Below are 71,784 nucleotides of genomic sequence, written 5' to 3'. Positions count from 1 at the left end.
GTGGCAGGGGCTTTAGAAAACCACAACGACCTTGACAGGTTGGCAGGGCAACATATTCCCATTTAAAAGGTGGTGAAACTGATCCACGGAGATGACCCTGAGTGAGCTGAAGCCAAAAGGTATGCCAGAGGCACCTCCTGCCCGCTGGTCCAGGGCTCCCCGTAGCCCGGCCAGCAAGGGGACCTGTCCAGCTCCTCATCTAGCTCCTGCAGCCCTGAATTGGGCACAGCCCCAGTCCTCTCCCAAGTAACCAGGCACTTAGATGCACAAAGGAAGGAGCTTTCGGGGACTGGCACAGGCTGGCCTCTGCCACGAAGAGGTACTCTCTAGCCAGAGCACTGGACAGGGAGTCAAGAGTCCTGGGCGGGCTTTGCAGTAACTCACTCTGTGACCTTGGGAAAGTCACTCCCTCTCTCTGGCTCTCATTTTCTTCTAAGAAATGCTTCTCGTGGGTGGAACATTTTTAACCCCAGGCTCTGGCACACAAGAGACTTCAGTATTTTGAATAAATCGAGGAAAGAGTGAGTCAATGCCAGGGTGCAGCAGGGCCCTTCCAGGCCTGTCACTTCAAGCTTCTAGGCCTTTGTCTCCCAAGGAAGGCAAATGTCCCCAGCTGCCCCCAGAACCATCCCCTGACTAGCATAGCCACCGCCAGTCCACAGCCAGGAGGGCCAGTTGGGCAGGCACTGCAGCCACCAGCACCGACCTGAGACCTGAGTCTCTTCCCCAGCCCTCCCCACTCCCTGGATTTGTTCCCCATCACTACCTCCGCCGTCATTCCCGAGGGTCACATTCTTGCCAGGGAGCACAGTGGATGGTCAGACTCCCCACTGTCCCCTCCTCCTTCATTGTTCCCGGGCCCTGTTGACTTTGCAGGAGCAGCTAGAAGCCAATGGGGTGGCGGGGGGGTGCTGGGTCCAGTGACTGGTGGGGCCGGTTTCTCAGCTGAAACTTCAAGGCAGGTAAAAGGCAAACAAATAAACAAGAGGCGGAGGGCACCTCTGCCCAGGGGTGTGGGAGCAGGAGGCAGTGGGAGGACAGTGCCTGGCTGATCCCCAAGACAATGGGATTGAAACGTGTTTAAACTTCTCTCCCCCGGAGCCAGCTGACCTCTCAGATCTCCTCGGGTTAGTTGGGCTCAGTTAATTCCGCCTTGACTATGTGGTTCCCAGTGCAATGAGTTCCTGGGGTTTACTAATGAGCTGTCGTCAAGTGAGCACTACATATGCACCAGGCACTGTGCTTGTCTCTCATGTAGGCATCACCAAAACCCCACCAGGTAAGTAGGTGAGTATTACTATCAATCTTCTTTTCCAGATGAGAAAACAGAGGCTCAGAGATGTTAAGTAATCTGCTCAGGAGCACACAGCTGGCAAGTGGCAGAGCTGGGATCCGAACGCTTTCTGTCTATTACTCACATGGCTACTTCTCCACCTGATCCAAGCCACCATTATCTCTCGTCTGGACTGCAGGGGGGCCCCGTTGCTGGTCTCCTGCTTTCACCCCCAACCTTATCCCCTCTAGTGAATTCTCCACACATAATCCAGAGTGAGCCAAGATGTTAATGTGTAAGTCAGATCACGTCCTTCCTCTGCTCACTTCTCTCATGGCTGTGCTGTGACCAATGAGGCCCCATGTGATCTGCTCTCCTGCTACCTCCCTGACCTCAGCCCCTCCACTCATCTCCTCACTCTACTCCAGCCACCCTGGCCTCAGCATTGTTCCTTCAACACAACAAGCATACACTTGCCTCAGGGCCTTTGCACTTACTGTTCCTGCTGCCTAAAATGCTCTTCCCCATAGATCCATATGATTCACTCCTTCAGGTCTCTGCTCAAATGTCACCTTTTCAGAGAAGTCTTACCTGCCCTTCCTGCATAAAATAGCCTACTATCTCCTATCTGTTCTCCACGTCTCCCCACCTTGCCCTGCTTCATGTTTCTTTAGAGAAAGCATGGCTACTGACATGTGCATGTGCATATTTATCTGGTTTTTGACTGTCTCCACCCACCAGAAGGTGAGCTCCACAAAGGCAGGTGTTTCTATATGTTCTGTTCACTGCTGTACGCCCAGAGCCTAAAATGGTGCCTGGGACACAGTAGGTGCTTAATGAATAGCTGTTGAACAAACGAATTCAAGAATGAGCGATTCTAGAGCTGGCGTTCTTACGCACTCTGCTGTTCTCGCCCCCATGATCTCTATCCTCAGTTCTTCTCATGGGCGCAGGAGATGTCTGCCCCTCCTGCCCATGAGGGGCCCCTCAAGGATGCCAAGTAGAGAAGGAAAGAGAAGTCATATACACGAGCAGCTAATATACACCAGGCACTGCTGGGCCCTCTCGAGAGTTTATTTCAGATATTTTCCACAGCGACACTGGGAGGTGATAGAATTATCCCCTTTGTCAAGGTGAAGAAACTGGGGTTAGAGGAGGTAAGAGACTCAAGAAGCCAGAATCAAACCCACTTAGCATTTCTCACCCCGTGCTCAGCTCTCGATCTCACATCTGCCTCCCCGATGAGGCTGACAGCATTCAGGAATTTTTAACCCAGGCTGGCGACATGGGCAGCTTTCTCAGAGGGCATGTATACTGTGCATCAGTCGTCAAGATTTTTGCTCCCGGAAAGGTTAAGAATTCTCATTTCCCACTTCTTTAGACCCCAGAGCCCAGCAAAATGTTGAGTACTTGTCAAGTACTCAGATGCGTTTGTTGAAGGAAGGAAGGAAGGAAGAAAGGAAGGAAGGAAGGAAGGAAGGAAGGAAGGAAGGAAGGAAGGAAGAAAGGAAGGAAGGAAGGAAGGAAGGAAAGAAGGAAGGAAGGAAGGAAGGATTAAACAAATAAAGGAACTAAGGAATGAAGAAAGGAGCATACAACGAGGCAGACACTGAGGGAGGGAGGGGCTGAATCAGTAAGCGAAGCTGAAGAAAATAGGATCCCCGTCTGGGCTCCCTGTATTGCTCTGGAAGGAGACCGCCAGTGGGAGGTAGATCCCCACTGCAGGGGCTGCAGCGGAGGCTGGAAGGGAGCTCTGTTTTCCTTCACACGCCTCACCCCCCAGGGCCCACTGCTCCACGCCTGGCCCTCTCCGCATCAGTGGAGCGGGCTGAGGGCCCCTCTTTCCTGGGCGCCTGCCCTCAGGCCTGGGGGGGGCGGGGTGCAGGCTGGGGCAGAGGCCTGGGAGGAGCCGTTGGAGCCTTTCTGGCCTCTTCTTTGCCATGCCCTGGGAGGACCAGCCGGAGTCTGGCACATAGTGGGTGCTTGGTAGACGGCTAGGAATGGCAGGGGGCTCAGCCCAGCTTTCAACCCCAATGGGCCCTGAGAGGCCCCCAGCACCGGGGCCATGGAGGAGCCCCCTCTCTGCCCCACCACGGTCTGCCAGCTGCTCTGCCTCTAGGAGTCAGTGGGCCCGTTCAGCAGGGGCTTTACCCAGGCCCTGAGCCCATGCCCAGAAACGCCCTCTTAGGGATCACTGCCCCCAGTCCTGGAAGCTCTGGTTTTCCCGGAAGGGCCCCAAGGAGAAAATGACCAGTGGGCTAAGGGGCCGAGGCCAGAGCCTTGGTCACTCTGCATGTGGCTGGCATCCTGTGGGGTGCCGGCTGGCTAGGGGCACCTCCCTCTTCCCCACACAGAGCTGGCAGGACAGCCGGTTCATCCTTCTTCAGCCGCAGCTTGCAGAAAGCATATTCCTCTCAGAGGCACGGGCCACTGGCCAGTCCACTGGGGACATCCCTCAAGGAAGGGAGGGGTAGGAGGGGCAGGGCGGGCACCCCGGCTGGCGCACTGTGGCTGGCCACCCTGCTCCGCTGACTGGCGGTTTTCACGTCTGGCTCCCTGTGGCCCAGACGGCCCCAACACGTCACTGGGGTGTGAGCAGGCTCCTACCCAAACTCGAACTCGCAGCTTGAGCTCCCAGAGGCTCCAGGCCAGGGCCCAAAGAGGAGGACCGGGGGGAGAACAGAGGCCTCTGGAGCCTGAGCAGGGCTCCAGGTGTGGCTCACAGTCAGGGCGCAGCGGGGAGGGCACTGGACTCAGCGGAGCCCAGGAATACCGACAGGGGCAGATCAATCCATAGGACTCCTGGAGGAGGCAGGCAGAAATGGAGGAGAAGCTGAGGGAAGAGAGAGGGAGAGACTATGCAGGGCAAAGGACAGGAAGCCGGGTGGCCGGCAAGACCACTCCACCCCTCTGCCACTTATCTCCCAACCCTCCCCATCACCATCAGGCTACCCAGAAAGGCCCAGGCACTCCAGCTTCCCGGCCTTCACTCATGCCATTCCCCACTAGAAGCACCCTTCCCAACCCCTCCTCACCCCTCCACCCTTCAAGGTCAGCTCCTGAGTTAGCCCTCTCTAGTCTTCCCCAGGTCTCCCTGGCTAGAAGCAATGTCTCCTTCTGAACTCTCAGAGCCAAGCGCTTACATATCCCAGTCTTTCTGTCTGCTTTGCCTCCCACATATTCATTTGTTCTTGTGGGCGATCAACAAACATTATTTAAACAGCCACTGTATCAGGTGCTGGGGGGATACTGAGCAGAGTTAGACTTGGTTCCTGCTTTCAAGGAGATGGTGACCTTGGAGAGAGAGCAACATAAGCAAACAACCCTTCCACAGGAGCACCATTGCTAGAATTCAGTTCAATAAGCATTTGAATGAGCACCGACCTCGCGCTGGGCAGGAAACAAGCACTTTTGAAACACAATCCTGACCCTCAAGGTGAGTGAAGGGACCAGCGCAATGAGGAGAGCTAAGAGCCTGAAGGAGATGGGCCCAGGGGGCCTTAGGGGCACAGACTCAAGGCCTGGGGTCAGAGGCAATATTTTAGCTAGGGGCCCAAGGATGAGCGGGCCTCAGCCAAGAAAGGAAGTTGGGAAAGGGCTTTCTGGGCCCAGGGAACAGCACTGCAAAGGTACAGACTTGGCAAGTTGGGGCACTGCAGGCTCGGGGCCTGTTTAGCTGGAGCCATAGAGGGTGTGAGAGGCATGTTGCTGGGAAGGCAAGCTGGGGCCAGAGCGCCAAGGCGACCACACCTGGAGCAGATGCCCGCAAAGGCTATTCTCCCAGGCATTCTCCACCCTTCTCTGTTGTAGGAGGCTGGCTCCCCTGGACTGCCTCCTTCCAACTCCCCTGCCCTCTAGCGTCTGGTGGAACTCAGCCAATGGGAGGCAGGTGATCTGAGGATGGGAGGAGAGAGAGGACCCCCAGCAGCCTTGCTAGACCGTGGTTTGGTAGTGGGTAGTGTCCTTCTATCTATGGCCACAGCTCCTGGCAGGTGACCCCTCTCCTGCAGCAACAGCTGCCTCCCTGGTCCCTTCAGGCCAAGGGGCAGCTCCATGCCATGTTAGTTCCCTCAGCTCTGTTCACACCCCTATAAATAGCCTTGCATCCAACTCTCTTCAGTTACACCTTTAACAGAGCCTCAGAGGCCTGTTGGGACCTTGACCCGTCAGGACTTGATTCTGCAGGCCTTCAGAGCACTGGAGGGTTTTAGGACAGAGAAAGACCCCAAGGAAATGATGGAGGTTCTACCAAGGCTGCACTTTTTCGGTTGGAGAAGCGGAGAAAGATGTTCTAGGCAGATGAAAGGTTTCTGCCACAGCACAGAGGTAGGAAAATGTGAAGTGCACGGGCCAGGGTGACCTAGCTTAGGATGCAGGGGCGGAAGCACAGGGGTAGAGAGAGGGGTTGGCAGAGGGCAAAGGACCCCTTATGTGCCACAAAGTTTGCTCTTTATCCCACAGGTGGAGGGAACATCAGAGTTTTTAAAGCACAACACAATGTGCATTTTAAGCAACTCACTGGTGACCTGTTGAGGATAGACTGGGGGGCTAGGGGTGCGAGATGAGAAGTCGGAGAAGCAGCTAGGAGGCTGGTAGAGGGAGCAGCTGTGGTGAGGAGGAAGCGAGCTTGGTAGGACTCAGGAGGTTTAGAAGGCAGAACTGACAGGAGCTTGTGGATGATGGCTGTCTGGTGATGGGGCTCTGGAGTCATGGCTGGGCTGACTTCAGGGGTGAGCAGGGAAGGCAGAGGAGGCGCAGGTCTGGCTGGGGGAAGGGAGTACAACCAAGGGAGGGAGCGGTCTGGGAGAGGGGTCAGGCTGGAGACGGGAGCTGCAGGTGAAGGTGGTGGCAGGAGCCAGAGAGGTAGATGAGATCCTGGGCCCTCTCTCCAGAGCAGGCAGGAAAGGCCAAAGAAGTCAGGAAGAACAGGGTGTCCTGGTTGCTGAGGGAAGAACATCTAGCTAGTGTAGAAAGGAGTCAGCCCAGCCTGTAGGGCAGACATCCCACCATGCCCAGGGGCAGACCTTCCACCATGCCCAGGGGTGAACATCCCACCATGCCCTGGGGGAGACATCCCACCATGCCCTGGGGAAGACATCCCACCATGCCCTGGGGTGGACATCCCACCATGCCCTGGGGCAGACATCCCACCATGCCCAGGGGCAGACCTTCCACCATGCCCAGGGGTGAACATCCCACCATGCCCTGGGGGAGACATCCCACCATGCCCTGGGGTGGACATCCCACCATGCCCTGGGGAAGACATCCCACTATGCCCAGGGGCAAATGCCACACTCTGTGTTGGAACGAGGCAGCCCCTTGGGAAAGGCTCCATTCCTGTGCACTACAGAATCTCTGAGACCCTTTTGGGGGAATGGGAAAATATTTCTTGAATATTATCTTATTTAACCCTCGTATCACTTGCTTCAAAGAGATGAAATAGCTCACCCACACAGCTGACAACTGGTGAGGCCAGGATTTGAACCAGGGCAGTCTGGCTGCAGAACTGTGCAGGTTCTTAAATGCTACCCTGCTGCCCCCTCAGTGATGGCGAGTCCTCTCTCTAGCAACAGCCTCGTGGTGGTCATCCACACCTCAGCTGCTCTCCTTCCACGTCAGAGCTCCCTTCCTTCCTTCCCAGGGCAGCGCTCTCATTGCTGCGAAGTCTTGGGCTCTCAGCAGTCTTGTCTCCGTTGCTCCCCCATTAATATTCGTCCTGCCAGTTGGGGTGACCCCACAGAAACCCAGCCTGTGCTCCTAGGACAGCCTTTGTTGGGTTTGCAGACCACTCCTACAGCACCTACTTCCCTCATCATCATCTCTGAGCTGAGGTTCCAGGGTCCCTCTCCATCCCTGTTTCCCAGTCCTCAGGTTCTGAAAAAAGGAAACATAAGAAAAAGCCTCATGGGAATTTAGAAGCAGGCTCTGCTTCAAATAAATTCAACATGTGAAAACTGAGCCCAATGATGCTGATGACGACTTTCCGAAGCTGCCCGTGGCAGTGCAAGGCCCAGTGGCATGATGGAGCCAGGGGTCTCTCTCAGCCCTGAGACATTATGGTCCCAGGAACTCGTCTGTAAGGCCCTAACCCTCCCCAAGGCCCCAAGCTCTGCCCATGAGAGAGTTGTCAGGGCTTCCTCCTTCCTGGTCCCACAGACCCAGACCCCCCACTCCCTGCCCCCTCATGGGAGGCAGTGTGGCCAGCCCCCCAGACCAGATGCAGCCCCCCACATGAACACCCCCTGCATCTTGCAGCTGCAGCCCTAATCCTAGACTTGTTTAAAACTGAATTATGAGCCTGTCGTGCAGTAGCTGAGAAGCTGAGGTGGAAAAGGATTTACAGGCTGCATTAAATCATGTGCTTATTGTTAAGTGAGCTGGGCCAAGGAGTCTGTCCCCCTCCTCCCCAGTCCCACCAAAGTGCCCACCCTCTTGCTCTGGGGCCCTGTCAGCTTCTTCCAGAGCCCGCCCCAGTCCCCTTGGCCCCACCCACCTTGCAGCAGTGGCCAGAGGTTATTTTATCCCCATTGCGCAGATACAGAGACCTGAGGTCTCAGAGAGGAGAGGCAGTTTGCCTTTGGTCATACTGCAAGGAGGCAGAAACAGAATGAACAGGCTTCTTAACCCAGTGACCCTGCGCCCCTGATTTTACAAGCACATGTAAGCACTCTGGGCCCTTTTCTGGGAAGAGCTCTTAGCTTTCGTTAGAAAGGGCGCAGGGCCATAGCAGGCGCAGAGCCCAGCTCTCCCCGCAAGATCGGAGGCTATTAAGATGAAACTCTTGAGAAAGCCCAGAGGCCTGGCTTGGAGGGTCGAGGGAGGAGCCCCAGTGCCCAGTACTCCTCATGCTGGTGAAACAGCCTGAGCACTGGGGGACAGGTTGAGTTCAGTGTGAAGCTCTAGCCTGGGAACCAATCACTCAGCCCCTGCCCTCACTTCCAGTCATTCCCACCCGGTGCCCCCCATCCCACCCCACATCTGCATCCACATTCCTGCCCCCCATGGCCCACTGCCCGCTCCACTGTTTGCTCTCACACTCTGTTCACTCTGCTCGCATTCCTGGCCAGTCCTCTCCCAACCCACTGTCTCCAGGCATCCCTCACTCACCCCTGGCCCCAGGTACCCCTGGCCCCAGGTGCCCCTGGACAGGCCCTGAACCTGGGACCCTGTGAGATTCTCACCAGGCCACCTTCCCAAGGTGACAGGCTGCCGGGATCTGCTGAGCCCAGGGGCCTTGACCAAGGCACCCAGGGAGCCGGCAGGCTCTCTCTGTTGGTATTGGCAGGACCTGCTGCTTCATGCTGCCCTCAAGAATTCTGAGCCATCTTTGGCTCTGTTTAGCTGGCGTTTTTACAACTTAAGGCTGGAGGAGGGGCAGAGCCAGTGAAGCACAGCCCCTCCATGTTGGCAGCCTTTCTACCCACCAAGAATGCCTTGTGGTCTAGCCTGAACCCCACAGCCCTGTCCAAGTCCTCACAAGGGACCCCAGTTCCATCTAAATGGCACCCAGGCCTTTAAAACTGTCTCTCATTTATAGTCTTATGAGATATCCATAACATATCAGTTTAGGTACGCTTGGCAGGTGAGAGGTGGTTATTCACCCATTTTACAGGAAAGGAGACTGAAGCCTAGAGAGAAGACCTAAGGCCAAGGTCGGAGGTGGTGGCACAGCAGGTGAAGGTACCCAGAAGTCCTCACTGGGGAGGAGCGCTCACCCCCATCCAGGCTGGACAGAGAGGGTGAGGTCACCCAGGTTCTCCAGAGCCCTGGCAGATAGACCTTGACCTTATCAGGGGCCACTCTGTTCAGCCAGAAAGAGCTTCCTGTCACAGCTGCTCACCCCCATCCTCGCCTAACAGGACTGAGCTGCAGAGCTGAGAGGGGAGCAAACCTACCCTGGGGGGGCTTTTAAGCCACTCCTCAAAGGACACCCTCAGTGGGGCTCGTTGATCTGTGCATTTGTCTCTCTGGAGTCAGCCCCCCAAGGACATTGAGAAAGGGCCTCAGTTTCCCCACCAGCTTTCAAGAGCCCCCAGCTGAGGGAAGTGAGTCTTCCCAGGGAAAGCAGTGTCCTGGGCTGAGGAGGCCAGAGAACCAGGGAGGGAGTGTCCGTGGGTCTCCCTGTCTCCTCTGGGTGGGAAAGGGATGGAGCAAGAGGTTGCAAGGGAGAGCTGTTGACCCCCAGTGCCCTCTGTGCTGCTCAACATCCCTCATAAAAGAGTCCCCACTCCCACTCAAGGTAGGACAGGACTAGGGATGGTGCGGCAGGTGACGAAGTTGGGCCAAGAGTTCAGGTGTTTCCAAAAGAGGTGTTTGATCATGGGTGAGTGGTCAGAAGGGAGGGAGGGGGAAGCAGTGAGGCAGGGAAGAGGCTGGAAGGAAATCAAGAGGGGGAGAACACATCGAGTGAGCCCCAGTCTGCAAGGGGCACTGGGACAGGCATTTTATACATCTAATTGTAACAACAGCCTTGAAGGAAGGTGGGAGCATCCTCTTTCTAGAGATGAGGATACTGAGGCTCAGAGTAATTAAAGTGACTTTCCCTCAAGGTCACACAAAAACAAATGACCCTCTAAAGTGAGACTCAGCCCCCGATTCTGTGATCCCAATCCCAAACTCTCTCTTCCCCACCAGACCGTAAGTTCCTTGAGAGCTGTGCCTGTTTAGTCCTCCACCATATCTAGCACCGAGCTCAGGGCTTAATACAATAACAGATGTTCAATAACCTAATAACAGGTATACAATAGGTATTGCCCCAATGACTTGTCAAGGCTCCAGTTTCCTTGTTTGTAAAATCAAGGTAACAATTCCTGCGGTGGACATGCCTACAGGGGGTGTTTAGACCATGGCTCTTGGAGGCTTTCAGCCCTCCCATCTTTGATCTGGGCCTCCAGACAGTCATCCTGGTGTCATCTGGGCTCAAGAAGGCCTCCTTGTCCCCATCTATGAAATGACACAGGGAGACGGGATGCCCACCCAGATTCCCCCCAACAGCTGTGGCTGGGGACCATGCCCTCCACCTTCCATCCCAGGACTGCTCCAGGCATCTCAGGAGGTTTAACAAAAAGTTCCCTGGAATCATATGAAGTCTAATTCATTTTATGTTTTAGGAAGAAGTCCCACAAATAAATGAAGAAGAATATGTAGTAATTCACAGAGAAGCGGCTTGAAAAATTCAGGTCTCAGCCCTGCCCCTCCCCAGCCACATGACCGTGGGCAAACTTTGCCTCTCTCAGACTGTTTCCACATCAGTGAAATGGGAATACTTATACCTGCCCCACTGGCCTCACAGGACTGTTGTAGTCTCAGAGGAATCAAGGATATGAAAGACACCTTTACAAGCAAGGAAGTGTACGAAGGTTATTTGCTTTTATTGCATTTAAATTATTGTAATTTCCCATTATTATTGTAATGCCCAAAAGGCTTGGGAGGCATTTCTCTGACTGAGGAGTTCATGGGAAGCCCGCACTCACCCCGGCTTGGAAAAGTTTTTTTGTGGATTGAGGTGACCGTAGGAAGCTGAGCTGCTCAAAACAGTGCGTCATGGTCAATAAATGTTGGTTCAGAGAATGAGTGGAGGAAGGAAGCAATGACCGCTGTGCAGGGTTATTACTGTGTCCTGTGCTAGATATCAAGGTGGAAACATACGGTGGGGACTCCTTTTATGCCCCCTGGGTCAACAAATAAAAGTTCCTGAAACAAAGATGTTGAATTTGACTCCGATACAAGCTTCATTGTGGGGAGGAAAGGGCCACAGAGACACAAGCCTTTAGGAATTTTGACCCATTTCAGGAAACAATTCAGATAGCTTCAGGCGGAGGGGACTTTGATGAAGGGGGAGGGATAACATTGAAACTGGGGTCAGTCACCGTCCCACCTCCCACCATTCTCTCCTGCTCCCTTCTCCTCCTCCCCTTCCTATTCCTGCTCCCTGCCCCCAACACCCTCTGATGCAGCCAGAACCTGGCCTTGCATTGGGGACAGTGAGGGGAGCCGTGGGAAAAACAATCAAACCTTGGTCGGCCAGATAATTAGCTGTTCCTCTGTGACCATAGCCTCCCTGTCCTCTCCCCCGGCCACCAGCCCCTATTCCCACCCCTGCAGGACAAGGGTTTCCAAACACCCAGGCGACATCACCTCATTAATGTTAATGGGAAGTCCAGACACAAGCCTGGGCACTCATAAATTGCCCTGTGTGAGAAAGGGTGACAGAGTTCGTATTTGTGCATACTGTGTACACATGTGCAATGTATGTGCAAATGTGTACCACCTGTGTGTTGCCTATGAGTATGTGTGCCTAGCATGTGTACATTACACAAAAGAGAAAGTGTACATGTGTGAACTGAATGTGTATACTGCATATATATATGAGTGTGCACGTGTGCCCTTGAAATTGTCTCTGTGGCAGTTTGTACCTCTGGAATAAATGTATTTACATTTATGTCAAGGTACGCACTGCATGATATTTATGTACAGCGCGTGTGTCACACATAAGTGAGCACATGCATGATCCACACAGACACGTGCTGTGAGGGTGCTGTGTCAATATTTGTGTACCCCTGTGGGATGTGAAGTGTTTAAAATAATGCCTGGCACATACCAAGCACCCAGTAAGTGTTGCTTATTTTGATCATTAATAGATCTATTTACACATGTAACATGTGCCTGCAAGGGGCCTGCTCTGCAAATTTGTGTCTCCGGTAAGTGTGGGAATGTCTCTATCCCAGCGGGCGCTGTGAACATATCTGTGATCTAAGGGTATGTGTACACATATGTAATGTCCGCGTCTGTGCAGATTGTGTCCACCTGTCCGTACATACAGTTTTACTGGCACACTAACAGTGGGGAACAGCTTGGCTGCGCCAGCATCTGCACCCCCACGCTGTGGCTCACATGGGTACGTGATACGCAGGCGCGTGCAGTCTGCCTGGCTCCACTGGCCACCCCGAGGGGCGAGCTGCAGACCTGGAGCCTCTCTTCCTCCTCCCTCTCCCTACAAATCTGGCCCATCTCCACGTTCTGTCGGCTCCCACCCTGAATCTCTCAATTCGTCCACTCCCCTCTGTCCCCTCTCACGACAGCAAGAGCCTCTTGTGCCTCCTAATCCACTCTCCACAGAGCAGCGAAAGTGATCTTTTAGAAATGCAAATCTCATCACCTCGCTCACTCTGCCGGCTTAAAACCCCTTAATAGCTCTGCATTGCTCTCCGGATAAGGTCTAAAATCCCCTCCCCAGCCTTGGAGGCCTGGCCTGACCACCTCAGCCACGTCTCATACCCTCGCCTGCTGCCCCAGCTCCTGCCTGGCCAGCGCGCCCTTCCATCCTCGCGGCCTGGAATGTTCTCCACGTCCTTCCCGGCTTCTCCTGCCCCCCTCCACGTCTTGCCTCTGGAACCCTCTACTTACAGATCCCCCCAGTTTTATGCTGCCCTGTCACCCTCTAATTCTCTCCACTGCCCTCAACTCACAGGCAATTCAGTAACTGTGTTGCTGCGTCACCCTTGTCCCCTCTGAGCACTGTGAGCTCGTGAAGTGTCCTGGTCACCATGCATCCAGGTGCTGTACACAGGCCCAGTCCTGTGTGGCCCAGGCACCTGCTGTGCCCCAGCTCTCAAGAAGCCAGAAGTCTCTTGGGAGAAAGAGACACAGACACAGAGATGACTGTTAACGAGGGATGTGAGGATGGGGGACATGGTGGTGGGCGGGCTTCCTGGAGGTGCCAACAGAGCTGGGCCTTAAAAATGAAGAGTAATCCAGGAAAGGGAATTCCAGAGAGTGGGAACAGTGGGAGCAAACGCACAGTGTGTGCAGCATGCTGTTGCTGCAGCATTAACTATAACAGGGGAAGTAGTGAGAAGGGAAAGTGGGAAGGCCAGTGGGGACCAGATGGTGGGACCTCGAACACTTTCTCAATTTTTAAATTGATCAGACACCTATCAGCCCGAGATCCCAAAGTACAATCTGTGTTGGGGACAATCTTGTCCATCAGGCACCATGTGGCTGAGAGGTAGTTTCCCTGATGCCTGCTGGAAACAGCTCAAGAACCCCTGGGAAGATCACTGGGTCCCCGGCCCCAAATCCCCACTTTATCAGCAGGAAGGACAGGCCCAGAGTAGAGCAGTGATTTCCTCTCAAACCCATAGCTCAGCCAAGTATCCGAGTTCAGCCCAAATTGGGCCACCCAGCCTGCTTGGAGCCTGTGCCCCAGGGGTCAGGGGTCAGGCAGCTCCTTCCCCAGGAAGCTCCAGTCCCCTCTAAGTGGAGGGAACCAGCCCCTCACACAGGCCCCAGGCAGGAACTCAGGCAAGGCAGCAGATTAGCTCCGTGAGGAGGCCCAGGCAGGGACTAAGGCAGTGGGGGCCTCTGTGAGAGGGCCGGGAGCTTTAATTCCCCCCTTTCAGTTGCTGTTGCTAATTCAGGTCCCAAGGGGCTTGCTGAGTTTGTCCTGGACCAGCCACTTAATCTTATAATACCTCCCAGCAAAGCCCCTTTGTTCTCCCTCTTGCATAAGGTGGTAGGACTGCAGCAGCCTTCTCCCCTTTCGCACCTCCCTCATCGCTCAGCCTGGAGCCTCTGCTGGTGGCTGTGGCTGCACGTCTGGTCTCTCCAGGGGTCCCCAAGAACTTTCCAGGGGGGGATGTTTAAAGCAGCTAGCTGCCAGTAAAGACACACCGGTAGATCTGTCTCCCCATCTTTTGGAGGCCTGGCATTGCACACCACCCACCCTCTGTGCAGGAAGGATCACCACACTGTGGCTTTTACTCATCTTGGAAATAGGAAGGCCTTTACTGGCTCAGAGACACGTCCAGCTTTGAGGTGCAAGTCCTCTGACCTCCCAGGGACGATCAGGCTGGGGTCTCTCATTCCTCCTTCTCCACTCCTAGGGTGCGGGTCGGCTCTGTGGACATGTGAGTTGGACCCTGGTTCAAGGGCACATGTTTAGAAGGGCCACACACTTGGTTTAATACTCTGCTGTCACTGTCTCTAAATTCTTAATAATTTTCGAGCAAGAGGTACGGCATTTTCATTTTGCAGTGGACCCCACAAATTATGCAGCCCGTCCCACCTGGAGTTTCAGAGCAAGCTCAGGAGGCAGCCAGCCTGGGAGCTGGAGGAAACCTGGGCGCTGGTCGCACCTCAGCCCTGGCTGGGCGGGTGAGCTTGAGCAAGTCCTTGTCCTCCCTCTGGAACTCAGTTTCTCTAAGAGTAAATAAGTTCAGCTAACATTGACTTGGAACACTAAACTAGTTTAACTAACTTGTATACTAAACGTGCTGTCTGGAACTGGAACTACCCAAAAAGCCAAGTTCAACAGGAGCCTAAATAAAATGGAGATCATTGAAAGATAAGTGACAGCGAGAGGACAGAAAAGAAAGGGTCTGTCAGTGTTTGCCAGTTTAGACTCTTCTCAGAGCCTGGCATGAGGAGTTTGGGGGAAGCAGAGCAAGGTGTCTGTCCTGGGCCTCTGTGTCCCTTCCCTGGGGGCCTGGAAGGCCAGGCAGGGCAAGGGGATAGTCAAATTCCCCCTGGGCATAGAGGGAACACGGGCATGGTCCAGGTGCCCATCACCTCTGTTGAAGGCACCCTTCTGAGGGCCAAGCCCCTCTAAGCAGGCCGAGCCTTGATACCATCCTTGCCTTTGCTAGGTATAAGGGCCGGCTCATGCTCATGGGAACATGGAGGGTCCACTGCTCGTGTGGCACTAGACAGGGCAGCCCCCTCCCCCTTCCCAGGTTTTGAAAGGACCCAGAGTCTTCCTCGGGGCGTGATCCCTTCCACAGACAGATCCCCCAGACCCAAAGTGCTGTGGGGCCATGTGCAGCCTCCGTTCTCCAATCCCTTCTCACTGAATAGTGGATTCGCCTACAAGCTGGGGAGAGGCCCAGGAAGAGAGACCTCCTGTTCCTTGGGAGCTGCCCCCTCCCAGAAACTTCCAGGGCAGGCCTGGCTTTCTGCCTGCTGAGATGTGGCTTCTGGGGGTCCCTGAGGGGTGGCTGGCTTCCCCAGCAGCCCCAGGGGTAGGGGCTTGGTATCTGCACAGCACGGGGGGTTCCTGGGGCAGTGCCAGACTTACGCGCTCCTCCACTTCCCCTTCAGTGGTTGGGTTCGCGGGGTCCCACTGGGTCTCAGGACTCTGGGGGATTACTCTCCAATACTACACGTGGGCCTGCTGTATTCCAGCTTCTCAGGAAAAATAGGCCAGGCCAGCCATGAGCTCCAGTAAGGACTAGGACCCTGCCATCTGGTTCACCGGTAAATCTCGGTCCTGCACCATGCCTGGCATACCGCAGGTGCCCTTAGTATTTGTGAACCAAATGAGTGAAGAATGAACGAATGAACTCCTTCTTCAATTTCACTGAATGAAAGAATGAATTGAATAATGAATGAAGCGGCATCTGGAAGCTTCCAAGTCAGATCCAAGAAGGTCTTCCTTACTCGAACACAAGCTGTGTTTAACCACATAGTGTTCCTCTCTCCTTGTGGTTTCCTCTTTGGAGTTGGAGCTGCTACTGAATGAATGAATGGTCTGCAGAAAGCTGTACTATCTCTCCAAGAGCCTGTGGGTCACGGCAACTCAGACTCCCAGAACTCCAGGAAAGAAGGCACCCTGGATCGCCCTCGCCAAACTCCTCCGGCTCAGCCCAGGTGACTAAGGCCCAGAGAGGGGAAGGAACTTACACAGGTCACAGAGTGAGTTGGTGGGGGAATTAGGACTAGCATCTAGGATCCCTGACTCCCTGCCCAGAGCTCTTTCCATCCCACCAGGGACTCAGCTTTGCCAAGCCCAGATACGTTAACTCGAGGTTCACCCTTGGTTGGGCAGGCCTGGCCTGTGAGCTGGGCCCTGGCTGTTCCGAGCAGCAGCCTGGCCACCTGCTGGCCAGAATGCTTGGAATTGCCAGGGAGGCGGTAGGTTTATGGTTTGTTTGGAGTCAGACAGGCTTGCACAACCATGAGGCCTGCAGGAAGCTGGGCAGACCCCTCTTTTCTCCATCCCTGCTCTGGGGCCAGAGGGCCAGTGGGCCGCAGGGCACACAGGGCTGAGGCACCAGATCAGGAGAAACCCAGGGCCTGACTGTTTATGATGGGGTTAGCGCCCCAGGCTCTGTTATCAGACCTCACGCAAGGAGGGACATCACGGACAGCTGCTCAGGCAGCAATGGGGATGGTGGCCAGGACCCTGGGCCCAGAGACCAGGCTCTGGCCCCCCTAGATGCAGTCTTGGAATGAGCTCACCCCCTATCCACTCCTCCCTGACCCTGGTCCCGTGGGCTGCACTCCCTGACAGTTTCCAGTATAGGCTCTCTCACTCTCGTACCACCACTTAGCTGTCAGTGTTAGATCACTCCTGTTCTACAGACCAGGCAGCTGAGGCTCAGGCAGGTTCAGTACCTTGCCAGAACTCAAACAGCAAGGGATCCCAATCCAGGTCTCTCTGGCTTGGAAGTCCCCCTCCCTCCAAATTTTGCAGTTGAGTGGCTCATGATGCTGTCCAGTTCTTAAGGCAGCCTGCCTTCCCAGAACTCTCTCTCTTAAGAAAGAGGCATGGGATCCACAACCACAGAAAAGATACATCAGGAGCTGGTGTTAACGGACAGTGTCAAGTCGACAGACCTAAACAGGTCATTCCCTTCTAGCTGAAAGCTTCTACGGCTCCCCACTACCCACAGGGTAAGGCCCCACACTCCACTGTGATCTCACCCCTGGAGGCCTCTCCAGCCTCAGCCCCATACTTTGAACCGCATGACCTAGCCCCTAAAAGGTGGCTTCTAAACCAGCCCAGGCCATGCTGCTTCCAGCGTCCAGGCTTATGTTCAGGCTATTCTCTCCGCCTGGACACCCCAGCCCACTGCTCCCTTCTCATAATTTGAGACTCACACAAAGTGTTACCTCCCTCATGAAGACTTCTTTGCCTTCCACATGCCCCCAAGACTGAATCAGGTGCCCCTCTTATGCCGCCTTAACCCCCTGGCCTACTTGTACCATACTAGAGAGAAATGATCTGTTTCTGTGCCTGTCTGACTGTCTACACCATGAACCATGCCTTTACCTCTGGATCCCAGTACCTAGTACTCTACTGGGTACCTAAGGAGTGTTCAATGAATGCTTGTTGCATGAATGAATGAAATGGAGTGACGCCCTGGGGAGGCCAGCCTCGGTCAGTGTGGGACTGTCCAGGGGACTGGGAAAGTCCCCCGCCAGCTGGAGGAGCCAGGGGAATCCCGTACCTCTCTGGAAACGCTGGCTTGAAACCAACAAAGTGAAATTCAAAAGGGATAAATGAAAAAACCCCCTGGCGGTATCCAAGAAGGCTGTGACCAGGTAGCTTGCAGCCCAGCCCAGGGTCTGCCCTCCCCATGGGAGGGTCTGGGATCCTAGGACCAGCCAGGGAGGGTGTGGCCTCGTGGAGCTCCTGGGACTGGGTCCCGTCTCTATCTCTCCATCTGAGCAGATAATACCTCAAGCTCCTGCTCCACAGGCAGGCCCGGAAGTCCATTCACTCTCAGAGGAGAGAATGGAAACCTTAAATAAAGTTTAAGTAACCTTCCAGAAGTATGACACATGGCAGTGAGCCCCAGAGTGGGGAGTCATCCTACACAGCCTCCCTGCCTTCAACAAGGTCCTCAAGATGACGGAGCACTTCAGCAGCAGGATTCTTGACCAAGGGGCAGGTGGGGGAGGGAGAAGTATGCTGTCCGCAAAAGCATAATCAATATTGTAATTTAATATTTGGAAAATGAAAACACACACCCAGTTGTTTCCAGATACCAACTGCAGACAAAGTACTTGGCTGGAGGAGTTGTGCAGGGGAGGGTGGGACACGGCACAGGGACACAGTTTAAACAAAGTTGATCTGCATGGCCTGAGCAGTGTTTTTCAGGACGATTGTTTGTAGACAATTGGTAAGTTATTAATAATAATAGCTGTCATGCATCGTTCCCCTCCTTAGCACTGTACCAAGACAGCGTTTTTATATGCATTCTTTTACTTTGCCTCATTTAATGTATTAATTGTGCCTTGCTTTACACTCCCATGCTCCAAGCTAATCTTTTGCGTGTTTGCCTGAATTCTCCTCCCTTGCTAAGCACATGAAAATGCTTTGGGATGGTTAAACAGCTAAGTTTTATACAATTCTCGCAACCAGACAAGCACAATTTTACCTTACTGTTGGTCAGGATTGAGGGAGGAACCCACTGTTACTTCCTCGAAAGGCCTTCTTGGGTCTTCTCTGAAAGCAATCACGCACACCCTCTTGTCCGGAAATCCTTGGCATCCACCCTGCTCACTGAACTCACCAGATGGCATTATGGGTGTTTTCCACAATCCTTTTTTAACCTTTTAAGCCTTTCGAGGACAGGTCCCAAAAGTATCCTCTTAAAACCACTGCAGCAGAATCATCCAAGGCCTTTATTGAAAGTGCAGATTCCTGGGCAGCCCCCAGCTCCTTTCTGCTCCAGAGTCCCTGGGGTGGGGCCCAGGAATCAGCTTTTTTCACAAGCTTCCTGGGTGATTCTTCTGTGTACTCAAGTTTGAGAATCTCTGGCCTAAAGCATGGTAGGTATTCATGAAATGTTTGCAGACTGAGCCGCTGGTGAATGAGTTTCAAGAGCTGCAGTGTAAACAGAAGCGCCATCTGTGGAGTCAGCTCGGTGTTCTTTCCAGTCATGACATTGGGCAATGTTGCTTCTGAGCCACTCACTGGACCTTGCCTGGGCATCATGCTCCATCCCCATGAGGCTGAGGCTGGTGTTCCTGGTGACTTCTCAAGCTGAAGCGTTCTCTGTGAGTGATGAGGCTCCCTACCCCGTCCCTAGTAACACCTGCAGGTGGGTACCCAGAGTGGATGGCCGAGGGATCAGTAAACTCCCTCCCCTCCCAACTGCAAACCGTATTCTCTGCTTTCTATGGGCAGGTTGGGCCACAACTTCTGTGGCCAAGTTGCAGGTTCAGTTCCAATGTAAAACACACATTTATCCCTTGGTGCCCATTAACCCCAATTCTGGGTAGAGACTACTCAATTCCTGGGTACAGCCTGGTCCTTGATCCTTGTACAGACTGACTCCTAATCCTAGATATGGACTGTTCCCTAATCCTGGATACAGCCTGACCCCTGGTCCTGAGTACAAACTAATTCCTAATCCTGAATATAAACCAACCCTACTTCTGTGTATATACTTACTCCTGGTCTTGAGTATAGACTGACTCCCAATCCTAGGTATAAACTGATCCCTAATCCTGGGTAAAGCCTGACCCTTAATCCTACCTAGCCAAAGTCTAATCTCCACAATGGAGAAAACAGGCTGACTTATAACCCTGGTCAGAACCTGATCCTAAACCCTGAACTCAGTCCCCCCAGTCCTAACCACAGAGTAGCCCAACTCCTTATAGATTATCTATAGCCATGACCACAGACTGACCCCCTGGGGCTGGTCTAGGAGTGTCGGGGGGAATTGGAAAGGGATGCCCTGCTAATGGAGATCAGAGAGCCATGTCCAAAAAAGAGAGCTGGGGTCTGACTAGTCAGAGTTTTGACAACTTGTGTCTTCCCTACCAGAGCCAGGGCCTTAGTAGGAACTGAGGGCAGTGGAACTTTGTGACCTTAGCCAGGCTCCAGTTGTCTGCTTCCCACTCTTCCTGCCTGGCTGCCCCTGCCCTGGAGCCCCTGCCTAGCCTTCCACCCCATCCACGGGCTCCCTCAGACAGAGCCAAATGTGAAAGGGAAGGTGTCCAGCTCCAATGTCGGGTCCAGGAACGTGCAGGTATCATTAGTAGGTAGAAGGCTAGTGTGCTGCAGCCTGCCCACTCCCAGCGCCTCCCCGGGATGGACTCCGGGCCACATGCAGAGAGGGCAAGCCCAGAGCATGGCACCGGCAGGGCCAAGTGCACTGTCTAGATGGGCAACCAAGGCCTGGCTTCTCCCCGCCTCACATGGGTAGGGGCCTCAGGTGTCCCGAGACCAGAGGTGGGGACAAAGGCTGTTAGTAGGCTGGTGTCTAGTCCACAAAGTTCGCCACTTCCCAGGCAAGTATGAAGGCGATTCTGTCTCGGATCTAAAGGGATGGGTGGGATCAGCATTGTGTAGGTCCAGTTTCAGTAGCCACCCCCTCCTGGCCAAGGGAGGCATTTGGGTAAGGGGGTGGCACAGTCTTCCCCTCAGGCAGCTTCCATCGGATGGGGGCATCACAGCCTCAGTCCTTAAGGAATTCCCAGTCTGAAGGAAACCATAAACCCTGACTGCAGGGGGCTCCCAGGTTGAAGAAAGACACAGAGGCCCTGCTTCAAGCCAAAAGGCCACCCTCTCCCCTCCCAGTAAAGAAGATAGGTGTCCACGCTGCTACTGGCCAAGTCAGAGGGAAGACGGAGGGAGGGAGAGAGAGAGGGAGACAGGTCTATCAGGGGGCCTCCTTGGAGATGATCCCTAAGTCGGGAGGGAGACTAGCCCACCCCTCACATCCACACCCACTCACTGGCCCTGAAAGCACCCCAGACCCACGAATGTTCGGGCCTAGACCATTTCCCTCTGTGCTGCCCAGTGCCCAGCCAGCCAGCGGAAGCCTGTGCTCACTTCCTCCTGGGGAGTTGAGGAGGGGTGGGGGCCCAGAACCAGCCTCCCAGGCATTCCTCCCGCATTCCTGGGGCCAGGCCCTGCCTCCCTGCCTCAGCCTGGCCATAAACTATTTCAGGCTTGCAAAGTCTGGTCTGTTGCTCTCCTGCTTACAGCCCCCAGCGAGGTGGTGGCCTGGACCCTGGCCAGGAAACCCGCAGCACCCAGAGAGCCCAGATGGTTCTGGTCAATTGGGATGGAGGAAACCGGGTGACCTCTTGGGTTACCAACCATACAGGATTGGGGAACAGAGAGGGTGGGGGCTGGCCCACACCATGGGGCAGAACCCCGGAGCCCCACCCCCAGAGACTGTGCCCAGGGAAAATGGAGAAGTGGTTAGGAGGACAGGCTAGCCTGTGTTTGGGGGTCGAGCAGTGGAGCCAAGGGCATTCAGAGAGATCATTTCATACAAAGCTCACCTCCCCCCGGCCCCCAGGGTCCTGTCATCATCTCCATTTTACAGATGTGAAAATGAGCCTCCAACCAAAGCTCTTCTTTGGGTTTGTGTAATGTCTCCCCATCCGACCATATGGATTGCAAGAGCTGGAGCCTGGACTCCTGTCTCTCCATGCTAGCCCACCCAAGTGTCAATAAATGTCAGTCTTTCCTCCTCTACCACTCCCCCGATGGCTTGCTCTAGACACCTAGTGCCCAGACCCTATGCAGCTCTCCATTCACCCTCTCCTCCCAGGACCCCTCTCCATGCGTGCCCCACCCCAAAATGGGTTTCTACTTTCCTTCCCCCTCTCTCTGGACACAAGCTACCTGTGTTTACACCTCCCGTCTCCTCTGTGCCTTAGAGGCTTCCCTACCTCTGCTCTGGAATGTGACTCAGCTCAGGGAGAGATGTCTTAGCCCCTAACCCCAGCTCCTCCCTCCCCGAGGGGACCTTCCAGAGTCCTGGCCTAGGCAAAGAGATCCCTCCCATCTCCAGGCAGCTGGCCCCTGGAAGAAAGGGCCTGAAGCCACTGGGTCTGTGAGACAGGGGCCGGGAAGATATCTCTCTGTGTCATCAGGGTCTGAAATGGAGAAGGCATACCAGAGAGGTGGTCAACGAATGAATGAATGAATGAATGAATGAATCCCACAATTCATTACTGAGCAACCACGTGTCCTATACGCTGATAATATGGCAACGAATAAAATGCAAAAAAAATTCTTGTCCCCATGGAGTTGTATTGTAGTGGGGGAAGGAGGGAGAAGATAAAAAAAATAAATATATAATTTGCTAAGAAGCAAAATAAAGCTGGAGGTACTGCAGAAGGGATAGGCTGGGCGTGTGCGTGACGGAGGGTGAAGGATGTTCACCAAAAGGTGCTTTTGTGCATATTAAGTCAAAGAATGAATATGGAAGATGCTGGGTGAGGTTCTGACCCTGCACTGCCACTAACTAGGTAATCTTGAGCAAGTCGGGCCTCCTCTCTGGGCCTCAGTTTCTTTATCTGTAGGGTGCAATGAGACATTTGGACTGGAAGGCCATGGAGGTCTGGCCTCAGCTTTGACCTTCAAGGACTTCAACACCTTATACCTCTGTGAATGCAATGGGGGCAATTACAGGCAGCTTAGAAATGGTTCTGAAGGAGACCTTTCTCTGCCCCAGTAATTCCCCAGGCTCTGGTTTTTCTGTTGATGTCACGAAATGTGCATCTTGGGGAATGGATTTGCATTCTAGGTCCTCAAGTTCCTAGGATGGGATGTCATGCAAATGTCAACAATTAGCACAAGTAACTAGGCTTCTTCCTAGAGCAAGGGAAGGGGGGCAGGGTCACCTTGAGCTACAAGGAAGGTGGAATTTGATGGAGGCCTGGGGGCTAGCCCTGCCTCCTCTCCCCTCTCCTGGTGACTTCAAGTCCATTCTCTAACCCCTAGTGAGACATCCCCAGCTGGGCTGCCCTACAAATGCTCACAGGGACCTCCTCAGGACCAACTCTGACTCCTGACAGTGGGACTCACCTTCCTATCTGGGGTTGGGGGACAACCTCATCTAAGCCCCTAAGAGGAGCTCCCCAACCCTGAGAACTGCCCTGCCCCACCGTGTCCTAGGGCAGCAGCCTTCAGGGTTTGCAACAGTCTGGGGGGTCCCTGAGCATCCCCCCGCCCCCATGCCAGGCCAATCCTAGAGGCTCCAACCTCTAATGCCTCCAAAGATCAGTAAACACTCTGGCTTCCCCTTGCTGTGGCTCCCTGGCCAGGACTTGGGAATCTCTCTCACACATACACGCTGTCATCCAGAGTCTTGTGCATGCTCCCTCTTACACACACACACACACACATTGAAGTACATAGAAAACTTCCAGCTGGGACTGATGATTTGTCTGGGGAGGAAAACTAACATTCATAGGGAGCTTTACTTATGCCCATCTCATTTAATCCTCCTCCCACCCTAAGAGCGATATCTGAGCACTCCTATTTTACAGAAGAGGAAACAGGCTCCAAGTCACACCTGCCCTCAAGTGAATGGCAGACCCAGGAGTCAGCCTGGCTCCATCTGACTCTGGCCCCTGTGAGCCCACTGCCCACACTCCTACACGTGTGCACAAATGTAGGCACTGTTGCAGAAGGAATTCAGAGCCAACAGTTTAGAGACCAAGGTGCTGAGCCTGGTATTGCCACTGCCTGGGCAGAACTCTTTCTCCCCCAAAGCCTCAGTGTCCCTACCTGGGAAATAGAAATCATGACACCTCTCTTTTCTCTGCATAGGATGAAACCAGGTGGCCCTTAAAGGGCCCTTCCGATTCCCATGTCCAGGGTCCTCTGACCCCAAGCTTGAGCCTCAGGCTACCCAAGGTTGCACACCTACTGCATGAACTTGGCCAGGTCCTCCCAGGATGGCCTCTTGCTGTGCCTCCCCACTGCGGTGGGAGTCAGAGGAGGCCATGCCAGGCAGGGCCCTTTCTTCCACTGGCCTGAGTGCAACCCCCACAAATGCTGACTTACAGCTTCGCCTGCTGCTGACATCAGCACCCATCTGTTTGTGGTGGGAAGAGAGGCCTCCTAGGGAAACAGGTTTGCTAAATCTCAGCCAGGAAGGACCTCCCAGCTGGGCTGTTGGAGCAGGTTTGGTAAATACCCTGGGCACGTGCCTCTGGGAGCAGGAGTGGGCGATCTGAAAGCAATGCCTCCTCCAGGCTAACCTGCCCCCTCTACTGTGATGCAATTTCCATCCCCAGCATTGGACCTTCCACCTGCTTCCCTGAGCTATTCAGCCCATCATCCCACCACTGCTCTCACCATCCTCTGTCTGTTATCTCCAACCATCAAAACCTCATCACCCCCGACCTTCCTCCTCCGTCTTCATCCTTACCCCTCCCACCAGCCACACTCACGCACCTCAGCCCAAAAGATCACTATCTAATCCATAATCGATCTCACCCTCTGTCTAAATTCTTTACTGAGCAATAAATTTTGGCTAGAATGATATCCAGGCCACAAATCTGGGACCCAACGGCAGTTCCAGGAGTCAACAGCATCCTATCAGCTACTTGATTGGTGTTCCTTCCAGCAGGGTCTATTCATGCGGCCATCTGCAAATGCTCAGAGAGCGGGAACACTTTCTTCACTTCGTAACCATCTGTCCCAGAGCGGGCTGAGGGGGGCCCAGCTGGATGCAGCGTCACCTCTAATCCCTCTGAGCAAGCACACAGCAGTGCACCTGGCTCGTTTAAACACACATATCCCAGGTGCTGAGGAAAAATTAAAAGTGATCACAGTGGATCAGCCTCCCTGATCAATCTTACCTGTCTTACGCTCAGATAAGCCTGTAGAGGAATCTGTTTCCAAATCTGTCATTTCTGACAACAGATACAATGGATTTCCCCTTGCCGGGCCAGCTAGGGTCGATGCAGTTCCCACCCTAACTAACAGAAGAGCTTGTCTTAGTCTTCATCCACCCTGATGTGTCTATAATTTGGCTAGAAATTATTCAGGAGAATCTCAATTAACATTCAGCTGTGGTGTAGCAAAAAAACAAAAACAAAAAATCCCCTCACTTTGCAGTCCAAATTCTGAGTGGGAGTCAAAAACAGACGTGTCAGAATCGTGAATCTACCATTTATCAACTGTGCTTCAGTTTCCTCATCTGTAAAATGGGAGTGAGAATATTTGCCTCATAGGATTGGTTTGAGGGTTCCGTGTGTTAAAGAACTCTTAAGGACCCTTTTTCAGGCCCAACTTGCCTGCAAGATTAAGCTGAATCTGAATAATTGTTCTAGAACACTGCCAGAAAAACTGCACTTACTATCTTGTCTGACCCACGTAATTTTGAGTTGTTTTTACATGGTCATTTCCAAAACCAAAATTAAGTTTATCACTGACACTGCAGTTAAAACAGGATAGTGACTTCTGATGATTTCTTTTATGAAACCACTTACTTATTTTTATACTCAGACACTCTCTCCAGCTTTGATCTGTTTTTATCTTTATGATATGTTGGAGACAAGACATTGTAGCTGCTCTTCCCTGTGTAAGTCTTACCACGCTCTTTGGCCAAAGGCAACTCAAGTGCGAACTTCCCGCTGTCACTGTCCTGGTCACTAGGATTCAAATGTTTCTTGGGATTCGTGCAGAGAAGGAAGCAGATGCCTCTACACCACCCCCCATCCCCCACCTCCTACCAGTCAAGAGGAGGATTCAAGCAGAGCCCTTGGAAGACAGACCAAAGCTTTACAGCAGTGGTTCTCAAAGACTGGTCCCCAGCCCAGGAGCATGAGCATCACCTGAGAACTTGTTAGATGTGCATAATTCTCAGGCCCCGCCCCACGTGTACTGAATCAAAGTCTCTGATTTCTGCGCTTGAACATGCATCACTCAAATCTGAGAACGACTGCATTTAAGAACAGAAACCCTCAACCACAACGTGCATGAATCGCGGAGCCATAAAGGCACATCTAGGTCCGAGGAAAATCATTTCAGCATGGAAAAGAAGGGAGGGCACCATTGGCACAGGCCTGGGAGCCCACACCCTCAGCATTCCTGGAAGTACATGGGGAGGGCGGCCTGGGGTCTGAAGAGACATCAGGAATCTTGGGAATCACAGGGCTGAGAGGGAGGTGGGAAGGGAGCAGCGTGCCTTGGCCTCTCTTGGCAGGAGCCTCCTCATTCCCCAGGCTCAGGCTGAACTCGTTAGTGATGCTGGCATTCCCAACTGTGGTTTGGCACCAAGGTCTGGCCCAGCCCAGGGCCATTTCCCTAATAGAGACCTCACCAGAGGGCCTGAGTTCAGGGTGCTCAGGCCTTGGTTGTAATAAGGCCCCCAACCCACTGCATTGTCCACTGTCCTTCCTCCTTCCTCCCTATGTGCCTGGTGCTGTCCAAGGCCTTGGAGCTACAGTGAAGGGACACAAAAGCCACAATGCCTGCCCTCAAAGAGGCCTTCAAACTGTGGGGGAGATGAATACTGAAGGCCACTGTTTCCGAATCCCAAACTGTGTGTCAGATTGTGCTGAGCTCTTTGTAAACATTGTAGGACTTCATGAGACAGTCACTCATACGTGAAACAGATACCAACACAGGGCAGGAGCTGTGAGGACCAGAGAAGAGCGGTTGGCCAGGTCTGCAGAGTTCAGAGAAGGAGTTGGCTAAGAACAGGGTAGTCAAGAAGTTTCCCAAAGGGGAGGAGGTCTGGTGCTGACTTGGAGACAGGGGATGTGGAGGCACAATGAGAATATGGTCATCTCTGTCTCTACCTCTCTCTACCTTTTCTCCTTTCCATAAGTAGACCACTCCATAAATGGGCCATTTAATGACACGATCCTGTCATTAAAACCCTATTGAGACAATTAACAAGAGAACGGATAAACAAAGCCTGGTATATCCATACACTGGACTACTACTGGGCAATAAAAAGGAACTACTGATACATGTTACAAGATGGATGAATCTCAAAAGCACTGTACTCGATGAAAGAAGTCAGACAGAAAAGACTACACACTCTACGGTTCCATTTACATGAAATTCCTGGAAAAGGTAAAACTACACAGAGAGAAAGCAGATAGAGGAGCAGTTGCCTGAGGTGGGAGACTGACTAAAAACAGCACAGAGGAACTTTGTCAGGTGACAGAAGTGCCTAAAACTGGGTTTGCTGATGGCTGCACAGCTATCTAAATTTACTTAAATCATTGAATGTATATTCACAATGAGTGAACGTGATGGTATACAAATTTTACCTTCACAAAGAAGCATAACAATTAAAAAAAGAAGACAGTTGATGGGTAGCTAGTTAGATGTGTAAAAAACTATTAGAAAATGTTGATATGATTAGATCACGTGATTGTGTTGATATGGGCAATATCAACTGGACAATTTTTTCAGCTTTTCTGTATGTTCAAAAGTTTTCATGATAAAATGCTGGGGAAATTTTTAAAAGCTGGAAGCAGGATGGTGATCAAAGGATCTATTGTTTAGAGTGGTCATTTTGACCACTGGAGTGGTAAAATGAAAACTGCTCACAGTGGTGTTGGTGAGGATGTGGAGAAACTGGAACTCTCAGACACTGCTCTGGGGGCATAAATTGACACAACCGCTTTGGAAAGCTGGCAGTATCTACCCTATGACACAGAAATTCCTCTCCAAGGTATATAGCAGAAATGTGTACACTTGAATATCATAAGGCCTAGATAGGAATGTTTACAGCAGCATTATTCACCTTAGGCCTAAACTGGAAACAACTCAATGATTATCAGTGGAATGGATTAAAAATTGTATATTCATCCTATGGGACACTGCACAGCAATGAGAATGAGGGAACTGCACACACAACATGGGGAATTCACAGCATATGAATTTCACAACATTGAGCAAAAGAAATCAGACACAATCAAGTACATGTGGTGTGATTTCATTTACATAATGTTCCAAAGTCTGTCAGGAATAGAAGACAGAAGAGTGCCTGCCTTTGGGGGGGGGTGACACCTGAGAAAGGAATCGGGCAAGGGTTGTGGGAAGCTGGCAAAGCTCCATTTCTTGATCTGTATGATTCGTTGCATGTAAAACTCGTAAATTGCATGTAAAAAAAAATCATCAAGCTGTGTACTTATGATTTGTGCACTTTTCTGCATGTTTTTATTAGATGAATATTAAGTTTGTTAAACAATTGGAGAAAAAAAATAAAAGAAACCTCTTAGACCTTCACTCAAGGACGCCCTCACCTTACACCTGACCCCTGAGGGGCTTCTGGAGAAGCAGCCAGCTTGCTTCTGCCACTCTGAGCAGCCCGGAACGGTCTGCACACCAGATCTAGCGTCGGCAAAGTCCTTGGCATTTGTCAGATCTGCAAGGTCACTGAAGGGGAAAGAGACGGCGGAGGCTTTGATTCCAGGCTAGCCTAGGGAGGCCGTGAAAGTCCTAGAAAGTTTGGCACAGCACCTTAAATCAGAGTGAATCACAAAGGAACATTCCAGCCTGGGCCTGTGTGAGATCAGGGTACGTGCAAGCTGTGGGTGAGAAGAACGTGAAGAATTGCTGAGAGACCTAGCAGGCCTGCTTTCCTGCCCAAAGCCGCCATCCTCAAACAGTCCTCTGCCTTGTCATGATTGTCTGAAAGGGCTTTAATAAAAATCTACTCAAATTAACTCAGTAGGAACTCCTTTCGTAAAAGGAAAACTCACCCTTTAGATATACCTTGTGCTGGTGAGGTTTCAGTTTTCAGATGTCAGAGCTCTCAAAGCAGGGTCTGCCTTTCTTTTTTTTTATAATCAGCTCCAATTTTCCATGAAGAGAAGGGAGAGAGGTTGGTTTATATGTTATCCATAAATCCAGGTAGAAGAGTTAGGCGTCCCCCTTATCACAGCTAATTGTGTAGTGGCATTGTCTGTGTGCCTCCATATGTGTGATAAAATGCTAAAAATGTGACCAGAAATTGCAAGTTAGGCTCAGGAATGAAATGGTGATAACAAGCACAATCTAAAGTATTATCAGATTTAACCAACTGTTTTGATGTGCTAACACAGAAAAAACAGCCACCAACATTGCATAAACTTATTGTGAACACCATAATGTCTGAGAAAAATGTGTAGAATGAATGTGCATGGGCCTTGGCAGAGCCAACTTTAGGAGACTCCTGCTGGCTGTAGACCATTCTAGCTCTCATCGTGGGCTGGCTTCTCCCAGCAAATACCCTGATAGACTCGGGTAGGTATGGGGGGAGGGGCTCAAAGGTCAAGTGATCCCCAAGAAGCTCCCTAACAGGCTTCTGTGCCCAAATAAATTTGAGAAAGGCTGTGTTCAAGCGAAACACAATTGTGTTGACAAGGCTATGGGGAAATAGGCTCAAACACAGCTGGTGGCAGTGCGACTAGGACCCACCCCTGTGAAGGACAACCAGACAGTATCTTTCAAAATTAAAAATGCACGTGGCCTTTGACCCAGCAATTCTACTCCCTGGCATTTTTCCTACAGATACACTCCCACAAGTACCAAGTGACGTGTGGACAATGATATTCGTTTGCGGCGTTGTTTATAATAATAAAAGCCTGGAAACAGCCCCACTCTCTCCAAGGGGGTCTGGTGAAATCATCTTGGAAGCAGTGGCTAACATCTATTGAGTGCTTGCTGCACACCAGGCAGTGTCCTAAGCCCTTTATAAGTATTATCTCATTTAATCCGCACAAAATGCTCTGAGGTAGATCCCACTGTTAATCTTGATCCACAAACGAGGAATCTGAGTCACTAAGAGATTAAGTAACCGGCTCAACACTAAACAGCTGGTTTGCAGTAGAGCCGGGGGCAAGGGGGTCTAGACTCTAGGATTCTGTCTCCGAAGTCTATGCTCTTAACCACGCCATTATACGATATCTTCCAAATGAGAATTTGAATCACTCGTTTGATGAAATATGCTGGAGCCGTGAAAAAAGACGAGACAGCTCTGCGTGTACTCACGTCAAATAGTTTCCAGATATATTATTAAGTGAAAGAGGCAAAGTGCAGAACAGTGTGGGAGAATGTCAACATTTGTATGGGAGAAAAACGTTTATAAATATGTTTTGGACTATCTTAAGAAGGATGCACAGGAAACTGGTAACTCAGGGCCTCCAAGAAAGGAAACTAAGCATGGCCAGAGGAGAAGATGGAAGAGACACTTACGTTCCTATTTGAATTGTTTTGGCTTTTTTTTTGTTTTGTTTCGAAGTAATTTCAAACTTACAGAAAAGTTGCAAGACTAAGGTGGATCTGCTATTCTCTTCACCTAGATTGACTAATTGTTGCTGTGCTTGAATTTTTTTTTCACCATATCCATATAATGCCTCTTTGAAATAAAAATTAAGACAAAGTTAAACAAGCATTTTATACCTCAGATTCTGAAGAGTATAACAGATATTAGGCGATCAAATCTCTCAGAAGGGAGCAGACTGCACAGTTTTTTCAGGAAGTCAATCTTGAAACACTCATCCTCTAGAACAGATGCTTCCTCACCCAGAAGGATGTGCCAGAGCCTAGAGTTTTGGAGAAGGGACCTAAGGAAGCTTCCAGAACTATAGAGCAGAGGCCAGAAGCAGCTGGGCCTTGCTCAGAGGATAGGGCAGGGCAGGGCTGACACAGGCCGCAGGGCTGACACAGGCCACAGGGCTGCCGCCTCCCAAGAGGTTCTCTCCACAGGATGAGGACCACAGCAGGCAGGGACAAATGGACGTGTGCAGGTGTCCAAGCAATGCTAACAAGACGCCCAGTCCTACCTAGTCCCTTGTATTACCTGCTCAGGCCCTGGTGCCACGGGGCTTGGCTCCTGAGATGGGCTGAAGTCTCCCACCCTGTGAGCCAGACACCTGGGAAAAACCCAGGTCTGAATACATGGAGGGCAGGGGGCAGCATCCCTGCCACCTTTAAAGGCATTGCCTCCCCTGAGAACTTGCTCCTTAATCCCAGGTCCTGTCACTTGCCCCCTTCCCAGCCCAGGCCCCGGGGCTCTGCTGCCCTATAATCATCTGCCTGATTTTTCCACTGCTTTGCAAGGGTCATCACTCTGTTTCATATGTACGTCATTCTTTCCTGCCCCCATCCTCACCTGGGATTTTTGTGAGGGTGGGGCCATGTCTCCCCTCAGACCGGGGCTCCCTGAGGATGGGCAGTGTCAGTGTCTCCCCTCAGACTGGGGCTTCTCAAGTCAGGGACCTTGAAAAGCAATAGATTGGGCACTGTTCTCCTCCCATCATCCCTTTTGGTGCCAAGGCCAAGGCTCTGTGGAGACTCGTAATTCACACCCCCTCCCCAAGTCTGGGTGCCTGCACCCCTGAGGCCCTTTGCCTGACAGAAAGGGAGGCTGAAGGCCTGTAGCTGACACCAGCACCAGTGGTGGGGCCATTGCATAAGAGCAGCCAGGCTGCAGGTTTCTGATGACTCAGCACTGTGGCCTGCACAGGACTTCTGTGGGGCTGGACTCAGGACAGGGCTCCTCAGAATCAAGGCACAGGAGGCCCAAGGAGCCCAGCTTACCTGGGGACCCTACACCGTAGCCCTGACACACTATGAAGGGGACACACTTCCTGGGCCCCTCCTGGCTGCCCCAGGTGTGGCTTCGCAGAGCACCTGGGCCTGAGGGCAGGTGCCTGGGCCTGGGTAGGGGTTCCTGCCTGGTGTGGGGCCAGGAGAGCCACCTTGCCTTCAAGAGCCCATTGCTGAGGCTGCAGATTCCTCGAGCAGACTTGTGGCCTGGGAGGAGAGAGGGCTGGTGGGCAGGGAAGGGACCCCGAGGGCCAGCCTGGGCCTGGGGGGTCAGCTTGGCAGTTCCTTTTCCAAACCACTAGATGTCACTTCCATTTCAAAGGAACCCATGGGTTGGAATTAGCCCCAGTCAGGTCCCCTCATCCTTCTCCAAGTCTTAAAGACAGACAGGCCAAAGAGAAAACTCCACTTTCCCTTGAGGACTGAGACACTGAAAACCTGGCTAGGAGCTGCCTCCAAGCCTGAGCTGAAGCTTCCAGGAAGTCCATAACACCCCACCCCACCTCTGCAAAGGGCCAGAAGGGGCAGAACTCCCATCTCCCCATCCCCCAGTGACCCTATGTTATTATGGGGATATTTTCTGAAACCAAAAATGAAACGCATGGTCAAACTAATATGATGTATTTAGGGGGACAATACTTAAAACAGCAGATGCATACCCCCAAAGGTCCTCCTCAGGGCCAAGAGATTCCAGGTTCAGCAGGGGCCATGTTGCCCATCCCCCTAGCTTCAGATGCCGTCAGAAACTTCTGGGGAGGGGAGACCTAAAGGCAGGTTCTCGAGACTGTGCTTTTCTCCACCCACATCCACAATATTCAGTCAACATCTCTTGGTTGGCAGTGCCAATTATTACAACTTACAAAGCATTTTATTCCACTTAAGTCTCCAACAACCTCCATGAGGTAAGTATAATTTAACCCATTTTACAGATGAACAGAGGTGTGGAGGTTAGGTGAGAAAGTTCTTTCTTGAGTCTCTTGCTGCTCTTAGCTCATCTCCCTTCATCAGACCCCCACAGAGATGGAGCCTGGAGCCAGCTGGTTGGTTTTATCCACAGCTCAGGTGGCTGCTTAAAGACTCCTTCTCTCTAGCTCACTAATTAGTACGGGCTTTTACCCAGTGGTTTCCAAACTTGGTTGCACATTAGAATCACCTGGGGAGCTTTCAAAACTCCTTATGCCCGAGTCCCCACACCAATTAATTCAGAACCTGAGAGGGCTGGCATCACTGTTTTTAAAGATATCCAGGGGGTTCTAATGAGCAGCCAAGTTTGGGGACCACTTTAACCACCCTGCCCCCAGCCAACTTCCTGACCACTGAGGATTTGCCTTTAGGCCTGTCAGGGTGAGGAGCATAGGCTGTGGTGTTAGTAGTGATTATGGAGCTCATATTTCATAATAGGATTCTCTGTAACAAAGACCTCACCAGGCAGGCGTGTGTTGTTCCTTTCCTACAGAGGCAGGACGGAAGCTCAGAGAAGAGGGGGCCACGTGCCCAGTCACCCAGCTCCAAAGTTAGCAGAACCAGGACTAAAACCCAAGACTTTGGAGTTCTCAAGCAAACGTTCTGGCCTCTGAGGATAAGGCCTCTGAGACAAGGTCAGCTCCTTCCTGAGCTGTTAGCTTAACGTAAAGGAAACAGTTCCCAGTCAGTATCTGACTCCTTACCCTGGCCACTGACCGACAACCAGTCATAATCACGACTAACCCTTTATCTCGACCACAAGCTCGCTCTGCCCTGGCCACAGCTTGACCCCTAACCCTGACCACCACTGACCCCTAATTGAGACCACAGGCTGTCCCTAACGCTGGCCACTGTCCCACACACGTTCAGCACTGGTCAGAATGTGGAGGGCTCAGGCAATCCAGTCATAACACTGGTAAATAACTGTCATATAATTACTAACAATAATAAACACGGGGGGCCTGTGTACTAGACAGGAGGTTGACGTTTTTGTATTTACGATTTCTTAAAAGGATTAATTAACCATCGGGGACTGCGTAAAGACTTCCCCAAAGCTAGAAAGCCTCCAGCTGCCGCTCCCACCATCCACCTCTCTCCTCTGTGGACCCAAGGCTCACCCTCCCCCGCTGTCTGATCACATACGCACACGCTGTCACACTCACACCGCTCCTTGCTCCTCCTGTCCCCAAGCTGGAATGCCTTCCTCCTCCCACATCCATTCTCCAGGATCCCCCAGGCCTTGCCTCCCTGGCGAGTCTGCAGGGCCCAGAGGGTCGCACGTTGTCCGTGCTTACTGACCCCCTCCAATACATGTCACCAGGCCCAAGAGCAAACAGCCACCCAGCTGAAGCATCTTTACTCGGTGAGGGAGGTGGGAGCACAGGCTGCAGGGCCAGCACATCCTTAGGGGTGAAGGTCAGATGGTGGAGGACACTCGGCTACACATGCACTCATTCACACACTCACCAAGTGTGTTTATAGAGTCCCGAGTAACCGTAAGCTCTCCTCGCTCCAGCTGCCCCCAGGAGAGGGAAAACCATAAACATCTCCTGCTCCGGCCAGTCCCCCCAACAAGGCAAGCCACCTCCCAGGACTTGGCCACCTCACCATCACAGGAACTAGCTGTCCTCATCTACTTTCTACTCGGTGAATGACGCCTAGCCTCCTGTCCCCGACACAGGGGAAGGGCACCCTCCTGGATCTTGCTTGTGGCTCTCCTGAGCCTTTGCACCAACTGTTCCTGCCCCCAGAATGCCTCATCCCTCTCTTCTTCCATCCAGTCTCACCACCCTGAAAGGCCCATGTTAAGTCTCCCCTCCTCTAAGACACTTCCACTGATCTCCATCACAGAGAGAGCACTTTCTGGAAGGGCTTTGGGACAAAAAAGCATCTGTGGAACAAGATCTAATATTTCACTATTAGAAATCCATTCCTTTGGCTTAAACATTGTTCTTTCCTCAGGAAGGGTCCCTGGGTATTTAAGTGGATGTGCCCCATCAGATGCAGTCAGTGCACAGGCAGGCACTACCCTGGAGTGTGCATTCTGGCTCTAACTCTTTCTCTACCTGCTTGCGGGGAACACAGTCCTCTTTGATCACACAGTGAGGGGGATGGGGCTGGAAACAACCTCTAGCATCCCTCAGCTCCAGTAGACAGTGGTTTCTCCTTCCAATCAAGGTTTTTTTTATTGGGAAATCACACACTTGACCTTGCTACTTAGAAATGTCGTCATAACTTTAAAGGGGAAGAGAAATCCTACTGAGTCATCCCTAAAGCAGGATGAAATTAAGTTAGCTGTAAAGGAGAACTTCCAGACTGCATTACAAAGCTTAGGGAATTATAAAGCAAAACCACAGAACGTCTCTTCTGGAAATCTTTAAAATGCAAGAGAGATGCTCCTCAGAGGCTGTCTGACTTTGCTGGATGTTTGGGCCCTTTTATGATTATTATTAAAAGGAGAGAGAGTGTGACCTCTCCTGGAGCAAGGAAGGGGGCGGGCGGGCATTGATGGAGTTCCCAGTGCCGAATGATAGAGAGCTGAATGGGCCCAGCGCCTCACTCCCACCTCTTCCATTGTCCCCTGCTCCCCTTAATGAAGGCTCAAACCAGAGCAGCCAATGAGGCTTGGAAAATCCGCCTGTTGTGTGAGGGGATTTTCCATAAATCTCTCTCATTCAGGCAGCGACAGCCCCGTGCCCTGTGGAGGGAGGGCTGCCTGGCTCCTGGGGACCCTCAGTAAGAACAGGTGCCTTCTGGCTGTCTCCCTGCTCCGCTGGGCCCCTTGGCTGCTTGGGGGGTCTGGAGGTGGGGGAGAAAACCCATCCAGCCTCCCCAGAGCCATTTCCAAGGAGAGTGACTTGGGTCCCTTCAGTCCCGCCGGGGCGAGGAAACGGGCTCTGATTCACCAATGGCACGGCAGTTTGGAGGGTGCTTTGGCATAAATTTGCTTGCCACCCATTTAAGTCCAGCCTTGTGAAACTTTATAGACCGGCATTGTGGAGTATGGCAGCCACCAGCCACATGTGGCTATTTAATTTTAAATTAATTAAAATTAGGTTTTGCAAATTCTGTTACTCGGATGCACAGTTTAAGTGCTCAGTAGCCACATGATCTTCAAAAGTGCAGATCTAGAACATTTCTACCATCTATTCTATTGAACAGCTCCGCTTATAACCAGTACTAAGCAAAGTAGCATTCCACGGGTGAGGATGGACCCGTTTAGCGCAGAAATTCTGCTATCAACACCAGGACAGAGTCTGGTACTGACAATGGAGAAGCCTCCAAGGACTCAGAGAGCCCCATCTGAAGGGGAAACACAGTCCCTGTCCTCAGGGAGCTCCCAGCCCAAAGAGGGTTAAACAATTCCTTCGTCAGATCTTGTTTTCCTGAGCAGGTGAAGAGGAAAGAGTCCAGCTGTCACTTAGCAGGCTCATTAGTGATGTCTTCTGGGGCCTTGCCCTCCCCAGGGGTAATTATTAACAGGCCTCAGGTGTGAGAGAGCGTGCAGCCCAGGCCCCACCCTCCCATTCAGTCAACTGAGCCAGCTGGGCATCCTGGGGGGGTCCAGAGCTGAGAGTCCCACCTGGAGGCGGCCCCAGACCTAAGTAATGCCCCCCTAGCCCCCTACTCTCGGCCCAGCCTTGCTTCATGTTTGATAAGACGAACCTCCAGCTGGGGGACAGCAGGCCGACCAGGAGAGCTGCCCACCGCCTCCTGATTAAACAATGGGGACTGTCCCGCATTCAGCAGGGGGCCATCCCTGCAGCCTCGGAGGGGAAGATCTAATGCCCCCAAACCTGGGCACAGCCTCTAGCCTCGTCAGCAGGAATTTTCCACATTTGCTGAGATTTCTGTTTGCCTTCCCCATTAGCTCAACAAGCATGGATGGAAAGATGACTAAGATAATTAGTGACTGACTGTAGCCGGGACAGAGGGGCCAGGCCAGGACAGGGTGGCAGAGGCTGGAGTGTGGCTAGAGAGGCTGTGAGTCAGCCAGGACGCACAAGTATGGGGGCCCGGGCCAGGCCTGGGAACTTCAGGCCAGAGGGGACAGGGCCCAGGGACAGAGACAGCAAGTGATGGCTTCAGCCTTGTTACCATGGAAACAGCTCCAAAAAGAGGATCCTTCTGCCAAAGAGGGTGCAAGCCCCTGTGTGGGTCAATGGGCCTGAGAAGGGAGAGGCCTATTCTGCAGCCACAAATGGCAACCTACCCCCTGCCCAAACCCGGCCCACAAAGGGCCCATGTTCACAGGGGTATTGACAAGAGACTAGGGATGCCACTGGACAGCCTAGCCTGAGCGTCTCGCTGATGAGTGGAAAGGGTGGGTGGAGGAGTGGGTTCCTAGAACCTTCTTCCTGTGGCACATCTCAAGCAGGGCCCCAGCCACCATCTACTTCCAGAGGCTCCTGATTCTTTTGATCATACCTCTATTAATAAAAAGTCTGTGATGTGTGCCCCAACACAGGTTTATTTTTTTATTTATAATTTACATGTACGTTATGCTAATAAATTATGTACATTATTGGAAAATACACTAAAAAATAGACATTTTTAAAGGATGAAAGAAAACATAAGTAGAAGATTCCAATGTCTTCCCAAATATTGATGGACCTGTCTTGTCTGCTCTGTTTTTTTTTTAATTAAGATTATGATAGTTAACAACCTTGTGAAATTTCAGTTGTACATTATTGTTAGTCATGTTGTGGGTACACCACTTCACCCTTTGTGCCCTTCCCCCACCTCCCTTTCCCCTGGTAACCACCAATCAGTTCTCTTTGTCTATATGTTAACTTCCACCTATGAGTGGAGTCATACAGAGTTCGTCTTTCTCTGTCTGGCTTATTTCACTTAACATAATACCCTCAAGGTCCATCCATGTTGTTGTGAATGGGATGACTTTGTCCTTTTTTATAGCTGAGTAGTATTCCATTGTATATTTATACCATAGCTTCTTTATCCAATCATCAGTTGCTGGGCACTTAGGTTGCTTCCACGTCTTGGTTATTGTGAATAATGCTGCGATGAACATAGGGGTGCATGGGACTTTTGGAATTGCTGATTTCAGGTTCTTAGGATAGATACCACAGCAGTGGGATGGCTGGGTCATAAGGTATTTCTAACTTTTTGAGAAATCTCCATACTGTTTTCCATAGTGGCTGCACCAGTTTGCATTCCCACCAACAGTGTATGAGAGTTCCTTTTTCTCCACAACCTCTCCAACATTTGTCACTCTTGGTTTTGGATATTTTTGCCATTCTAACAGGTGTAAGGTGATATCTTAATGTAGTTTTGATTTGCATTTCCCTGATGATTAGTGATGATGAGCATCTTTTCATGTGCCTATTGGCCATCTGTATATCTTCTTTGGAGAAACGTCTGTTCATGTCCCCTGTCCATTTTTTGATCAGGTTGTTTGATTATTTTGTTGTTGAGCTGTGTGAGTTCTTTATATATTATGAAGATTAACCCTTTGTCAGATAAATAACTTGTAAATATTTTTTCCCAATTAGTGGGCTGTTTTTTTGTTTCAATCCTGTTTTCCCTTGCCTTGAAGAAGCTCTTTAGTCTGATGAAGTCCCATTTGTTTATTCTTTCTATTGTTTCCCTCTTGTCTGCTCTGTTTTGAAGACACTGATTTACTTAAAGAATATGGGTGACATATTTCTAAGCTCATTAAATGAGCAAATCTTCCTGTGTTTGCAAATTCAACATCAGCCAGTCCTCTCAGGTTAGTGTTAAGATTACCAGCTATCTCAAAATTAGTTTGAACTTGAGCTGACCCTTACGCTGTAGGAGAGATGGTGGCAGAGCTGGCGATGTCAGTTGACAACAGGCCCAGAATGCCCCGATCCCCATAGCAGGATTTGCCCACCTTCTTCTTCCCTCGACGTGGAATGCCCTGCTACCTTACTCTACCACCACAACTACTACCCTTCCCAACCCAAACCTCTGCTCTTCTCCAGGATGTCTTCCCGGAGTCTCAGGCTGGTCAGGTGTACCGTCTCTAAGCTCCCACAGCCCAGTATGGCTACTTCCACTCTGATATTTACTCTGCTGCACTGGATTGATGTGTTAAACCCGCAGCTCCCTCCCTCAATTGTGAACCACAGGGCAGGGGGTTGCTCTCCTCATCTTTGTATCCCCAGCTACCAGCAGACGCAGACATGGACATCCCCACACACAGCCTCTCAGCACTCACATTCTGAGATTTGAGCACTCTTGGGTTCACGTGCAGGGCAGGCCAGGAGGGCCAGGGAGTTGACCCAACCCGCCCCTTCCCCAGGATCCTTCAACTAACGACTACAGGATTGGGGGAATAACAATGGGGTTAACCCTTGCCCCATGGGTGGTAACTTTGAGGCAAGTATTCTATACAGTCTCTGGGGGGCCCCAGGGTGACCCAACCCCAGTTGCCCACAGCAGTCACCTGCTCAATAACACATATTTTATTAGCTTCCTTCCTTTCCCTGCCTCTCTTCCTCACTCACTGACCAGTGTTTCATAGGATCACCTCCAAAATCAGCCACTAGCATTCCAATCTTTATCTTGGGGGGAGCCAGCCCAAGACACTGACCTATATTAGGTGTTGGACAAATTCTAATTAATGAGGGTCTGTTGAGCAATTTCTATGTCCCATCCATGGAGGGTTCAAAGTGGGGAAAGCTCACTGGGCTGGAGCAGTAGCAGAAGGTTCCTGAGGAGGTGGACTGAGCTGGGTCATTCAGGATGGGCAGGGTGGAATAGGCAGACAGCAGCCAAGATGGAATTCCCAGGAGAAGGAAGAGCATGAGCAAAGATGGGGGGAAGAAGGTGACCAATCCAGAGAGCAATGAGGAAGCACTGAGTGACACATCTTATCCCTGCCCCAAGGGGTTTCCCTTTTCCATGTCTCGTTCCCAGTTCCTCTTTCCCTGAGTCCAGAGCCTTGGCAATAGACTTCGGGCTTGGCATCTTGGGGGAGGGGCTTCTAAGACATTCCATGCACTGGCAGAGAAGCAGGCTCGCTCCCTGCCCCAGACCTTTGGAACAACCCTCATTAATAGCTTTTCCAAGACAGGCAAAGAGATTAGGCCGACTTCTGGGAAGGCTGATGCCTCCACCTGCCCCCTCTCCCCATATCTGGAGAACAGAGGGAGACAGAAGGAAGGGACTCTCTCGGTTCCTCTGTTGATCGTTAGGCGCAATTAAAAGCAGATGGAAAACAAATCTGGGCACACCAAGAGTGGGCCCTGTAAATCCCCTTATCCACCCTGTCCTCAGGGGGGTCCTCCTGAGCTGGCAGCCATCTAGGCAGTGGTGGCAGAGGCAGCAGCAGTGACATCCCTCCTGGGCACCCACACTCAGCCAGAAAGGGCACACCAGCTTGTCCTGAGGGAGCAGACTAAGCACCTTCCCTTAGAACTGAGCTCAGAGAGAGCTGGCCTAGGAGTCCAAAAACCTCATGCCCAAGCTGGCTCTGCCATCTGCTAGTTAGCGGTACTTGGGTGAGTCCTTTACCCTACCCATGACTCAGTTTCCCCAGCTGTACAATGAAGGAACTGGATACTGTCTAATGTCCCTTCAGCTCTGGGGTTTTATGTCCTAAGTCTGAGCTGCTTTCTGCCCAAGATTCTTCAGCCTAGAGATTCTGAGATGCTGAACCACAAATCTCAAACGAAGCTGCTCTGGGGTCCCAGGCTGTTGTAAAGACTGTGACAATTTGGAAGGAAGGAGGCCCAGTATTTGAACACTCTGGCAGGTTCCACGGAGAAAGGATCCTACACTGGCCCTTCCCTGAGCATCCCAGGCCTCAGCAATGCCAGGCCACATATTTAGAGTCAGGTTGCCTCTGACTTCTAGCAAGAATGGGTTCACATAGAACAAATCAGGCAGTTAACCATGTTTTCTCCTTGTACAGGGTCTCTGGTCCTGAGGGACACCATGGATACTGTGATCCAGCAAGACCAAAAGGAGCTTAGCACCTAGTCATTCATTGGAGCCTGCCATCTTGTGATTCTTCCATGCCAAGAGGACAGGCCTGGAAGAATGACACGGTCTTTAGTGGAGGAGGTTAAACCCCAGGGAAACTTCCACACTGGTGTGAGGTCCCAGGGACCTGGCTACTTACGTCCTGGGAGAGTGCTCTAAACTGATACACCCAAGGCCCCACCCCACCCATCCAGAGGCAAGGATAAGCCAATGTGGCTTTTCCAGGAGTCTTCAGATTTGGAGATGACTTGGGTGGGTCCTACCACAGTTAGAGCCTCTCCCGCGGTCAGTTGTCCACAGGTGAAAGCAAATCAGTTCAGTAGCATGGGCCCTGCCCGGACAGCTGGGCCCTGGGAAGTCCTTTACACCCCGACAGAACACCGCATCCATCGGCCCCAGCCAGCCACCTTGAAAATAAAACAGATCCAAATTAGAACTAGAGTAAAATACAATTTTTCACCCATCAGATTAGCAAACATCAAAACAACAACAACAATTGATAGCACGCTTTGTTGGTCAGGCTGTGGGGAAATTGTCACTCTTCCCATTGCTGGTAGAGGTTTAATTGTTACAGTCTCTGTGGAGAATAATTGGCAATAAGTATCAAGATTACAAGCACATATACCCTTTGACCAACAATTCCAGGTCTGGGAACTGTTGCTGCAGAGATCTGTACTGCGAAATGACGCCTATACGAGATTATTCACTGCAGCATTGTTCATAAACGCTAAAGAGGGAAACGACCTAACTCAACAAAGAACTGGTTGAATAAATCACAGATCAGCCATACGATGGAATACCATGAAGCAGTAAAAATAAAAAAAAAAAAATCAAGGCATTCTTTAGACACCATTATCCAAAGTCCTCCAAGACCGGAGTAAACTCAAGAGGCAAGGTACAGAACCACGTGCAAAGTGTGCAACCTTTTGTGGAGAAAAGGGGGGAAATAAGAAATAGACATTTAAAAATTCATGCCTTCCCTCTCTGAGGCAGGGTGGAAACTCAAGAGCCTTGAAACGAACTTGCCCTGGCCACTTCTCCACTTTGGAATGAGGAGCAAATGAGGTAATAGACGAAAGTCAAGAGCTCTGGACACTGTTGGACCAGGGGACGGCATGGCTAGAGACAGCCTGGAATTAATCCTGTCCCCAGGCCTCCGTCTCACTCCCAGGACCCTCTCAATTACAAGCTAACCTCAGGAAATAAGTTTAAGTACGCTACCCGACCCTTACCCATTGTCCTGGGCCAATGAGGACAAAGCAGAGGCGGGGCTTCATATGTAAATAGACCTTGGGTCTTGTAAGAGCAAACCGTTCCCAGGTTCCCGCGTATTCCGGTGGTCGGTGATCCGTGCGCTGTTCACAGGGCAAGTGAGGGTTGGGTTTCAGCAAGAGCCATCAGGCTGACGTGTATGCCCCCTATTTGAAATTGATTGCTTGTATTGTTTTCTTTGTATTTAAACTGCAAATTGATTTTGGGGTTTGAGTTGTGTATAAGCTGAAAGTGAAAGATATTTTATATCTAGTTGTTTGCATATATTTAAGCAAACCTGATTTAAGTTAATACTGGGGTCCCCTGAGGATATTTTCCCCTTGAAATGAGATCCTAGATGTTATTCGTGGTTGAAAAATCAGATTATGAGCGTCTCAAGGGCCTGGGAAGAAATCTTTTCTTCTTCTTTTTTTTTAGGGGCAGTATTCTCTTGGGAATACAGTAGGTGCTTAGGAAATGTTTGCTGAAATAATTATCTAATTTAAGTAGGAATCTCAGAGGGAAGCTGGGGAGGTCTTGCCCCCTCCCTCATTGATTGCCGCTGGCTAGGAAGCCAGAGCTTCAACGCGGAGAAGCAGTGTGGGCAGGGCCCAGCACCCACGCCTGGCCTGCATCCTCCATGCCCCTGCCTGGGTGCACATACCCTTCCCTCCTGGGGCCTCTTGTTTCCTGCCTGGAAATAAGGGTGGCAGTGATGGCATTGGTAGGGCAGGTCACTGCTGATGTTGGGCGTGGTCCCCCAAGTGAATGGTGGCACGTTCCTGAGATAGGGGTGCGATGGCCGGAATGTGAGGGGCCAGAGGCAGTGATGGACTGCGGCGGCCCAAGAGCTGAACAAATATTGACCCTAAGCAAGGCGGCCTCTTGAAAGCCCTCCACAGGATGCCTCTCGCTGTTCACCTATCTCCAGCCACCTTCATGGCAGGGTACCTCCAGCTCATGGGAGGAGGGGTGCTGACTCTCCCTCTGGGGCCCAAGGCCAAAACCCAGGCCCAGAGACCTTGGGCGGGGGACACCACGTTGGCCTCTCTGCTCCCAGAGTGGGGTTCCAGATCTTCCAGGCCTGGCTCTCACTGTCCTCTGGGCTCTCCTGCCTAGATGTGGGTGGCCCCTGTCATAGGATGTGGAGCCAGGCTGCCCTTAAAATACACCAGGGAGGCCCTTGTCCCAGCTCATTTGTTATAATAGAAACCCACTATAGGCCATGAACAACTGCTTAGCATCGTCTCCCTCCTAATTATTGATAATGATAATGGCAAGTAACATTTATTAAGAACTTTCTGCATGCCAGGCACTATACTGAATGCTTTATGTGTATTAACTCACTTAATCCTCACAACCACCTTAGGAGATAGATATTTTTTTTTTGTCCCCGTTTTACAGATGTAAAAACTGAGGCACAGAGAGAATGAGAAATGCAAACAGAAAAGTCTCTCAAAGATATTGTGTCATTCGGTCTGTGAATGTAGATGCGAGGAGACGGGAGGTCCTTTGGGAAAGCTGGGTACCCAACCTCCTTTCACAGATAGGGAGACTGAGGCCCTGAGGGGAATCATTTGTACAAGGTCACCCTGGGCTGCAAAGCAAGGGCACCGAGTCAAAGGTGCTGCTGACTGGCGGACATTTCTAGGGAGCTGACCGCTGACCCTTGGGGTTACCTGAGGTCTTATCTTCCGAGAATTCCAAGCGTTTTGTTTTCTTTTCCTGCAGGCCTGATACTCTGGGCAAACACGGCCAGCGCCTCTCCCCACTGGATATCTTTCTCCTTTCCCACCTCGCTCACCCTAACCCTGACGTTTTCTCACATTGCCCCAGCAAATTGCTTTCCAGGTCCCAGTCACTGGGCCCTCTCTTCTGTGGCTTCTCCAGTATGTTTTAGAAAAACCTCTATTGGCCTCTCACTTACCCTACTTGCCCCATGAAGGCATCAGACTGGATGAGCCCCGAGATGCCTCCCTCTCTAGCTCTGAGGTACTGGGAATCTCAAACTCTATTTCTGTACTCAGCACAGAGTGGCTGCTGTCTCCACCTGGACCCTGCTCCGACCCTGCAGCCAGCTGGGGTCTCCCTCTCAGTTTCACAGCCAGGTTGGGAGGAGGTCAAGGATGGAGACAGGAAGGGTGGGGGAGCTCAGAGTGGGTATTCAAGAAGGGCTTCACTGCGTTGTCACCCCCCAGTCTCCCAACCAGATTTCATCACTCCATTCCCACACACTGTTCCAGCCTCCAAGGCCTGGTCCAGACCCCTATGACTCCTCTGCCAGCAGGGGAAGGAAAGGGAATTTGAGCTGGATGGGATGGGGTAAGCACCTTCCGGGGGTAGGGGGGAGGCACCTGCAGCCGGCTGGCCTCACAGCCTGGCCTCCCCTCAATGATGCTGAGGAGCCCTGGCTGGAGATGGGGATGGGCCCCTCCAATTCTGGCAAGGGCAGTGCCTTCTGCTCAGAAGGAAATACAGCCTCTGTGTGAGTGCCTCGGCCTACCCTACCCGGGCTCACCCTTGCCTTCCTAGGTCAGTGACCTCTGGATTTCTGAGAACACTTGGGGCCTCCCATCCTCTGCCTGTCTCCAGATCAGACTCACTGAGCGGGATCCCCAAGCCGAGAGAAGCCTCCTGGGCCATCTTCTCAGTTCTCACTGCCCACACTTGGGCAAAGGGCAGGGCAGCCCCTTGGAGCTCCACACAGACTGGCACATTGGCCCACCCTCACCCCAGCCCAGCTCAGGCTTCAGTCTGAGTGGAGGCTATAGAGTCTGCGTCTTCTGGGGGTGGGAGGGTTGGTTCTTAAGGAGGCACCCATCTCCCCCACACCCTCATGACATGCATTCCCTGGCACTGAGAGACACTGGAGGCAAAGAAGGACAAACAGACACTTTCCAGGGACCAGGGACAAGCCCTCTGGGGAAATGAATCAAGTGTTGACACACTGAGCAGGACGAGAACTAAGGAGGTTTCCTGGGATGGGAGTGGGGAGCCAGGCCCAGGGCAGAAGTGGGTGCTTCAGAACACAGAGGAATCCCTCAGTTTCTTTCACCTGGTCCAGAGGAGCTGGGCATGGGAACTCCCTGAGTCAGGGCTGTGTCCTCACTCAGACCGGGGCTCCCTGAAGGCGGGGCCGTGTCTCCCCTCAGACTGGGGCTCCATGAGGACAGGGCCACGTCTCCCTTCAGACTGGGAGTGGTCTGAGGAGCAGAAGTAGGTTGTTTTCCTTATCAGATTGGAAGTTTCTGCAACAGGGACTAAGAGCCAAGGAGAGAAGTTAAAGAAGACCATTTCCAATCCATGACCAGAAAGAAGTCACTTTCTTTTTTTTTGTCACTTTAATTGATTATCTTTATGGAAAATAAAGCCCACATACGTTCTGGATATTGAAAAAATTTCAGGTTGGTGATCAAGCTCATCTACTCTGAGAAACACATCCTCATCTACCAGGAAGAAAAAAATGAATAGTTAAAATTTCATCTCACTTGTTTTGAAAATTAGACTATCTATCCAGATGGTTCTAACATCAAGGTAAAACACAAGGATACACTCTCAGCAATACTTCCCCGTCCTCCCCGTTCCTTCTGCCTTATGTAATCACTTACATTCACTTCTGTGTGCTTCCAGTGTTTATTTATGCAAATACAAGTAAACATTCTTGCTTCCCTCTCCCCAGAAGGAACTTGCTGGTAGCTAGAATGAGTCTAATCAAAAGTCCAGGTTTGTATCCCAGTTGTGACTCTGACCTGTTTGACTTTCACACTCCTGCCCTGAGTGGAAGACATCCTGCAGCCCTGCTTGCTGTGAGGAAGGAGGCAGCCTATGTAATGGCCCAGTATACAGCAAGCGCTCAATAAGTGCTTATTGGTTTGGCATTGTTTTAAAGAAGAAACTACCTGAATTCTGTTCCTCCTGCCCTTAAATTGGGCTTAGCTGGGCTTATTGGCAAGTGGATTTGGAGAGAAGAGCTCTTAAAGTGAAGAGGGTGGATTGTGGGGAGGAGACTGAGAAGTGGGGTGAGGCCGATGCAAATGTAGAGGCAAGTGGTACTTCTGAGGTCTGTGGGTTCTGAGAATCTCCCGGCGAGGTGTCCTGGGCCTGGGAAGAGAAGTCCTGCCCCTTGTTTCCCTTGCAACTCAGGCCCCAGCAGCCTCAGAGGCCAGGTTTAAAACCCTATCTAAGGTACACAGCATTATCTCTGTTCCTCCCGGCCTGGGAGCCCAGGCCTCCCCGAGGACCTGGCTCCTACTGCTTTGTTAATATTTACTGGCGCTGGAAAACAGCAGGCACACACAACATGGGCCATCTTCCCCGCCAGAAACACACACGGGCTATGGGAGCACCACACCTGCAGATCACCTCTGAGGGTCCCCGTGAGCCCCTTCCACAGCCAGGCAGGCACCAGCATCAAGTCCCCGCACACCCACTGGCAGCCAAGGCAGGGAGGAGCAGTGAGACAGATGACAGAGACCTCGCTGTCCAGCACACATATGGCCTATCCAAATCGAGATGTGCTGTAAGTACAGGATGCCACAGATTGTGAAGACTTAGCATGAAGAAATACTGTAAATTATCTCAATAAGTTTTCATATATTGAATAGCTGTTGAAATAATATTTTGGGATATATTAGGTTACATAAAGATATAAAATATACTATTAAAATTAATTTCACCTGTTCATTTTAGTTTTTTAATGTGTCTACTAAAGAAGTTTCAAATACAGAGGTGGCTCACATTATAGTTCTGTCGGACAGCACTAACCAGGAGGGCTACAGAGCACAGATCTTGGAGGCTATATCTCCTGCCCGACCCGGGATATGATCACACCACCTCCTCTTCCAGCCTCTGGAGACTGGGGGTCCGCTGAGGACGGGGGCCTACTGAGGTCAGGAGCCAGGTCTCCCCTCTCTCCTAATTTCCCAAGTGCTGAGACATTTGGGAGGGGAGAAAGAGGGCAGTGTGGGAGCTGGCCATCCACGCCCTCTGCCAAGTCAGTGGCAGCGTGGCCCAGGGAAGGCCAAGCCCCCAGCCCTGTGGCCCGCCATTACAAACCTCCTCTGCCTTGATCGATGATCAGATTAGAAGCTGTTCATTCCACTCAGTTGGTCTTAAGAGGAGGCATCGTTTTCCCAAGACTTGAGATTCAGCCATTCAGCAAATTGTGGAACACACCTGGGTCAGAAACGGCTTGGAATGCTCACAAATTACAAAATTTCATGGAGAATCCACAAATAAATGTAGTAAAAGTCATGGCACAAAATCTATCTCCTTTCAGCTTTTACTCACTCGGCCTCATTCCACCATTTTTAGACACACAAATCCTTCCTAGGAGAGCTCTTCTTGGAGTGGAAGACCCTCCAAGTCTACTCTTTTCCAAGCTCAACATTCTAGCTCTTTACCCACCTTTCACAAAGGCTCCCTTCCAGGTCCTTGGCCCGCTGTGCACTCCCTGCCCCTCCTCACCATGTCTCTCTCCCACCTCTCCTCCTCCAGCTGAACTCAGTTCCCCTCATGTGCCTTGTGCTGCTGAGCCCAGCAGGTCAGTCACCTCCCTCATTCTGGATATGACACGTCCATTAACCTGGCCTATGATTGCCTTGCTCTTCAGATTGCTGCACGTCACTGCTGACACACCAGAAGTTGTCAACAAGACTCCAAGTCTTTTGTACTAAGTCCCTCTGCCCCCACCCTCTTAGACAATTGGCACTTGGGACCCCATTGCAGGGCCTGGAAAATGCCATCTTGTATCATCATATCCTCATGGCCACCTGTCGTGGCCTTCCTGCTCCTGATTCTCTCACTGGTTGTTCACTTTTCCTCCCAATGGGATCAGCATCATATCTAGGCCCGCCTCCAAGTCGTAGCTACTGGTGAGTCAGATTTCACCACCCCCACTCCCGCATAGTGCTCTGGTCAGTCCTATGGTCAATCCTCAGTCCTCATCCCAGCTGGCCTCTCAGCACCATTTGGCACATTTGGTCACTCCTCTTATTGAAGCTTTTGCTCACTTGATTTTTAAGCCATCACACTCTCCTGGTTTTCCTCCTACTTCCCTGGCCACTCCTTCCCAGCCTCCTTTACTGGTTCTTTCTCAGTTCCCCAACTCTGTAACGTTGGAATGCCCCATGCCTAGTCTTTGGACCCCTTCTCATCCTTATCTTCACTCACTCCTTTGGTGATCTCATCCAGATGAGAGGCTTTAAATATTATTTATAAACTGATGACTCCAGAATTTACGTCTCCAGCCCAGACCTTTCCTCTGAATCCCAGACTCACATGCCCAGTTGTACACTCTCATCTCCACCCAGATGTCTAACGGGCATCTCAAACTTAGCATTCCAAACCTGACTTTCTGGTCTTCCCACTCCCAGCCACATGGCAGCCATAGGCCACACCATCTCAAGATTTCCAGTCATGTCAACTCCATCCTTCCGGTTGCTGGGACCAAAAATCCTGCAGTCAAATTTAACTCCTCTCTTGCTCTCACATCCCATACCCAATTTGTCAGCAAATCCTGCTGGCTCTATCTTCAAAACATATCAGAATCCAAGCATTTCTCTGTCACTTCCAATCTTTTCAAGCCACTGTCATTTCTTGCTTGGATTTTTGCAGGAGCCTCATGACTTTTGCCCTTGCTCTTGAGATCACTAGTTTCCCTGCTCTGTCCTCCACACCTGTAGTCTAGTCTCAATACAGCAGCCAGGATCATCCTGTTAAACCTAATTCGGATCCTGAGCCTCCTCTTCTCAGACCCTCCAAAAGCTCCTGCCTCCCTCAGAGTAAAAGCTGAAGGCTTCACCGGGGCCCCCAGGCCCTGCATGATCCAGCCCCCCTTTCCCTCTCTGCTCCATCTCCTCCACACTCGCCATCTCTCTCTCTGCTCCAACCATCCCAGCCTCCTTTGCGCTTCTCCAACACCTCAAGAACTGCCAGCCTTCTCCAGATGGCCTCACAGCTCCCTCCATCCTTCAGGCCTTTGCTCAAATGTCATCTTCTGAGTGAGGCCTTCCCTGACCACCCCCCTGGGAATTGCAACCCTACTCTGGCACTCTTTAATCATCCTTTTCCACTTAATGTGTCTCTATAGCACTTTTTTCTTTCTAATATATTTTATACTTTTCTGACATTTTGTTATTGTCAGTCTCCTACCTCTAGAACATAAGCTCTAGGAGGGCAGGGATTTGGGGCTGTTTTGTTCACAATTGTATCGCGAGCTCCTAAAACAGCATCTGGCACACAGTAGATGTTCAATCAACATTTGTTGAATGAATAAGACAGGACTAACGACAGAGCCCTGGCCGCCGTTGCATCCACTGGAAAGTCCTCTTCTAGACCAATGTGGATTCATTAAGCAATACCCTTGGCGTATGACCTTTTAATTTATTACATAATTTACTTATTCTGATTTTCACTTATTGTCTGTCTTCTACTGTGGAACATAAGCTCCATGCAGGAATTTTTTGGTCTATTGTGTTCATTGAAGTATTCCAGTGTCTAGAGGAATGCCCAGCAAATAGTAGAAACTCTGTGAATGTTTGTTGAATGAATGGATGACCGTTTGTCCAGCTGCTTATCCATAAAACCACTTCAGGGTCCCAGCTGTATTTCTCCATCTTGAACATCAAAGTACCCAAGAGACTTTATCAAGAACTTTGTGGAGTTTCCTCATTTCCCACAATTTCCACATTTTATAGTCTCCAGTCCTCCCGAGAGTCAGAAAAATCTATTAGTCAGCCATCTTAGTAAGAGAAATACACATTAAAACTAGATTTTTCTGCCACCCGATCATCCAGCAACAGTAAGATCTGAAAGTTTAAAAACACACTGTGAGCCAAAATACAGGGAAACAGACCATCTCATGTATTCAAGATGGGGACAGAAATTGGCACAACTTCTACGGAATTTGACAATCTGACAATGTCTATGAAAATTAAACATGCACATATTCTTTGGCTCAACAATTCCATCTCTGAGTATTTATTCTATAGAAACACACACATACCACATATATCAAACATGCAGGAAGTAACCATATGCAAAGTTATTCATTGTAGAAATGTTGATAAGAGAGAAAGGCTGGAGACTGTGGGTGGCTGGTTGAATAAATGACGGGGCATCCGTATCACGATGCTCCAAGGGCGTTAAAAGAATGAGGCAATGCCACATGAAGTGCTGTGTAAAAGCTCCAAGATATATTATTAGAGGAAAAGAAAGTTCAATTAAAAATGGCAAGTGAAATATGCTACCATTTGCCTTCTTGAAAGGGTAGCTACATAATACACATACTTGATGGTAACACTGGTTGCCTTTGAGGAGGGGAAGTGGAGGCTGGGAGTCAGGGGTGAGAGGGAGACTTTGCCTGTGTACTCCTTGGTACATTTTGAACTGTATTCCATGGGTGTTTCTTACCTATATCTCAATACTCTTGGTTTTAATTGGCCTGACACAAGCAGCCATGGTGAGCCTATGCTGGCTCCTTCACTTATTAGTGCTCATGAACCATTCCTTTCACAATCTACAAGGATCCTGACCCAGACTGCCCTCAGCTGTGCAGTTGCAGATTCCAACCTCCTCCTCTTTTTGAAACTCGGAACCACATTTTCCTTTCACCAGGTGCCCATGCTCTGAGCTTTCTCAGGGGGGACCGAGTGGACCCAGCAGTCTTATTAAGCTTCCTTTGTGCCTGAAATGTCATTTTATGGGGAGAAGGCCCCGTACTCCCCATGAACAGCTGGTGGGGAGGGGTTCATCCCACCTCCAGGGCCCCCTGGGCTTCTCTTTCTTCTCCGGATGTGGCCCTGATCTCTGGGTCTGAAGGCCAGTCTCCTTGTCTCTGGTAGAAGGGCAGCAACGATACCACCCCAGGAGCGCCAGCCTTTCTTCACTTCCCACTCGTGTTATGCCATCAGGCCCAGCCACAGCCTCCTCCTCCCTTGGTCTTGACTGGCTCTGATCCTGGCTAAACAAGCTTGGGTTGCCCCTGGCATCTTTCACAAAGTTCCGTCTATTTTTGTCTTCCGGGCACCATCTTTACAGGCCCGTGGCCCTGCCTCATATTTGCCCTTCCCTTCTCCCTTGAAACCTTTTTAAAACAGCACTCTGGCAAAGAGCTCCCATGCCGCCCACTGATTTCCTTGGCCACCTCCCCGCTTTCTTCATCACTGGGACACAGATTCCCTGTGTGTGACTGCACAGTCTGATGTACATTTTTGGGAGCTTCTCAACCCTCTAGAGACAGCTGTCCCTCCCAGAGCTTCGTGCCATGGAATCCTGCCTATCTTGCCGCTGAAATATTGGCAGGCTGACTTTGGAAGTCTTACTACAGGCCCTCAGCAGCTCTCGTCTGGAAGGTTGCAAGAACCTCCCTGCTTCAGTCTGAGCTTCTCCCAGGGTCTCCCATCCGTTCTCTGCACCAGCACTGGTTGATCTTTCTCAAATGCACTGCTAACCGCGCCCCTCCACTGCTGAAAGCCAGTCAAGACCCTACAGGATAAAATCCAAGGTTGCAGCATGATTTGCAAAGCCTACCGTGGTCTGGTTTCTTGTCACCTGTACCTCCACCTCTCTCTCTCTCTCTCTCTCTCTAACTGCATCTTTTAACTAAATATCTAATTGTGCACACTTCCCTGGACACACTATATTATTTCATATCTCTATGCTTCTGCTCCCGCTGTTCCCTCTACGAAGGATGACCTTCCAAATGCTCTTGAAAGGGGTGCTCAAGACCTCACTCGGTCACCTTTTCCGAGAAATTTTCCCTGACCCCACAGGTAGGGCAAACTCTGCTCCTCTGGTTTCTCTTTGCATCCTGGCCCAAGACTTAGCTCTTACCACACACAGCAGACACTGCTCTTTCTACCTAAGAGCCATTCCACCCTGCCCTTTTCTCTTGCCATCAGAACCCCCACCTTTTCGGGTGGCAATGTATCCAGGGCCAGGGGATGAATCAAGGCTCATTTAAGCTCTCATAAGCATCCTATTCCCAGCCACCTGACCCTCACCTCCCCTGCCTCCCTTACCACATTCCCTCTCAGTTCTGGTCAATGAGACATGAGAAGTAGTTTTCTGAAGGGGGTTCTGGGAAACATTTTTCTTCTCTGATAAAAATACAGCCCCATTTTTCTCCTTGGTTGTTTTCGTTTCTGCCTTGAATATAATTGTAGGAGGCATCACAGCCGCCATCTTGCAACCATGACACAAGAAGCATATGGACAAAAAGCTAACATCTTGAGGATGGCAAAGCAGGAAGACAGAAAAAGCCTGAGTTTTTCATAACCTCGCTGAGTCCTTTCACCAAACCTGGAGCCACCTGCCTCCAGACTTCCTGCTGTGTGAGATTGATAAATGTCTTTATTGCTCAAGCCACTGTCCACTGGGTATTCTGTTACTTGAGACCAAATGAATTCCAAACTACTATAGCATGATATATGAAAATGCCCTTGTTGGAAGTCTCTGTCTAGATGATATGCTCTTGAGAGCAAGAATGGTGTCTGATTCCTCTTGGTGTTCCCAGAGGCTAACGCACTGACTCAATAAATGATGATCCAGTTGAACTGAACCACCTTCCCTTCTCTGACTATTATGAATAAGGGACAGGTTCACTTTTATCCCAGCTTTCCCCTATCACTGCCACTCTGCCTGTCCACTCTGCCAACCAATCCTCCTTCCTCCATTCACTTCCCCCAACCCTCTGAAAGATGAAATACCAGTCAAGAACTAGTTGGACATGCTGCCCAGGCAAGTCCTCGCAGATGAGGTCCCCACCCTCTGTGTCCCACCCCAGGCCAGATGGGCTCTGTGCATCAAGACAGCACTATCCCTGTCCTCCTGCTCCCCCTGCGGCTAGAGGGCAGGACACAGCCTATTAGCCCCCACCAGAGGGTCACTCCTTCCCAGTGTCTGGATCCAGATTCCTGTTGCTTCTGAGAATCTCACCTTCACTCTCTTCAGGAACAGAAGTTCCTTGAAAGCAGAAACTTGGCCTTCAGGATGGACCCCAGCCTAGCCAAGTGCAGACACCTAAGTAACAAAGAGGGCACTGCGTCAGCCACTCCCAACTGTGCTACCTACTGCCTTCCCCAGTGCTTGGCCCAGGACAATGTGAAGTTCCAGAATGAACCACCAGCCCTGTGCTCCTGTCTGACTCATTATTAATAGAGCTAATTATTTAAGGTACACAGTATACTTTTTAAATCTAACCAATGCTGAGCACTTAAACTGCTGATAGCTTTCCATATGGATGACTGAGGGCTCCAGATAAGTGTACTAAATACTGAACACAAAATTCGTCTTCTGGTAAAACGTAACAGAGAGTGTCACCCAGAGACAGCTCTCTGCTTGCCCGCATTCTCATCTGGTGACCGACCTTGCCTAGGGCCTCATGCAATAACCCTGTACTCCCTCCGTGAAGCCTGCAGACCATGGGCCTGTAAGAGGGCTCAGGCCGACCCCCCGGGGGCTCTCCAACATGCTCATCCATTTCCGCTCCCACCAACCAAATCACATGAGTCCCAAGAGCCATTGTGTTTGTCCCAAACCTGCCTACCAACGTGCTTGTTACTGTAATTATGTAATTTAATTAAATAAGACACTAAACAATGAAAAATGACTGTGAAAAGCAAGAGTTTTCTTCTTTTTCTTAAAGATCCAAGTTGGAATGTTTTGGAAGAGTTTGGTAATAGCAAGCCACTGAAAAGAATTGCCATTGAGTTAGATGTGAAAGAGACAGAGTGGTACTGGCAGGCTGGGTTTGGGACATGGGGGCAGGGGTCAAAAAGTCTGGAAGGATCCTGCCCTTGGCTGGTTCTTAAGAGGTATGAAGTTCTTGCTCCACTTTAAATAAATCAAAACTGGAACCCAGGGAAGATAGAGGGTCATGGGGTGGTTTATGCAAGAAAGAAATTCCAGGCTCAGGAGTGTCTGTGCCCAGGAGAAGGCCTCAGCTATCCATCAAAAGGCTGGCAGATGTTAGCACATCCGTAAGTCTCCAGTTAAAATGAAATATGCATACTGTAAACGTCTCATTTTTTTATGATTCCCGTTCTGACCAGCCAGCTACAGCCCCGATGGTATTAGATAGGAGGGCTTCACCGCGCCAAGTGTAAACCCGACAGCAGCGGCCTTATCACACTGAACCTTCGTTTCCTCGGGGATTATCATTTGACTTGCCTCAGACAGCCGAGAAGATTAATTGGGAGAGCGAAGTGGTTAGAAGAGCGCCCAGCACATAGTAAGCACTCAATTCGCTAGCCAACTCCTTAAGCAAGCCAGAAATCTCGGAACCACTCCCAGCGCCTCCCTCTCCCTCATCTGCCGTCTCCTTCTACCCAGCCTATCATTGCAATCATGCCAAGTCTACTGCTAAAAAACCTCCTGACTGTCCTGGGAGCTCCGTCCCCAGGCAGCCACGGGGCCAAGCCCCCACCCCGCCTGCCTGGAGGACGGCACCAGGTCCCCACTAGTTCTGCTGCTTCTACTCTTCCTCCCAGCCCGCAGTCCAGCCTCATCTAGCAACAAGAGGGACGTGTCAAAAACATGAATCTGATCATGTCGCTCCCTTGCTTAAAACTCTTCAATAATTTTTCAGACTCCTTCAAATAGCCGAGAAAGCTCTACACACACACACACACACACACACACACACAGAGCACTCCAGCTGCACGAGCCACTTGTCAGCCCCTCGGAGTGCACTGTGCCCGCTTCTGCCTCAGGACCTTTGTACATACTGCCTATCACCTAGAATAGTCCTTATCCTTCTTGAACAGGTAAATGCCTCCTCATCCTTCAGGCCTCTACTTAAATACCATTTTCTTAGGAATGCTTGCCCTTTCACTTATACAAAAAATACTTATTTATGGGGCCATGTGGTTAAGTTTGCACATTCTGTTTCAGCGGCTGAGGGTTTTGCTGGTTCAGATCCTGGGCGCGGACATGGCACTACTCATTAGGCCATGCTGAGGCGGCGTCTCACATAGCACAACCAGAGGAACACAACAGTGAGCAAGACAGACAAAATCCCTACCCTCATAAAGCTTATATTCTAGTGGGAAAGAAAGATAATAAGCAATTACATAAATACTATTTTCAGGTGGTGGTAATAAAAGCATCTGATCAAAATATGACTTATTTTGTTATTAGAAGAAGTAAATTATTAGAAGAAATAATATTTTAATTGTTTAAGAAAATTAAGTTTCAAGAATATATCAAAGGCATTTATTTATATCAAATATATGATATAAAATATGATATATACATATTGTGCATAGAGACATAGAACAATGACTGTTAAAATTTAGTTCTAGAATGTTGCTTGTGTAATTTTGAAAATGTGACTCTAGCATGTTCTCCCAATCAAAAAATAAAACAAAAGACAATGGCATTGCTCATGCATATACACACGCGAACACACATACCTCAAAACTGACATGTGGAGCCTATCACAGGTCACAGGTTCACACACGTCTATACACAAAGATATAGCAGACTCGAAACATCACACACACAAACACACACACACACTCAGACAGTCATAAACACACAGAGACCGGGGGCTGGGTGTGAGCACCCACACACACAAACTCGCCCTGCCTGCTGGAGGTATAGTTGCCGCAGGTGGCAAGTCTCTCTCCTCCTAGGACATCATCGTTCAGATGATAATCAGCAGCTGGGGTAGCAACAGGAGGCCCTAAATTCTCCCTCCACTCCCAATAGTTACCCAGCAACCTGACCCCTGGCAGAGGCTGAGGTTAAATTAAAATATAGAGAGATCAGGTACATTGTAATTTTGTGGCCACTCTCTACTCTGACCTCTGCTCACCCCCCAAGCCCAGCATCACACTCAATAGTCCCCTATCACCACCCTGACTACCCCACTCACTGCACACGCACACCCAATCACACACTCTGCTCACACCCACGTAATCCACAGCCACACGTCCCTGCGCTCACGCCCACAAACCACACACTCGTACACAAGCCCATCCCACACACCTGGAGATGCAGGTCAGCTACTGGGCTTCTTGGCAGATGGGAAGATCTCGGATGTGAACCCTAGCTCCCCACCCCTCCACACCCACACGTACCCAGTGCCCATGCCCTGCCCTCTCTCCTCACTACTGCCTGAAGGTGTGAGTCACTTCTCTTACGCCCAGAGCCAGCCTTGCAGGGCAAAGTGGTACCCCCACCCCCAGCCACAAGCCAGCCTCCAGGCCTCCCCATTGTCCAATGGCACCTGACCCACTTGCCACACTGCTCATCAGCATCCAAGGAGAGGCCAAAGTCTTCAGGGACAAGGTCCCTCCTGAGCCGGGCGGGGCAAGTCACAGGATCTGAGATGATGTCAGGGCACTAGGGACATCAGGAACCCAGGGAGGCTTGACCCTTGAGCAGAGGGCACAGCTGACTGCCCAGGTCCATGTGAGCCTGGAACCCCTGAGGCACAGCTGGGCATGGCAGCAGGGCCCAGAGAATACAAGGCAATGGGGCAGCCCAGAGAGGAGTCTGCCCCATTGTTGCTGGACCCGGGGAAGGATCAAGGATGTCCTTCTACCCTCACACCAGGGCTTGACTCCTGGGTGCCTCTAGGAGTAACAACAATGCCAAGGAGATGGTCAAAAGAGTCATATCAGAGAGTCTCTGGCAGGAGACAAGGCCAGCACCCTTTCAGAATACCTAAGGGTCTTCTCTCTGTCCCCTGGATCCAAGAGAGAACGAGGCAGCCAGCAAGCTATAAGGAGAACAGGCACAGCATGGTCCAGGCACTTCTGTGGGAGTTAGAAGAACAACCCTGGGATCCCATGATTCTATGACTTGGAGCTGAGGGATACAGAAGAGAAAGAAAATGGAGAGTGGCAGCCCTCTTCCAGCCCCCAATCTCATGACCTGCCCTCCCAGCCCGCCCAGTCCCTGTCCAGCCCAGCCCCAGGATCCCTTTATGAAGGGCTGAGAACCAGCAGTTTACCTTCCTAGAGGCCCTTTGCAGGGTCGGGGAGACCAAGACCCAACTGTGCAGGAGGACGGAGAACAGGACTAAAAGTGTTAGGGAGCTGCAGCAGGAGAAACTAAGGGCACAGTAATGAAGGACTGCCTGGTTGACAAAAGACAATTTAATTCAAGTAGCAAATACTGACCGACCACCAGCTCTGCACTGGGCACTGTGCTAGGTGCTGGAGCCACAGAGATGAGGGAATGTGTTCTCTGCTCTCAAAGAGACAAGACTATAATGAAGTAATAATAATAACAGCCAGCACCTGTATAATATTTGTGAAATGCTAAGCCCTGTTCTCAGTGTTTTACGAATCATTTGATTCTCATAACCAACCTTCTAAACTAGATACTATTATTATTCCCATTTCAAAGATGGCAAAGAAATTGAGGCATAGAAGGGTTAAGTAACTTGCCCAAGATTGAATAGCCAATACGAGAGGATTCGAACTAGATACTCTGGCTCCAGAATCTGTGCTCCTCAGCATCTCACTCTCCCCTCCTGTACGGTAGCAGCAGGCCACTTTGCGCTCATTCTCCACAGTGCTGGGAACCCCTCATCTCTCCCACCACCCCATCCCCAGCCTGAATCATCTGTCATCACACTGGGTGGTCTTCACCTATCCATCAAACACACACCCAGCATCTGCCATGTGCCAGGCCCTGTGCCGGTGCTGGAAACACAGACCCCAACAGGCCAGGGCCTGCCCCTGGGGAGTTCTGTGTTAGGGGTGAGGTCACCAGGTAAATAGGCCATCAACCCAGGGAGACAGGTCTAGAGGCAGTCTAGGGATGGGACACTCTGGAACCCCAGCTGAAGGAGCCACAGTGACAGCACCAAGAACTAGCAGCATTCATGAAAATTTCAAATCCTTTGTGCATCAAAAGACACTATCAACAGAGTAAAAAGGCAACCCACAGAATGGGAGAAAATATTTGCAAGTCATACAACCAATAAGGGATTAATATCCAGAATATATAGAGAACTCCTAAAGCTCCACAGCAAAAAAACAAAAACCTGGGGCCAGCCTGGTGGCGTAGCGGTTAAGTTTGTGCCCTCTACTTCAGTGGCGTGGGGTTCGTGGGTTCAGATCCTGGGCATGAACCTACACACTGCTCATCAAGCCATGCTGTGGCAGCGTCCAACACACAAAATAGAGGAAGATTGGTGCAGATGTTAGCTAGGGACAATCTTCCTCAAACAAAAAGAGGAAGACTGGCAACAAATGTTAGCTCAGGGCCAAACCTCACAAAAAAAAAAAACAAAGCAAAAACCCAATTCAAAAATGGGAAAAGACTTGAACAGATATTTCTCCAAAAAAGATATACAAACGGCCAATAAGCACATGAAAAGATGCTCAACATCACTAATCATTAGGGAAATGCACATCAAAACTACAATTAGATATCACTTCACATTCGTTAGGATGGCTGCTATCAAAAAACCCAAATCACAAGCGTTAAGGAGGATGAAGAGAAACTGGAACCCTTGAGCATTGTTGGTGGGAATGTAATATGGTGCAGCCGCTGTGGAAAACAGTCTGGTGGTTCCTCAAAAAATTAAAAACAGAATTACCATATGACCCAGCAATCCCACCTTCAGGTATATACCCAAAAGAATTGAAAGCAGGGTCTTGAAAAGATATATGTACACTCACATTCATGGAAGCATTATTCATAATAGCTAAATCATGGAAGCAACCCAAGTGTCCATGGGTGGATGAATAGATAAGCAAAATGGGGTGTATATATATATACAAAGGAATATTATTCAGCCTTAAAAAGGAAGGAAATTCTAACATATGTTACAATGTGGATTCACCTTGAGAACATTTTGCTAAGTGAAATAAGTCAGTCACAAAAAGACCAAGACTATACGATTCCACTTGTGTGAGGGATTTGAGCAATCAAATTCACAGAGGCAGAAAGCAGAACGGTGGTTGTCAGGGGCTGGGGGAGGGGAATGGAGAGTTGTTATTTAATTGGCATAGAGTTTCAGTTGGAAAAGATGGAAAAGTTCTAGAGATGGATGGTGGTAGTGGTTGCACAACAATATAAATGTCCTTAATACCACTGAACTGTGCACTTTAAAATGGTTAAGACAGTAAATTTTATGTAATGTGTGTTTTACTGCAACAAACAAAAATTAAGTAAAGAACTAGGGGCAAAGTGTAACTCCAAAGCCAGGCAGGCTTAGGTGAGAAAGTTCCCCGGGCCAGGGACAGGACAGAGGCAACGGAGAAAGCGGTACAGGGAAAGCTGAGTGCAGATGAGGGCAGAGCTGGCCTCTGCCACCAAGCCTTGCTATGTTCTGGCGGTGTCACTTCCTCGCTAGAGGGCTCAGTTTCCTCATCTGTCTAGTGGGATTAATAAAACCTGCTCTGCCAAACCCGTAGGAAATTGTGTGTGCAAAGGGCTTGGGAAAGGATAAACTGTAAGCATATGGTATTTGAGACAGATGATAACAATTAAAAGCCACAGTTGGGAATCTGGTGGAAGTCATTAGACTTAAACACCTAGAAAACAGAAAAGTGTTCATGGAGAGCTCTGTGAATCAGAAGTAGGGCGAGCGAGCTTGAGATAGAGCCTTTCCAGAAGTAGGGACAGCACTTTTCACAGTGGGATTTCCTGTGAGGGTCATCTTGTTCAAGCCTCTGCCTCCTCCAGCCTACTCCACAAGCCCCTCAGAGCCCCTGCCCCTGCCTCCAGGAAGGCCCCAGGGCTGCAGGGAGGCCACAGCCACTTGCAGCCACGGAGTCCAAGGCAGTTTCAGACGAATCCAGCCTGGCTAAGCTCAGGGCTACTAGATTCTCACAGGGGAGGCGGGGAAGAGGTGACACGGGCTGGATGGGTAAATCTGGAAAGATTTCTGGAGGCCTGGCTGAGCCAGTCTGGTGGGGAAATGGCAGGGCCACAGCCCATCACAAACCTTGATGCAACACAGACCGGGGCCTGGTCCGCTCTGCCCCTCGCTCTCCGTGTGGCCTTGAGCAGTTACATAAGCTCTCCAGGCTTCCCTTTCCACTCTGGTAAAAATGGGGGTGAAATTTGTACCCTTCTCATGGGGCTGTTGGAAGGAGTATGAGTGAGTCCATATTCTATCCCCAGGGCCCAACAAAAGGTGGCTCTTGTTTTCATTATTATTTCTTATTACTCTGCTTCCCAAGGCTGGGGGTGGGACAGAGACGGAGAACGGAGGAGCGACTGGGAATATTGCCAGCTTGGGACAGGGTGATGCTGGGGCACCTTCCAAGTCTGTGGGACATGACTGTGACTGAAGGGTGGGCGTGAGGGGCCCCAGGGGCCTGCCTAGCGAAGGCCTGGCCTCCTGAAGTCCCCAGACATGCCCCTCCCTCCCTCTTGTTTGGCTGGGAGAGTCCCCCCGACCTTCTGTGGGAACCCTAAACCTGGCATGCTTCTTCCTCTCCCAAATTGCTCTCCTGTCAGAGGTGGGGGTGGCACCCTGGACTTTACCCTCCCTTTTGGGCTCACAAGTTCCCTGGGCTACTTGCCCTTAAAGACACAGGTCCCTTCTCATGGCCCAAGGCCGGCAGGGAGAGGAGGCAGCCCCTGAGAGCATGCATTCCAAGGAGCCACCATCTGCCTCCTCAGGTCTCTCTCCAGACCTGTCCCAGGCTACTCCTCTGTCCCTACCCCACCTCAGACACACTGACATCTGGGTCTATTGGTGACCCAACAGGTAATTACTAACCCGAGGAATAGGCGCTGGCCCTTTAAGACTGCCCTGGGAAGAGATGTCCAAATCACCCCATTGGACTTTGTATCCGGAGGCTGCTGGGGAAAACAAGGCCTGGGAGCCCTGTGCAAGCGTGCCCAGGCAGGCCCACAGCCGGGAAGTCCGGCCCAGAGAGCATCTTCTACTGGCCCCTTTCCCTCTCTATCCTTCTGACAGGCTTGCCCTGCCCGTGAATAATGGAACTCATGCTCTCTCCGATGGGCATCCTCCTGCCTGAATTGCTAGGCTTCGTTCATATCCCACCTCCTTTCAACAGATGCCTTAGCCTGGGCCATCCTTTCAATGCCCGTCTGTCACTATGCAAGAAGGGGGACCCTGGTAAGGACAACCCCATCTGTGCCTAGCACGCAGCCAGGGCCCAAGGTACTGACCCAGCAAAGACCCTGGCCTAGTAAAGGCAAAGGGGAGGTGGGGCATCTATGGGAGAGAGCCCAGAAGTGGGAGTCAGGACACCTGGGTTCTGGACCCAGCTCGGCCCTGAGCCGCCACAGGGCCTTGGAAGTGTCTCTGCCCATCTCTGAGCGCAGCGTGTCTACCTGCAGACGATGGGCCCTCACTGCCAGCCGGTACTGTGGTCCTACAGCCCTCAGGTGGCTGGTGCAGGGCATGGCCTCCACCCTCCTCCCCATGAGCCAAAACCACAGTCACATCGGGGCTAACTGAGATGGGCCAAGCTCTCTTAAACGGCTTACACCAAATGAATGGCTACATGAGACCTTTTCAAGGGCCTCAGGTGCCAGCTCCTCTGGAAAGCCAGCTTCTCTGACTGCCCCAGTGTTTGGCTCCCACGCTGAGGACTGCTCTGGTAAATATCTCCCCTCCCTGAATGGTTCGTACCTCCTTGAGGCCAGGGACTGTATCACTTTCAACTCTGAGAGTCAGAGCAGCCTCAGTGCCTGGCACATCCAAGGCCCTGGGCGAAAGTCTTTTGAGTGAATAAAGGAATGAATGTCAATGGTTTTAAAATATCAGCACTGCACACAGCGGCTGCATAATAATGTGCAGGTTGGGCTAAGGCAGACCCAAGCTCTTTCCCCAAAAGCTGGGTGACCTTAAGAAATAATCTGACCTTCCTGGCCCCCCTTTGGCCCAGATCCCACAGGCCAGTTTAGTTGGTGAGCATCAGTTAGGGGCCTGCTGCCTGCAAGGCACTGGGGTCCAGTGTCAGGGGGCCACATGGAAGAACTAGAAGACACAGTTTCTGCCCTCACAGAGCTCACTTGTGGTTGAAAGCACCCGTCTGGAATAATCTGAGAACAACAACAAGGAGAATCAGGACAGGACAGACAGAAAGACCAAAGGTCAGAATGGGAGGATGGTAAGAACAGGGTGGAAGTAATCCCAGGAGGTGAGTTCTGAACTATAGTCCCAGGATATTAGTCTCATTCATCCATCCATTGAAAGAGACATTGTTAAAAGCCAGGCCCTGAGGATACAATGGTAAATGAACACAGTCCTTCCCTTCAGGAGCTTCCAGCCTCACTGGGATGCCCGCATCTAAACCCAGGAGACCACAGGGTCTGAGAAGTGGCCTAACAGATACATAGACCATTTACCAGAAACTGGAGGAGGGGAGAGCCTCTTGGGAGGGTCAATCTTGAGAAAATCGCCACCAAAATCTGCCCCGTGGATCCAAGCTTGTAAGGGAGCAGGAGATGCAGGTAATGAGAAGGGGCAGGAGAACCTTGTGAGGCAGAAGGCACCTGGCAGGGAGACAAGGCCAATGAGGACCTGTTCTTTCTCCAGGTTCTTTGCGACCTCACCTTTGACCAACAATTTCCTGGCACTGGCTCAGGCTGCCAAGGGGGACAGAGGGGGAGGAAGAGGAGGGTAAACAGCAGGTGAGGCCAAAGGTGGCCCTAGAAGGCAAGGGGCACATTCCAAAAAGTCTCCTCAGCCTGAGGCCTGCAGCAGAGCCCGAAGTCTGAGAGCGAACCCACACCTGCATTCCAGCCATCCAGAGGCCATAAATACCTGAGAACCCACCAGAAACGATGCTTTCCCTGCCTGGGAATTCCTCCCCTCCCCCATGCACAGCCCAGCTCCCCAGCTCCCTAGTGCCCCCTTCTCCGGGAGGCCTTCTGGATTTGCTGGAAGGAGCTGAGGATTTCTACCTGGACATGACCCCTTCCTCCCACCACCTCCTCCTCTTCTCCCCTCTCCTCACTCCCCTTGGCCAGACTGGCTGGTGGGAGAACCCTCGAGACCTCACTGCATGTGACCCTTCTGCATAGTGCAGGGGAAGCCTGGAAATATCTCAGCCAGCAGCCAGGTTTGGGGCCACTTTGCCACTCACAGGCTGTGTGACCTTGGGCAGGTCGCCAAACCTCAGCAAACTTTGGTTTTGTCATCTAGAAAACAAGGATGCTCACCGGGAACGCTTTCACAGGGCTTTTGGAAAGAGTAACTGAGATAATGTACATGAAATAAAATTAGGCCTTATTATTCTAACTGCTGGACATTGCTAGACATCACTCAAACTTTTAATTTTACTGATGAGGAAACAAGTCTGGAAAATATATGAAGATATTAGGGGATTGGGTACCCTTCCCTCCTCCTTCTCCTCTTGCTCATCTTCTTAGTTCATCCTGGCCTTCTAAATAGGGGTTCCTAAACTTTAAGGGGCATAGGTCCCTTAGAGAAAGTGATGAAAGCAAGGACATCTCTCCCTAAAATACATTCACCCGCATACCTCCAACTCTGTGTGGACAGTTTCAGGGGGTTCATTTGCCCCTGGTTGGAGACCTTGCTCCCATGGTCACAGCCCCAGGGAAGCAGGAAATGACAAGGGGAAAATCCTGAACTTCGAGGAGCAAGTCTCACTCAAAGGGTCCCCCAAAGCTGATCCTCAAGACCCTGGGAAGAAAGTCTTACCTGAGCCCCCCTCCAAAACACTCAGCATCCTCTCCCTCACCCCTACCCCTTCCCTCTCAATCCACTAAAATCCCTTGAACTGGTTAATTCCATTCTGGGCCTTGAAAGTCAAACAGAATCTTAGAGAACATCTGTACAAACCTCTTTATCTTTCCAGATGAGGAATATAAACAACAAAAGGTATACTGACTTGCTTGAAGTCACCCAGATAATCAGAACAGGATCCAGGCTGCATTAACCAACTCAGTCCCACAAGCATGCACCAAGGACCCACTGTGTGTTCTGTGCCCTGCTGGCAGGGGTGGGGCCGCCAAGAATTGATGAGCGTAACTTGATTGGCCAAGCAGGCCTAAAATCCTTGGAACGAGAGTGAAAGAGGTTACCAAGCTCCTGATTGTGTAAGAGAGGTTGCAAAATTCTAACAGCTAGATCTTGAGTTAACATGAGGGAAGCCATCTTAGGGGAAAAAGAAGCACTATTGTGCTTTACTATGACCCTGACCCACTAGTCTCTGTGAATGCATCCTAGCCTGCACATAGCTTAGATGATAAGCACCTCTCGTTTTCATAAAATACATAATCTGCTAGTTCTATGACTCCTGCTTACATATACATCCCAGCTGTGGGAAGACGATAACTTTGTTCTCTGAGTTCCCCAGGAATATGACGACCTCCAGAAAGAAAAATTCTGCATTGGTATACATCACGAATGACAGAAGAAAGAGATAATGTGGCGCCTTGAAGTTCGTCACACCAGATGGTCAACATCCCTCAACCCCCTCCTTCCCTGCCCATTTCCCCTATAGAACTACCTCAAGATTCTGCATGGTTCTTTGGGACACTAGTCCACCATCTTCTGGTTCTGCTGGCTAATCGTATAAACTTTGCTTTCTCAACCATCGGCTCCTTTGCAATTGATTGGCACCAGATTGCAGCGAGCAGAACAAGCCCCTTTCGCTCCATTACAAATTTCTGGTGACCCACATGGGACATGCCTCTGCCCATGGCTAGTTGACTCCAGGAGAAACCTTGGGACTCTCCCAGCAGCTGCTGGGATATTCTTTCTCCTAGGAACTGTCCCCTTAGTTTCCCTGATTGTTGACTGCCTTCAAGGCTTCCTGGTGGCTGAAGAAATGAAACAGGCTGTAGGTTTGTTTGTCTGTTTGTTTTTGCTTCTGGTGAGTTGACAAACTCATGTGTGGAATAAGGTAAATGGCCTCGAGTTGCACTCCATGGTACGCTTTCCTCTCTCTGGGGATTCAAAAGCATTTTTTTTTTTGGTCCATCTGGTTTAGGCATCGTCACTTGAGAGAAAATACAGTAAAAGGACTGCCCTGTATCTGGTGGACTAGTCTTGGTTTTTCTGGTATGTGTGTGTGTGTGCATGTGTGGGTGTATTGTTCTGCTTGACGAGCAATGAGGGCTACGCCATCCACACCCAGGAAAAGCCCTCTGAGTCTCATTTTGACCTGATGGGCTGATTTTAGCTATGATCTATGACAAAAAAAAGAAGATGATCTTCTATTGTAACAAGCCTTGGCCCCAGGACACCTTGGGGTCCAGAGAAAAATGACCAGCTAATGGGTCTCCGAACCATTATACTATACTACAACTTGAGCTGTTCTGTAAGAAGAAACAAAAGGATGATGAGGTTCCTTAAGCACAAGCCTTTATGCTCTTATACCTGGATGCAAATAAAGAAAGAAAGGATTACTTAATAGTCCAGAAACCTCCGTTGTTACTGGAGAGACAAAAGGATAATGAGGACCTGATGATTTTACAAACTTTGAACACACTGGCAGCAGTCCCAGTGGCGCCCCCACCTCCAGGACCACCAACCACGCAGGGAGGAATGCCTGATATGACACCAGGATTGGAAGATGGCATTTCCCCCTCAAGGACCCAATAGGGAACACAATTTGGCCAGCGGTCTACCCTTGGGGTGGGGCAATATTCATTGCACCAATATCCCGTTGAGATAAATGGACAAGGACAACCAGCGGGATTCACATGCATGCATAACCCTTTTTTCAACTTCTGACCTATTTAATTGGAGAAATAATAATCCGCCCTACAGAGAGGACCCGCAAAGAATGAGTGGCTTATTCCCTTCCATTTTTTTAACTTATCACCCTTCATGGGTGATATTCATATCTTAATGAATATGCTTTTAACTGGAGATGGAAAAAGAATGGTGTTGATAAGGCCAGGGAAGAAGCTAACAGGCTCCATCTAGCAGATCCTGATGGAACTTTAGAAGCCACCTCAGCCCTTCCCATTGCTGAGCTGGCATGGGACCCCAATGACATGGCAGGAAGTGTCAGGCTAGAACATTGTAAAAGATGCATCTTGGCTGCATTAAAAACGAGGGTCCCTAGACAGGAAAGTCTGAACAAGGTGCAGGGAATTCAACAAAGAAGGATGAAGAGGCTTCCAAGTTCCTCAAAATGATCTATCAGGCTTATCGGCAATCCACTGACGCTGGTCCCGAGGCTCCCGCAAACCTTAGAATGGTCAATACGACAGTCACAGGACAAAGTGCTCCTGACATGGGAAAGAAACGACAGAAATTAGATGGGGCATTAGGAATGAACCCTTCCCAGTTGGTAAATATTGCCTTTAGGATATATAACAGGGAGCACCGGACGAAACAGGAAGATGCAAAAACGAATGCTGCTTTCCCAGCGGCTGCTCTGATGGGTGGAAACCTATCCAACTTGGTAGACGATCTGGCCAGAAAAACAAAGGTAAGCCCCGACCTGGGGAGAATCAGTGCGCCTAGTGCAAGGAGGAAGGGCACTGGAAAAGAGAATGTCCCAAGAAAGGAAAAAGTGCTGATGGTGAGAGGAGGGAAGCTACTCAGATGGTTAATAGGGAGGAAGGTTCTGACGAGGAGTGAAGGTGCCCGGAGACTCATTTGGACTTTAGATGCCCCATCCTCATTCCCCACAGCAGCCCCAGATATGACCGGCAGTGGGGAATAAACTAGTTGAGTCTTTGGTAGACACTGGAGCCACATATTTGGTTTTAAACACGAAACTAGCACAAAAAACGTCAGTCAACTCAAGTTACTGGTGTGTCAGGAGAAGTCCAAAGTCGCCCATTTCTGCAATTTTTAGAATGTCATATTGGTGATATGACCTTAAAACACAGTTTTCTGCATGTGCCAGAATGTCCTATTCCACTACTGGGCCAAGGTCTACTTTGTAAATTTAATGCTCAAGTAACCTTTGCCTCTGGTCAGCTTGATAGACAAGTCCCTCTGGAACAATCCTTGAATCTGCAAATGGCACTGCTGGGAACCACAGAGTCAAAACCAGAACTTCCATCACCTGAGGTCTACGAGGAGGTAAGGCCCGATGTGTGTATATAAATATATATATAAAGGGTTTGGATTCAGAACCCTTGGACTGGACTAAGGAACATCAATTGGCTTCTCACACAGTTAAGACTAAGTTGGTTTCAGCCCCTGCCTAGGGCTGCCCGACCTGGACAAACCATTCAGCCTCTATGTTCATGAAAAACAGGGAATTAGCCTTGGGGTATTAACTCAGAGGCTAGGAACAGCCCAGAGACCAGTGGTCTATTTTTCCAAACAATTAGAATGAACTGTGAATGGCTGGCCCCCTTGCCTCTGAGCCACAGCAGCTACAAGTGACATTCTATGGAAAGCTGAAAAATCCCCACCACATACTTAACACTATTAGAACAAAAAGGAGCATACTGGCTCACTTCAGGAAGAATGAGCCGATACCAGGCCATCCTTCCAGATAATCCGAATGCGCAGCTGCAGGTGACCTCTTCCCGGAATCTGGCCACCCTATTGCCAAGTGAAACTTCACAGGTTTTAGAACATGACAGTCTGCAAGTTATTAAACCAGTATTTTCTCACTGGCAGGATCTGAAAGATCAACCTCTAGAAGAACCTAATCTGGAACTCTTTACAGATGGCAGCAGCTTCATGGACCAACGTAGGAGACATGCCACGTACGCAGTTGGAACCTTACAAGACACTCTAGAGGCCAAGGTACTACCTCCAGGGACTTCGGCCCAAAAGGCTGAAACCATTGCCCTCACCAGAGCCCTATTCTTAGCTCAGGGAAAAAGAGTGAACATTTACACTGACTCCTGGTATGCATTCTTAGTGGTCCATGTCAATAGGGCTATTTGGAAAGAAAGAAGACGCCTAACAAATGACAAAAAAGATTAAACATGGCCCTGAGATATTACAACTACTGGAAGCCATTAATGAACCCTCTCAAGTGGCAATCATACATTGTCCCGGCCATCAAAAGGGAGAAACACTTGTAGCCAGGGGCAAACAACTGGCAGATCAAGCAGCCAAAAGGGCTGCAAGGACAGAGACTTCAACCATGATGGGCCCTTTATTACTACAGATAGACTTATCTGAGTACCAGCCCAAATATTCAGAAAAGGACTTGGAGAGAGCCAAAGAATGGGGTTATGATGTAGAACTCTCAGCAGGCTGGAAAGGCAACCCTAAAGGAATAATTCTGATCCCAGAGGCTCTCATATACCCCATTTTAAAACATGTTCGTAGGAGGCCGGCCCAGGGGCACAGTGGTTAAGTGCCCACATTCCACTTTGGTGGCCCAGGGTTTGCTGGTTCGGATCCTGGGTGCGGACATGGCACCACTTGGCACACCATGCTGTGATAGGCATCCCACATATAAAGTGGAAGAAATGGGCACAGATGTTAGCTCAGGGCCAGTCTTCCTCAGCGAAAAGAGGAGGATTGGCAGCAGTTAGCTCAGGGCTGATCTTCCTCAAAAAAAAAAAATCATGTTCATAAGAGGACCCACCAAGGACATGACATCACCTTACAATGGGTCCGGAAATATATCACAGGGGCTTATCTACAAAGGACCATAGAGCAAGTGACTCAAAGCTGTATGATCTGTGCAAAAAACAATCCTAAGACAGTCACAGGGCCTCCCCAGATGGGGACCCAATATAAGAGAGACTAGCCAACTGAAGATTGGCAGGTGGATTTTACTCAGATGCCACAGGTTGCTAGAAACTATAAATATCTGTTAGTGTTCGTGGACACTTTCTTTGGGTGGGTAGAAGCCTTCCCTACCTGGACAGAAAAGGCATCAGAAGTAGCCCATGACCTTCTAAAGGACATTATTCCCAGGTTTGGTCTGCCAAATATCCTGCAGAGCGATAATGGGTCAGCCTTCTATCTCAAGTTACCCAACAGGTTTCTAAGGCACTAGCCATAAAGCGGATTCTTCACTCAGCCTGGAGACCCCAGTCAACAGGGAAAACAGAAAAGATGAATCACACTTTGAAGAAGAGCACCACAAACATCTGCCAGGAAACCCACGTAACCTGGGATAGGCGGTATCCCTTTCCTTGCTTGAATCCGGGTGGCCTCCGAGGCAGGCTTAAACTAAGCCCTTTTGAGATTCTGAATGGTAGACCATTTCAGGCATTCTCCCTTGGGGTAAATTCCATGGAAGCATTAAAAGACACAATGATTGCTAATTATGCTAAATCTCTGAGTTCTGTATTAACTTCTGTCGTGAGTTGGCCTCCAACAGATTCACCTATCTGTCTGATGTTCCTCTACACGCTTTTCAACTGGGTGATCATGTCCTGTTAAAGACCTGGAGGGAACAGAGGCCTGAAACCAGCTGTCAACTAAGTGGACAGGTCCTTCTGATGTGTTGCTGACTACCCACTCTTCTTTAAAGTTGCAAAGGGTCAAGCCGTGGATTCACCATTCACGAGTTAAGGCAGCCCCTCCTCTGTCTGACAAACCAGGTCAAGACTCACAAAAATGGAATCTAAGCATGTTGAGAAACTTAGATATTTGTTTAAGAAACCAAAATCTTAAGCTATGTGTTCTCTACATGTGCCTCCACCTTTCACATAGCTTATACATCCTGAAACCATCTCCCTTGTTTCAATCTGCTGACTATAATTGGGCTAGCCCATAATTAGGCCCTACTGGGTTCCATGCACTACAATGGAACCCAGAGAATAAGACACTTACTGTGATTTCAGTCAACAATTCTCTCCTTCACTTATCTCATAATTCAACCTTCCAGGGCATAATGACTCATTGGGACAAAATGTGAGTGAACACCTCCCCAGTGGACAGGTTGGAAGAATAATAACAGGGTCTCTACAGGCCAGCTATTTTGTCACTATTGGGATGTCTGATAACCTCTTCAAAGACTCGCCACTTATGATGGGAAAAAGTTAAATGCAGCCCGTGTGACCTGTCCAGACACACATTGTCCACAGAATTTCCAACTGTGCTTTCGTGGCTTGAGTTTAAACTCCTGTGAGGTTGGAGTAACTTGGTGGCATGAGGTAGAAACACCTCCCATCTCCTTTTGAAAGGGGCAATTCTGGGACTCCTTGTGGGATACCCAGACTCAGATTTATAGGGGAGTGTCTACCACTCACTTAACCCTGACTTGGGAGACCCACCACTTTTGGGTTGATACCCTGTACCCAAACTATTCACGTGCAATTTCTGCTCAATGGAGACAACATTTATGGTGGTTAAAACAAACCTGGCCCTCAGGGAGATCACCTCGAGATCTCCTGGGAAGTATGGGAACTGGACTTGGTATTCTGGGACAAGCCGAGATGGCTTTAATAAGTATCAACATGGAAAGGGAAAAGGCTGTCTCACACAGCCAGGAAAAATGACTGGAATCCTCTTGCAGGAGGAGGGAAAAGGATGGGAGGCTGCATGCAAAAACCCTGAAGGCTTCATGGCTTGGGTAAACAAGACATACCAGGTAATAAATACAAATGCGAAAACTCAGGAATGGGACAGGGCCTGTCAGAACAACGGGAAGTCCTATTGACTGTGTTAACTGCCGTTGAAACCGAAATAGCCCCAAAACAACAGCCCACAGTACCTAATGAACAGGCTCTAAGCACTCACTCATGGGAAGATTACAGCAGAGCTCAAATGTGGGATATTAAAGAAGGGAGATGCTCTTCTCATTTATGTACAGTAATAGCAGCCATCCCAGGGCTCTAGCTTGCTCAACAATTTACCGCTGTTCAGTTAGTAGGTATAGGGACCATAAAAAATCATTCTTGGATTGTACCCACTGGAGTAGGAGGGACAGTTATTGAAGATACCCAAAGACATCCTAGATGGACCCCTATCTCTGTACTAGTATGCCAGGAGAGACAACACACTTGGTCATGTCCTCAGCAATACTGGAATTCTGAACTGACATTAACCTGGCCAGGGGCTATCACCGCGGTATCATTTTGCTGGGAAAGTCTGACACCTGAAAATATAACCGCCATGAACTTATAATGGAAACATTCTTCCATTTCCCTTGCTTCACCAGGCGTTCGGCACAATAATGGAATAGTAGGTAGCCTGATATTTCCCACCCATAATAGTACTTTGGACAACACAGACATACACTCTTATCTGACATGGGAGCTAGAACTTAGACCTGACTCTGCAGTACAGGTCCTAGAAAATGCTTGGCCAGAAGAGGAATTAGCTTTCCTTAACAAAGAATTAACGCAGCCCTAAACCAAACTAGTCAAGTGTATCATAAAGTACAGATTATAGTAGACAATGGGGGAAAGAAAACTGTCCAGTTGGTCAACAAATATGAACATACACGTACAGGATTCATAGGTGGCATAACCTGCTTTTTTTCTGTTCTCTCAACTTCAGTATCTACCTCACTAGAACCATTGTCCTGATATGTGCCACTCTTTTCCTTTTCTTCTTTTGTTGGAAATGTAGAAAATGTTGTTTCTGGTGTCTCCAACAATGTTGTCAGTCCCCATCAAAACAATCAGGAGACCTAGTCTTAATAAGGTCAGAACTAACCCTCAGTTCCAAGAAAGAGTGAGACAATTGAAAGGGCTGGTTTAGGTGCGTACTGTCAGTTTTAAGCTTCCAGAATCTTTTCCCTTGCGGTGCCCCTCATCAGCAGGAAGTAACCAGAAGATGATGATGGCCTTACTCCCAAGTACTTCATATGGTTATGAAGTTACAACTGACAGTGGAGACATTGTAGCAGCCAGATCTTAAGTTAACATGAGGGAAGTCTTAGGGAAAAAAGAAGCACTATTGTAACTATGACGCTGACTCACTAGTCTCTGCGAACACATCCTAGCCTGCACAAAGCCTAGATGATTAAGCACCTCTCGGTTTTAAAAAAATACATGATCTGCTAATTCTATGACTTCTGCTTACATATATCTCCCAGTTGTGATAAGATGATAACTTTGTTCTCTGAGTTCCCCAGGAATATGACAACCTCCAGAAAGAAAAATTCTGCATTGGTATACATCACAAATGACAGAAGAAAGAGACAACGTGGTGGCGGCTGGTCAACATCCCTCAACCCCCTCCTTCCCAGCCCATTTCCCCTATGAACTGCCTCAAGATTCTGCATGGTTCTCTGGGACACTAGTCCACCATCTTCTGGTTCTGCTGGCTAATCGTATAAACTTTGCTTTCTCAACCACTGGCTCGTTTGCAATTGATTGGCACCAGATTGCAGCGAGCAGAACGAGCCCCTGGGTTACAAAATCTCCAGAAGTTCTGCAAAGGCAGAGTTGGAGCATTCATTCATTCATTTATTCAACAAATATGTATTAAACCCTAAGCACTAGACATGGGCATACAGTGGTAAGTCACCTA

At 50.3% G+C, this 71,784-nt stretch overlaps 1 long non-coding RNA gene across 1 annotated transcript; it reads right to left on the bottom strand.

Moving 5' to 3' along the window:
* Positions 1-36,727: 36,727 nt before the first annotated feature.
* LOC139077343 (uncharacterized) lies at positions 36,728-63,408 on the bottom strand. Its single transcript, XR_011529770.1, has 2 exons — positions 63,256-63,408; positions 36,728-40,654 (listed from the first exon to the last, which is right to left on the bottom strand). It is a non-coding gene; the product is annotated as an uncharacterized lncRNA (long non-coding RNA).
* Between the last annotated feature and the right edge of the window lie 8,376 nt (positions 63,409-71,784).

The sequence above is a fragment of the Equus przewalskii genome, chromosome 19, assembly GCF_037783145.1.
Source record: "Equus przewalskii isolate Varuska chromosome 19, EquPr2, whole genome shotgun sequence".
Classification (NCBI taxonomy): Eukaryota; Metazoa; Chordata; class Mammalia; order Perissodactyla; family Equidae; genus Equus; species Equus przewalskii.
The sequence above is the reverse complement of the archived record's forward strand: the minus strand, read 5'-3'. Positions and strand labels throughout refer to the sequence as shown.